The sequence below is a fragment of the Schistocerca serialis genome, chromosome 5 (genome assembly GCF_023864345.2).
Source record: "Schistocerca serialis cubense isolate TAMUIC-IGC-003099 chromosome 5, iqSchSeri2.2, whole genome shotgun sequence".
Classification (NCBI taxonomy): Eukaryota; Metazoa; Arthropoda; class Insecta; order Orthoptera; family Acrididae; genus Schistocerca; species Schistocerca serialis.
Genome location: NC_064642.1, coordinates 488,880,936 through 488,953,024, shown reverse-complemented (window position 1 = coordinate 488,953,024; position 72,089 = coordinate 488,880,936).

Genomic DNA, 72,089 nt, shown 5'->3' with positions numbered 1-72,089 from the left:
GGCACCTTGGTTTGGACATTCGTCTTACGAGTACATCTGGCTGTGTCTTCACTAAATTATAGTGGCTAATATCGATACAGTTCCTTTTTAAATCGACTCTTCGGATTTCCTTCTCCATCCTGTCCTAATCGGACTATCATTCTCTAATGAACCCATCGTCGACGAGAAGTTACACCGTAATCTTCCTTCTGTGCCACAGTCAACGGAACTACAGAACGATTTTATCCAAACAAACCAAAAAAATTCGCTGACATGGATTGGTTTCCCAAACTGCAGCCATTATTTGTGCGATAAATGGAGGACGTGTAAGTTTCTAAGAAGAATCTCGACTAATGTTTCGTGATTAGCATAGTTATCAGTGTCTCGGAAGGGACACAGGGAGATCAGCAGTGACAGGGTTTCACGACAGGATGAGGTTTGTCATCTCGTCTCTCCAGAAAGGGGTTCCTCCAGCGCGTCTGCGCCCTTGCCTCCGTCGACTGGGAGATGAGTTCTCGCGTATCGCATTCCGCCTGGATGGGGACGGAAAAAAGAAAAATCTAGGGACAGCAGCGAGGCATCTGATCTGCCCGTCGGCTGAGAGCTCCCCCGCAGACAATATGTTGGCAGCCCCTCCTCGTGGGGCTCCACCCTGTTTTATTTTAATCCGCCTCGTGCCGTTTTCGTATCGTCGCAATATGACATAGTGTTACACTTGACAAAAGCGGGAACCATCTTGTACAACATTCACCACATTTTCTAGCATATGTTGCAGAAAGTACACCAGTTAACTTGGAAGGTCGAGGTGGAGAGCTGGAAGCGGAAGTACCAGACAAAGAAAAAATTTATTCCAATGAGTTGAATTATTTTATTTTAAACTCCAGTACTGCACGAAAACAGTAAAATGTACACAAATTTATAGCCGAGAGGCTTAACGATAAATACAAGTAATCACTTGCCAAAGCGACGCGTAAGGAATTTAAAACAGCTTTTTACGCAGGCAATTTACAATCACGAGCTGGCTTAGGTCACCAATGTTGAGCGAGCAGCCCCGTCTGGTAAATTATACAATTTCACAGAGTAAGCTGGCCTTACGTGGTAATTACAACATTTAACGGCAATTCTCAATAAATATGGAATAAAAGGTACACAATAATAAATATATAAAAACAGACACAACTTCAAATTATACATAGAATATGTAAAACTCCAAACTTTTCAGAGCTATGAGTAAGGGTTTATAGAAATCTGATAATATTTAAATGAAAGATGTATTAAAATTTCAAACGCATAGGACAGGCGATGATTAATGTCGGCAACAAGAGATACTTAAAGTACGAGGGACGTTATGACGATAAAATTAAAAAAAAAAAAATGGTTCAAATTGCTCTAAGCACTATGGGACTTAACATCTGAGGTCATCAGTCCCCAAGAACTACTTAAACCTATCTAACCTAAGGACATCACACACATCAATGCCCGAGGCAGGATTCGAACCTGCGACTGTAGCAGCAGCGCGGTTCCGGACTGAAGAGCCTTGAACCGAGATAAAATTGATTGTTGTTTTTCACATGGAAACTTTACTGCCAAAAGCAAATACACAATGGCATTATGCTATGACAGTCTTGAAGAAACCACCCTGGCAAAACGCGGTGCCCTGTGATGCAAGGAACTGTCCCACAGCCTGCTCCATGTCAACATCGGCTTATGGCAAGGAAATGACGTTCTGAGAGTGCGTCTTAAAATCCAGGGAACAGATGAAAATCCGATGGTGCAAGATCTAGACTGTAGGCCAGGTGATCCAGTCTCTTCCCTTCACTGCGATGAGTCTGACCCTGCATGAGCCTAGTTGTGCTTGGTTTTGCGTCGTCATCCAAGAGCACAACGCCTTAAGAGCCTTGTCTCTCTCTCCAAATGGCGAGTGGCGTCCACATTGATGGTTCCTCGCTGGAGGAAATCAAGGAGAATCACACCTTTCCCATCACAGAGCACTGAGCCCATAGTGCTTCCTGCGGAGGGAGATAATTTCAAGTTTTTTCCCGACTGGCGAACAAGGATGCTTCCACATCGAGGAGGCGATTTTGGATTCTGGAGTGAAGTGTTGCACCCATGCCTCATCGTCTGTGAGCTGAACAGAAACTCTTTTTCCTGTCGTTCTTACAGCATCCGGTGATAGAGGCTGATTCCCATTCTTGCACTCTTGTGATCCGGGGTCATCTTTCTCGGCACTTTATGGTAACCCAACGCTTCATGGAGCGTCATGTCTGTGCACGGCCAGTACGGTGTGGACGCCAAGTCTGGCATCGTTATGTGCCTGTCCGCCAAAGCCATGTACCGTACACTAGCAATGCTGTTTTCATTCGTGGATGTGGAGGGACGCCCGCTTCGACTTTCACACTCCTCACTCTGACTTCATCCTCTTAATATGCAAAACCAGATACCAACAGTTTGACGAGGCATAACCTCTTCACCATACACCACACACAGTGTGTAGGCGTTCATGGACGACAGATGTACTACTCTCACGTGTCCATTCATACTGGGTAACGGCACGTACTTCCATTAGCGACCACGTTGTCAGTACACGTCTGTCTGTCATTGTAATGCATACTGGAACAGCTTCTGGCACATCGGTCTGCTTCTGCTCTCTCTCTCTCTCTCTCTCTCTCTCTCTCTCTCTTCCTCGGCGTTGACGCCCCATTCGTCACTGAGCCAGCAGTGGGTCTGGATTCGCATGGTGTTTGGTTGAGTCACCTGGTGTACCATCTTCTCTTATTTCGGAACGTCCCTCGTAACACATCTCCTAGAGTGGATACACATACATCAACCAAAAGCAATGGCAGTGGTTTGCAGCTCTACAAATTATAATGAAAACTCAGCTAGAGCTAGAGCGTACTGCGACGAGACTAAAGAAACCAATGGAGCCGGCAGTTGCGAATAACTTTACGTAAGTTTCGTCTCATCCACACACACGTAAGTCACTCACTGCGGAGAACAAAAGAGCAAAGACGTATGTTTAGAGGCTTCTCATCAAATTAACTGTGTTGCATGGTCCCGTGGCAGCGCAGAGGACGAATCTGGCAACAGCTAGTTCCTTAGGAGCATCTGGCGTCGATCAGTCAGTAGTCCGAGCATTCAAACTAAGGCATGTCTCCTCAGATACAGCATACAGAGGGCGTCCCCTCCAAAGGGATAGTGTGAACTGCATGGTGCACGGGAGCAGCTCGGCACATACGCAGATCAGCGGCAGCACGAAGACTCCAAGGCACTCGAGGAGAAGTCAAAGCCTGGCTGCTGAGCAGAGCTCCTCAATTGTTTGGGCAGAGATATCAGACGCCCTCTAGCGGGAAGCAGTGCTACTGGCTGCTAACAAGGAGGCCGCGTGACACTAGGATTTTTGTAAATTTTTATATTTAAGGCACGTGAAATTCAGAACTGAAATATCAATCGTCCAAAGGAGATCGATGCAACTCTAAAAAAATGCTCGAGAAAATCAGCTTTGAAATTTTCTGAGAACCTTCATTTCAATAATTCAAGCCCGATTTTGTCGATAGGCCACATGACCCTGAGGTAGAATACTCGCCTGCAGCGAGGCAAGCTAAATTTCACTCTGAAATCTGATGCTTAATCATTCCACATATTTATTGGTTGAATCTAGTCCATTCCTCGATACATGTTCCCCATATGCCCTTAGTTAATGACGTGCTATGACTCATAATCTCTCTCTCCAATTCTTAATATTATTAAAACTGTGATCTATATTATAACCAAATGTGCTTTTCATGTACTTTGCCCCCATGATAAATGTCTGTGTTACCTACTGCACATAAAATACTGTTCTCCAAACATCGAAATATAATAATGATTGCACTGAGAACTAACAACAGTACAGACTGTCAACCTATTTCATATTACAGTGTTGCACAATGTTCGATATTACAGTAGAGGAAGACAGAGACTGCGATACATCCACCAAATAATTAAGTAGGTGGGCTGCAATTGCTACTGTGAGATGAAAATGTTGGCACAGGAGAGTATTTCATGGCGGGCCACATCAAACCAGTCAAAAGACCGATGACATAAAAAAATGTACATACATAACTGAATAAAATTTTATGAAAAAAGGAAAAAAGAGAGGTGGGATTCTCAACCGATGCACTTTTTAAGAGTGGTGCATGTTCTACGAAGGTTTCCATGAAGAGTGAAATACGTGACGATGAAGAAAACATACACAAAAAATATCTGTACTGATCGCGACGTCATCACTGGTTCGAGTCACGTTTAAGTAATAATTTTTTTCCTGTTTTCCGTTCTTGACGAATACGTATGCCATTTAGATACAAAATTCATCACATAAAATCTGAGTAACACACATATAATTGTTGTTTTTATGAATATTGCATACACCGATCTTTTATGAAAGATTGTTAATAAAGACTGTTTCAATAAAAAAAGTACAAATAACCTTTTTCTCCCATCTTTATCTATTTTCTCCTTTATGGAAACTCTATTAGAAACATGGCCATTAATTAAAAAAAAATTTCGGGCGGAAATGGAACGGAGGCCGCCCAGGTCGCAGGCGAGCTTTGGACCACAGAGCCACTTTGCACAGCGATAAATCTGGCCGTCAATTACTGTATTAAAGACTATAGAAAAGTTTCAAAGTCAATTTTGTCGAGAGTCTTTGAGAGATGCTTCGACCTGCTTCGGGTTATTATTTGAGTTCTGAACTTTACGTACGACAAATATAAAAAAATTACCAAATTAGACTCCCATGCGGGCTCATTGTAAGTAATAGCGATACCGACATGATTAATGGAACACTGCTTAAAAGATACCCGTCGCTCTTTCAACGACAGTTAAACTTCAATCAGAACTTCAGCAATATTCCAAATATGGTATGCAACTTTTCGACATACCTAATCGACTTGGCAGAGCTATTGTAGTTCCTATCCGTTTCACTGTATTGTAAATTCCACTCAGTGCAATGTTGTGTGAAGTCGATAAGGGCAACATTCAGCTCAGTGGTAACTTTTGCAGCTGGCGTCCTCTCATTTTCCGTCAAATCCTTTAGTCCGTCACGATCATTCAGCACACAGTTTCTTCCGCGTTGTGACTTAGGGAAAGTTGTTTTTCCGCTTTCCTTGTATGCTGAACAAATCTTCGATAAGTGACTCTTCTAACAACATTTCGACTACGCTGGTTACAGGAGCACCCATCACACGACCGGCAACAGCTTGTCCACGTTCGAGTGGACTAAGTTCCGTCAGATACACTCACAACTACACAGTAGCCTGTTCTGACTACAACTGAAACATGCAAAACATGAAGGACGCTGCACAGATACCGTTCGTGGTCAAATACACAGCGCATCTTGCAGGCTTGTCTGGCATTTGATTTATGTTCGGGGATGCATTTCTTGTGGTGTCCCCACATTCGGGTTCAACCCTTGCATCTCTAAGCAGTCAGCTGTGACCAATGAAGCCATTCTTCTCCTAGATGTACAAACACCAGATTTTTTTCCATTGTATGAAGATAGTCATTTAAAACAAAGATATGGAAATGTAAAGCCTTGTGCGTTACGACGAGCTTTCACTATCAGCTAAAAGTAATAGGCGGGAAAAGTTATTGTCCCGTAGTTAATTCACTTCAATCCACTTATAATACTGTGCGACAGAGCTTAAAATGAAGTTATTTCACCAGACGACGCTGACAGAGTTGGAAGACTGTAGCATATCATTCACTTACAAAACAAAAGTACTATACTGTCGAAATGTGTTGAAAGACAGAGCAGCCGAGAAACTGTACGAAACAAACACTAATTGTCCTTGTACACACTATACTCTCGCTAATACGACCCTCAGTATCCGACGTCTGAATAATCCGGCACACTTCCAGCTTCTGGTAATTCAACCTGAAATAACGTCTACAATAATGAAATTTCGTCTGTAACAATGTTGTTAGTTAATTACGTTCCTCTACACTTGGAAATTAAGGCTTTCCTTACGGATCGTTACATGGCTTCTAAAGGGAAACACGTTATGCTAGACCTCAAGCAGAAACTCTAACTCAGATACAGACTGAAGTGAGGTCATTCGCAGAAAACCATTGCTGCTGGCAACAGTGTTGGACGAGCAACAAGCTCACAGGAATGCTACGATGAACCTGATGAAGAAGAGCACATAGGAAGAGAGAACAAGAGGATATCTCTAACTGCTGGTGTTGAAGAAGGAGACGTCTTCCTGGAGTACATTATGCAACAATTAGAAACATGGCAGGCCCTATGAAATGCTTGTAAAGCCGTTTTGTGATAAAGCATACTGCCGTCGCGTGTCATGATTTTGACCACTAAAACGTTGGGCCATGTCGCGTTAAGAGTGTCGAGTTATAGCAATATGTATGTACACGCTCAAGGACTAAGTTTTCTGTAAAAATGAATGTATTTTTGAATTTAATAAAGTACAATCCCTATGTGTTTATACTAAATTTAACACACTCTCAATAATCCGGCATTTCCGCTAATCCTGCACTCACATGCGCGATAAATGGCCGATTTAGCAAGAGTCTAGTGTACTTCCAAAACTGAGAAAACGCTAAACACTTTATAACAGTCTAAACGAAAAAGAATTATGTCATAGTTAGGATTTGTACCGCCGTTCACAGTCCAATTCTCTTGCCCCGCACTTGATTTTTAAGTTTACCCATTCGAAACAACGACCTGTCAATACGCCAGACTTAAACACGAAGGGAAATATTAATTACCTTTTTGCTACCGTAAACTGCCATGTTTTGACGGGATAAAACTTTGAAAATAAAAGTGAACAGACACACTACGCACGAATTAAGTTCGGCAGAAATGGAATGTTCATTCTGACGTAACAATCAAGTCGAGTGAAACAGAGGATTCTGCAGGGTGAAGTACATTGGTTCAACAGCGATCTCACAAAAACTTGTACGTAATAAAGAGAAATTTAAAGGGAAAAAGATATTTACTTACTAACTGTAATAAAATTCACGCTCATTAATTTTGGTAAAAGCATTATAACCAAATTCTGTGTTTCAGTGTATGTTAGGATTGGTTACAATTTGAATTTTATACAAAACGAACTAGTTGTGAATGTGCGTTATTAATTCGTACTTTATTCGTATTTTCAAGAAACAGTGCCAGTTCTGATATTGATCACGTGTAAATGAATCAAAAATCTTCCTCCTTCATTTCTGGAGTTGTTGAATTAGCATAAATTTCATCATTTTCTATTAAACAAGACGTGAACAGGTCATTTTCTTACCAGTTAAGTCTATAAATATTCTTTCTATTCAGGGGACAGTTTGTAATTTACTTAGTCGTGTTCTTTTGACAGAGCTCAGCAATATCAATCTCGGTAATATCATACGGGACAATTTATAAAATGAAATGCTTCCGGACAGTGTGAAAAAAAGGAAAGTTCAGGGTTTTAAATTCCACAGGCGACGAAATGCAAACTCTGATAGGACGAAGAAGAGATAGATAACTGGATGGGTCCTTTCCAAAGGAAACGTCCTGGAACATCTCTTAAGCGATTCAAAAAAATCACGAAAACCTTACCTAGAGCTCAAACAATGTGCTGAATCCTACTCCTCTCAAAAGTGTGTTAACCACTGAGCGATCTCCTTTAATAGATACTATGGAACTGATGCCACAAACGAGTAATAGAGGACTATGTAAACTTTTGAAGTTCCACATCTCAAATTGCCATGTTTTCGTGTTTTCAGCGTGCTTGACGAATACACTTTACGCAGAGGTGAATCTTCATCTAATTTAGAAACATCGTTGCTTACCTATCTTTTCGTAAAAATCACAGAAAATACAACACCTTGTCACATTAACTGTACTGTGTAAAGTTTCTGCGGGAGGAAGGAAGTCTATAATTCAGCATCAATCAATGTCGAGATAATTGGACATGAGCACATGCTTGCTCTGGATCTGGAAGGAAACAAATTAACTGCAGTTTATTCAAAAGAGCAGCCAGGGGATCTTGGGTAACTATTGAAAACCTAAATCAGGAAAATCATTTGAAACTAAGAACCGCAGCTTCTTATTAGGCAGCTAGTGCATTAGGCGCTGAGCTATATTGCTCCTGAGGTAGTTATCGCCAGTCACACGTTGTTAAAAACAGAAAATTAACCATGCACGATTGCAGTTTCACGTAAATACAGGTACTCTTCAGTTTTTAAAGGACAGCACGGAAAAAGTTTATACTGGACTATCTTTGGAGTTTGAAAGTAGCATTTGTCTAACCCCCAGTGATATGGTCCCTATAATTTGCTGGTATCTGTAAAATAGCCCATGGTACACTGTCAACAAACTGTCTGACCCATCACTATCGCCGGCCGGAGTGGCCGAGCGGTCTTTGGCGCTACAGTCTGGAACCACGTGACCGCTGCGGTCGCAAGTTCGAATCCTGCCTCGGGCATGGGTGTTTGTGATGTCCTTAGGTTAGTTAGGTTTAAGTAGTTCTAAGTTCTAGGGGACTGAACACCACAGCAGTTAAGTCCCATAGTGCTCAGAGCCATTTGAACCATCACTATCAATTGCAGATCTCGATCATTCCACTAACCACCAATTCGTTGAATCAGTTTCTAATATACTTCTCTGTTATTACGTTTATTTAAGGTTGTCATTATTTCTGTACTTTCTGACTCTCAAGCAAATTATCACTATCCAATAACCCAACTGTAGTATACGAAAGGTCAAATAAAATCTATTTTTAAGAACTTTGCGCTAAATGCTGTTGTGTGCAAACATTTGCTTCTTGGAAAGAACGAGAACGTTCACTTGTTAATAAGAAATGATAAGGGTTTGAATTACTATTTGTATTTGATACCTAATTCATGTCGCATATAAAAACAGCCAGACCTGTAATTACAGTTTATGTTACATTAAAATAAAATAATGCCAGCATTCGGGGAGTTGCCTCCCTTAGGTACGAGGTCGTGAAACTTAGTGGCTTTGGCCTTCTGCCAGATTACAAGCAGAGACGTAATTCCCCGATGGAGATCCCTCGCTCGCCTGGGAGTGCTGTCGGCTTTATGGCATCACGCAATGAGCTTTTGGGCGACTGGCAAACAAGAAATTACGTTGTGTCTCTTGGTTACCTAGGAGCGCATAAAGACGTAAATCAGTTTCAGAAGTGCTACCTTGAAACAACGAAAAATTGATTTTACTCTTAATTATTGACTGTAGGACAATTAGTGAATAGAATTTCCGTTTCCTTAATGTCATGCTAAGAGGATGGAAAATATTTTTTTTCCTTTTATTTACTTTGCATTAGAAATAGTCTATACAACCATTGCGCTTTTTTTCGTTTCTTTTTTCAAGCAGTACTAAAAATTTCAACCAACTAAGCGCACGTTTTGGCGTTCAGCTGCATATTACACTAACCTATAATTTATTTTGTTATAGATATCAGTCGCATCGCAAAACAAAATGTTCTTCGTCATTGACTAACTACAGTGTTTGAAATGGAAGTATCATGTTGCTAGGCTCTCCCGTCGGGTGGACCGTTCACCTGATGCAAGACTTTTGAGTGGACGCCACTTCGGATACTTGCGTGTCGATGAGGATTAAATAATGATGATAAGGACAACATAACACCCAGTCCCTCAGCGGAGAAAAACTCCGACCCAGCCGGGAATCGAACGCGGGCCATTTGGTATGACACTACATCGCGCTGACCACTTTTTTTTTTAATCTTATTTTTTTCGTTTTTGGTCGTTGCGTCTGATCGGGGCGGACATTGTAAGACATCCATTTAAGTTCGTTGTTGATCGATTAACTCAGTTTTTTTTATTAAAGAGGGCAACTAACCCTCTGACCGAACGCGCTGAGCTACCGTGCCGGCACTCGGCTATCAGGGGCGGACACTACAGTGTTAATTAACGGACTGTATACTGCACTGCGAACTCTAACATTTCTGGAAAACCGCAATTTCTTCTGGCAAATTAGTACTCAATAATTTGAAGCTCAAGAGCTTTTTCGATGAATTACGGTAATGGATTTCAATAGAATCTATTTTTTACACTCAAACAATATATATTTTCTAAAAATACGAGTAGTTGCAGATATTGTATGAAACATATAGTTCACGAATACCACTATTGTGGTCAGATCTTTGGGCGTACGTATCTGTAGTGCGGTTCTTTACGTAACTAGCCTATCTTCACACCACTTTTCTTCCGTTTCTGGTGGTAAGTGTGACAAACTGAGAATTAGCACTTCCCTATCATGCTTCTGTCCTTCAGGTGACGTTTCGCCAGTTGGCATGCCTTCTCATTAGCTCGAATATTGTTTTGTACAAAACTTCTGTTTTTTAGTAGTTCCATTTTCCTTATAACTTTCAAAATAATCCATTTAAAATGTCTGTTATGACAAAACTTAGAAGGCTCTTTAGCACGTATAAGGCTGATCGAGAGTATAAAATTATCCCAAAGGTATGTCCCAACACTTTTACGTATAAGAGCGCCGCAATGAAATTCCAACCACCGAAGTAGTATAGACTGCCTTCTGGTCTGTGTGATTTCACCGCGAAACTGTACGTGTACTAGAAAGGTAAACTCACCGGACATGACAGTAGGCCCCCTTAAAACAACATACTGACGACTTGAGTTGGATGCGGTATCTCTGAAGAAACTTGCGGACTGTATTCCTCACGGATCCGAGGGCACTATTACTCCGCCCGCCTACACCGGTTAAAAAAGACCACATCTGGTGACTGCAGCGGTGGCGGATCTGAGCCACGTCATACTGACGTGAGCCAAGTACACGGCCGCACAAGTGGTCCAATATAGGAAGCTGTTTGCGAGCGGTTGCTCCCTCCCCAGAAGTGTAACTGCTTTAAATTGTCGTAGTCATATTTTTAAGTACAATTTGTTCTCGGATTATTTAAAATACGTTGCTGTGGATGTCTTCTTCACATGGAACGAGCCGAGCTGAAAAATCGTTTTATAATGTAGAGTTTTTATTTTACATTAGCAACTTATCTTTGTACTTTAAATTCTCATCATTGTTCTATTCTGAAATTTTCTATCCTGTTAAGTTGGGACTATTGTAACTACTGTTGGCTACATGGAGGTGGTCATTTTACGTTTTTATTCTATGTTGAGAACTTGTAATTTGTACGTCAAACCCTGTTTGTTGTTTCACTGTGAAATTAGCACTAATGTAATTACTGCTTGCGGTACGATCATTGCGGCCAAATATTAAAATAAATAATAATAAATGAAAATCAGGCAATTATCGAGACTAGATGAAACGTCAAGCGATATTAGCGTGATGTCTCCTGGGGTTGTAGTTATTAGCGTTCACAAAGTGTCGAAGAAATTTGATTCGAAATTCATAAATATCTGATGTTTACCATCTTGATAATCTAGTTTTGATTAGAGTTCCCTAATGATAACTGTGTTATGAAGCTTCGGGATCAAAATAAAAAGTCCGCAGCTCGTGGTCTCGCGGTCGCGTTCTCGCTTCCCGAGCAAAGGATCCCGGGTTCGTTTCCCGGGGGGTCAGGGATATTCACCTACCTCGAGATGACTGGGTGTTTGTGTTGTGCTCACCATTTCATCATCATTCATGAATGTAGCGCGATTGGACTGAGCAAAGGTTGGGAATTTGTCCGTGCGCTGATAATCGTGCAATTGAGCGCCTCAAAACCAAACATCATCATCATCAACACCATCATCATTATCAAAAGAAAAGTGGTGCAACATAATAATGGAGTTAAATAATTATGCCTTTATAGCGTTCATTTGAACTTCTAATTAGAACATATTCATTTTAATAAATCAAAGAGGTATAAATTAGAAATATGAGGCACGTAATACATAAAAAATGGTGTATCTTGAAATCGAACCGCTTCAGATAACAGGTGTCCTCAGTCTACGCCGTATTGATGCTGATTACTCGTCCAACATACATGATCGATTTCTGTATTCTTATTGCATCACCAGATGGGTCTGGGAAAACCATCATATCTGTGTGGATTCTGTTAATGTCGACCATGCGTGAATACCCGGTAGCCAAATGTATGCTCCCACACCACTCCATCACGTAGGTAAAATCAAGTGAGATTATGCGAAAACGATTCAATCTTTTTATTTTTCCACAGATAGGAATCCAAGACACAGTCAGTTTATTATGTGTCGTAAAATATAAGCAAAGGAAAGAGAAAAAGACGTTCCCACATAACTTTACATGGTAAATTGGTATGGTGGGCCCGGTGGTTAGCAGCTATTCACAGACTGACGTGCCGCGCGGGATTAGCCGAGCGGTCAAGGACGCTGCAGTCATGGACTGTGCGGCTCGTCCCGGCGGAGGTTCGAGCCCTCCCTCGGGCATGGGTGTGCGTGTTTGTCCTTTGGAGCAGTTAAGTCCCATAAGATTTCACACACATTTGAAGTAGACTCTATCGGTTTTGAAGGATGAATTTCAGAGTATCAAACTATGTGACATAGATGACAGTACGTTCTGATTGCATTATCTTCGAATCTTAAATTTCTACACCTCCAATGGACCGTATATCTCAGTATTTGACATTAATTACTCCTTGATACCCCACCCCATCCTGAAAAAAGGGGTATTTTACCGACTTAGTTACAGAAGCCCCGCAGAGAATGCTGTATATCGCGTGTATGAGTAAACCCGTGCGCGGTGCGCTCGTCTTTAACTGCCTTGCCTTACGCAACCGGGCCGAGATGCACGCCCACGCCCCTTGGGAAATCTACGGAAGGGACGGGACGTGAGTCGGCTTTTATCGGCGCGCTAAAGTGACAGCAAGGCGGGCGGGCGTGCGTGCTGCGCCAGATGCTGGCGTAAAGTGGAGTTTCACGGGGAGACAGACAACTTCTTCGCCTTTCAGTCCATACGTGAAAGACCATTATGTTTCAATCTCAAGGCCCTCCGTCAACTGCTGTCAATTCTGATTGCGTGCAAAGTTCTTGAAAAGTACTGAAATATGCCTATGGCAGAAGTAAAGAGGACGCAAAATGACACTGCAAGAAAAGTATGACAAAGAGCAATATCTGTATCGTCACATTTAAAGTGTATGGATGGCTTTTTTTAAGATGTTAGGCTGCAGTGTAGGTTCCTACGGAACTGGTACGTTTGGAAAATTTTTGGAAATTAGTGGTAAGGTCTTATGGGACCAAACTGCTAAAGTCATCAGTCCATAAACTAACACACTAGTTAATCTAACTTAAACTGACTTACGCTAAGGACAACACACACACACACACACGAATGCCCGAGGGTGGACTCGAACCTCTGACGGCGGGGAGCCGCGCGGACCGTGACAAGGAGCCAAGACCGCTCGGCTACCCCGCGAGGCAAGTGGTATGTGGAAGATAAACCATTCACTTAACAGTGTAGAAGCTATGTAAATTTGATGCTACAAAGAGTGTACTGATGAGCAGACGAGAAGATAGAACTGCTAATAAGGACGTACTGAATCGTATTCGAAAAATGAAATTTATGACGGAACTTGACTACATGAAGGGACCAGATGATATAGCACTTCCTAAGATGCCAAGGAAAAGCTACTTTCGAAATTGACGAAAACGTCTCTCTGTCTCTCTCTCTCTCTCTCTCTCTCTCTCTCTCTCTCTCTCCCCACAATGTTAGTTCATTTTGCGCAATTTCTTTTCAGATTCTGGAGACCTCCGCTACTTCTAATTTTACGTGAACTGTGTACATCATCAAGGGCACATAAAAATGTATTATAAGCAGACGTGACTTGGATTTCGAGTTCCATTAATTGTCCTCAAACTTTCACATGGTTAGATAACTCATAAATAACAAGCGTAATCTGTTATATACTTTTGTTCTCACTGTGACGGTATTTTTGTTGTGTATAGTGGCCAAATACAACCGACTGCTGTTCGATGTTAGAGACCCCTATCGAGTTTCAAAGAAAAGATGGTTTTCTAAAAGAATCAGCTCGTATTCACGAGAATCTCCTGGTGTAAAACAAAGCTTCGCTTCTTTCATACACGGAGGGTTGCAAACAATATATGAAAGTGAATTTTTAAGTTCTGACTTCCTAGAGTTCAGAAAGATATTCGATGTGGTACCACGTATTCGACTAATATTATATCATACGGAATATCTTCACAGATGTGCAAATACCTCCAAGAACATTTGAGTAGTAGAACCATGTATGTAATAGTGGACAGCGTATAATGTTCGCCCGGAACGAAAGAATGCAGGTGTGCTTCAAGGAAGCGTCCTGTTCTCACTATACATTAACGTGTTATAAGATAGGATAAGAAGCACTATCAAATTATTAGTAGACGATGCTGTAGTCTACAATAAAGTATCGTCGTTGGAAACTCGTACGGTAGTGGAAAGCCGGCCGCGGTGGTCTAGCGGTTCTAGGCGCTCAGTCCGGAACCGCGCGACTGCTACGGTCGCAGGTTCGAATCCTGCCTCGGGCATGGATGTGTGTGCTGTCCTTAGGTTAGTTAGGTTTAAGTAGTTCTAAGTTCTAGGGGACTGATGACCACAGATGTTAAGTCCCATAGTGCTCAGAGCCATTTGGACCATTTTTTGGTAGTGGAGAAATACACTCGCCAACAAAACGTTTGCATCACACCGATACTCGTAGAAACCTTGTCACCCAGATAAGTTACTCGACGTGTGTACCGCAGTCAAAGTAACGTGGTGCGCACATGGCATCGGTCCGAACTGACTGGTGCACAGGATGATCGATTCTACGACTTTTGAGGCAAAGGAACCACTTGCCGAGTGCCCCAAAAGCTGAATTCGGCGTTCTAAGAGGTTACAGGGCGTCACGTATCGCATCAAACAGTTAACAGACGACTCCACGATGCGCATCTCCATTCCAGATCACCATGGTGAGCAGTACATTGTACGCCACAACAATTTGGACTCCGATAGAGATGGGAAAGAATCCGTGCAGAATGAACGCCCTAGGATTGGCGGCAGGTATTGTTTATGGACGAAACTAGGATCTGTTTGTACGCTGATGATCGCAGACAACGTGTCTGGAGACAACCCAGTAATATCCGAAGCTCCAGCACTGTGTCCCAAATGTGCAACAAGGTGGTGGTGGAGTGATGCTTTGGGGTGGCATAACATGGGCCCATCACACATCTCTAGTAATTGTTTAGGGGGATCTCACTGCTCGGCGACGGTACAGGGACGAGATACTCCAACCTATAGCGGGACCGCATCGCCAACATTTTAGTGGCAATTTCACCTTTATGGATAAGTCGCCTGCTTATCGTGTTGTTCTGGTGAACATGTATCCTTAGCAGAGCGGCGTGTTTCTCTACAGAAAAATGAAGGGAGGGAAATTTAATTTGCGGTTTACTTCAATGAATATTAAACTTGAAATGTTAAAGTTGGAATCAACGCCAGTGGAATGCTAAGTTAAATGTTAATGTGTTCACAAAGAAATTTTTCCCCTTAATTAAGGCTGCCCTTAAACGGATCTAATTTCAGGCGTGTCCAGCTATGTCTGTGTTTAATATGTTTACGTGTATGGTGTGAGTTCGTAAAGTCGCCGTAATGATGAAACGGTAGCGAAACGAAGCTGCGGCCTCCGCACTCTCACACCGCACCCCTGCTGTAGCACGCCGCTCTCCTGATAACCTCATTTAAGTTTATTTCTCCCGTTAGACATGAGTGGCCACCTACGCACGTAGCACACTCTGGGATGTATGAACGTCGAAATCTCAGTTTTTGGCGGCGAAAATATTGGTAAATTACGGTTCCGATACAAAGATGGCCTATTGCGACAGAACAGGATCGCATGGAGGCTCCAACTAACGCTCAAAAACCCGCGGAGACGAATGTCTAATTGCGCTTATATGTTAACTAGAATTACAAATTTCCATATTTATTAAAATAATGAAATTCCTCACCTTTGACCAAATATTTAAAAAATGGTTCAAATGGCTCTGAGCACTATGGGACCTAACAGCTGCGGTCATCAGTCCCCTAGAACTTAGAACTACTTGAACATAACTAACCTAAGGACATCACACACATCCATGCCCGAGGCAGGATTAGAACCTGCGACCGTAGCAGCAGCGAGGTTCCACACTGAAGCGCCTAGAACCGCTCGGCCACCCCGGCCGGCACAACACAGACAATCCCTCATCCAAGCAAGGGGATACTGCACCACGTATCGACGTTTGAGCAACGTGCTATGAAGAACTGGCATGGGAAACAGACGAATTTGCAGTTAAACAAATTGTGTTTTCTATTTGTGGATCTGGACGCACTGTAAATGTATATAAACACACGCCTTTGAACCTATATTTGTTTTCTGTGCCACGAAATTCGAAAGAAAGAGGTTATGCTAAACTTTTGCTGATTGTGTATATGTACGAAATTACCGCTACCTGTAAAGATTGACGGCTCTTTTTAAAAGTGAATAAACGCAAGATAATGCCTCCCTCAAAGACGAAGAGCGGTATCGTATCTGAAAATAAGAGAAAATGGTATCATAGAAGTATTGAGAGGTATACCAGAAAGCAGTAAAATTGTGACAGTCACGTAAGATCAGTATAAGAGAAGGCAGATGGCAGATGGCAGATTTGGATATATAGGATGAATCCTGCGAAAGTGAGTAGCACATTTAAAAGAAGTCGCTTGCAAGACGCTTCCATGATTACAACTAAACGAGACACTGTTCCAGTGTCCGGATTTCTTATGAAGTACCTAATACCACGGATACTGAAAGAATTCACCAAATTTACAGGAACGCTGCTAGTATCGCAACAGAAGGAGAGCCCTCACGATAATGTAACTGATATAAATGTGGATTCTTTGGAAGGAAATCTCTAGTACTGATAGATACCGTCCATACTGCACTGTAAGGTGACTGACAAGGTATAGAAGTAGGCGTAGATATAGGCCTATACGTAGGTCACGCTGATTTTTCGCAATCATATTATATTCGATTTGGGCTCTGTGTATAGCGCGGCACATTTGTGATCACCAGATAGTCGTATACCCATGCATGTTATACCGACATCTGAACGGTCCAGTGGAATTGTCATTGGACTCTGAGGGTTCAGCGCGTGCGACCGAGGGTGCAGGATGGAGGAGATTTGGCGGCACGCGTTCAACTGGATGCTCGGTGTTTGCAGTGGGCGTTATCCGGCAGGCAGCTTTGCCGGCGCCGTTCTTCGGAGGCGAAATGCGACCGCCTGCAGCTTTTACGAGCGTGGCCTTTGATGTCAGCGGCCAGGTGGCTGACGAAGTAGTTTGCTTTAGCAGGAGAAACGGCGTCAGATGCCAAAACAGTGTTTACCGTTCCGTGGGCTGGGGGGGCTTGGACTGCGTCCTATAAAGTAAACGTCGTAAATCATACCTTTCCGCTATGCAAAAGTTTTCTTTTCTTTTTTTTTCTGAGTACTTCCGCGAATGTACTCCTAGCAATACTGCAGAACACGGCATCAGATCTACATCTACATCTACATCCATACTCCGCAAGCCACCTGACGGTGTGTGGCGGAGGGTACCTTGAGTACCTCTATCGGTTCTCCCTTCTATTCCAGTCTCGTATTGTTCGTGGAAAGAAGGATTGTCGGTATGCCTCTGTGTGGGCTCTAATCTCTCTGATTTTATCCTCGTGGTCTCTTCGCGAGATATACGTAGGAGGGAGCAATATACTGCTTTACTCTTCGGTGAAGGTATGTTCTCGAAACTTTGACAAAAGCCCGTACCGAGCTACTGAGCGTCTCTCCTGCAGAGTCTTCCACTCGAGTTTATCTATCATCTCCGTAACGCTTTCGCGATTACTAAATGATCCTGTAACGAAGCGCGCTGCTCTCTGTTGGATCTTCTCTATATCTTCTATCAACCCTATCTGGTACGGATCCCACACTGCTGAGCAGTATTCAAGCAGTGGGCGAACAAGCGTACTGTAACCTACTTCCTTTGTTTTCGGATTGCATTTCCTTAGGATTCTTCCAATGAATCTCAGTCTGGCATCTGCTTTACCGACGATCAACATTATATGATCATTCCATTTTAAATCACTCCTAATGTGTACTCCCAGGTAATTTATGGTATTAACTGCTTCCAGTTGCTGACCTGCTATTTTGTAGCTAAATGATAAAGGATCTATCTTTCTGTGTATTCGCAGCACATTACACTTGTCTACATTGAGATTCAATTGCCATTCCCTGCACCATGCGTCAATTCGCTGCAGATCCTCCTGCATTTCAGTACAATTTTCCATTGTTACAACCTCTCGATACACCACAGCATCATCCACAAAAAGCCTCAGTGAACTTCCGATGTCATCCACAAGGTTATTTATGTATATTGTGAATAGCAACGGTCCTATGACACTCTCCTGCGGCACACCTAAAATCACTCTTACTTCGGAAGACTTCTCTCCATTGAGAATGACATGCTGCGTCCTGTTATCTAGGAACTCCTCAATCCAATCACACAATTGGTCTGATAGTCCATATGCTCTTACTTTGTTCATTAAACGACTATGGGGAACTGTATCGAACGCCTTGCGGAAGTCAAGAAACACAGCATCTACCTGTGATCCCGTGTCTATGGCCCTCTGAGTCTCGTGGACGAATAGCGCGAGCTGGGTTTCACATGACCGTCTTTTTCGAAACCCATGCTGATTCCTACAGAGTAGATTTCTAGTCTTCAGAAAAGTCATTATACTCGAACACAATACGTGTTCCAAAATTCTACAACTGATCGACGTTAGAGATATAGGTCTATAGTTCTGCACATCTGCTCGACGTCCCTTCTTGAAAACGTGGTTGACCTGTGCCCTTTTCCAATCCTTTGGAACGCTACGCTCTTCTAGAGACCTACGGTACACTGCTGCAAGAAGGGGAGCAAGTTCCTTCGCGTACTCTGTGTAAAATTGAACTGGTATCCCATCAGGTCCAGAGGCCTTTCCTCTTTTGAGCGATTTTAATTGTTTCTCTATCCCTCTGTCGTCTATTTCGATATCTACCATTTTGTCATCTGTGCGACAATCTAGAGAAGGAACTACAGTGCAATCTTCCTCTGTAAAACAACTTTGGAAAAAGAAATTTAGTATTTCGGCCTTTAGTCTGTCATCCTCTGTTTCAGTACCATTTTGGTCACAGAGAGTCTGGACATTTTGTTTTGATCCATCTACCGCTTTGACATAAGACCAAAATTTCTTAGGATATTCTGCCAAGTCAGTACATAGAACTTTACTTTGGAATTCATTGAACGCCTCTCGCATAACCCTCCTCACACTACATTTCGCTTCGCGTAATTTTTGTTTGTCTGCAAGGCTTTGGCTATGTTTATGTTTGCTGTGAAGTTCCCTTTGCTTCCGCAGCAGTTTTCTAACTCGGTTATTGTACCACGGTGGCTCTTTTCCATCTCTTACGATCGCGTGTCTCGAGATACGACATTACGGATCGGAACCACCAGGAGGTACACAAGCGGTGGTAAGTTTAAGGTCAGTGTTTACTCAAGTTGTAATCAATCACTTCCCATCTTCCTTGAAATCTTTCAGGAGAAGGCGTTATCGATTACGAAAGGGTTGCCTTTGCTGTTTTCTTTCCAGGTTAACAGGGGAAATTCCCCCTTTACAAATCTCGGCTTACCTAACCGGAGCTGAAACATTTCCTTGTACAACAGTTTGCAGATCGTTAAAGTGCGCGTCATTTATGACGGCGGCCGAGTTTAGGTTTGTTCTGCGCATCTAACGTCACAAAACACAGTCAGCCAATGAACAGAGAACGACGTTGCCAGAGCTCAACTGCAGTGCAGAGCACGGACGAGTGTCTTCAGTTTTAGAAACGTTCAGTCATAAATAAAGTAATTGAACAAAAGCAATGTCTTGATAGCAGACTTTCTTTTATAGAAAGTTTGGAAAAAGCATTCTTTATACCAATTGCTTCATATTCTATTAATTAATTAAACCAAGCAAGCAATAAGCCTCCTAATTAAGGCGATAAGAAGGAAAGGTGTTTGTATCATTCTCACTAACCGCTTTTTCGCAACAAAATACAGCGGTAATTGTTTATTTCCTATTGTACTTCGACGAAACGTGAGTAATTCATAATCATACCAACAGTATTTGTCGGTATTTTGCGTGATATTTTAAAGTGCTCCGGGAAATATATGGAATGATGAGCTGCGTTAGTGTAATGGTTAAAGTGTATGGCTGCGTTGTGGAAGGTTTTGAGTTCAAACCTTGATAGGTGCTTAATATTTTCTTTATTTTAGAAACAATATCGAAGTGTCTTACTTCATGAATTTTATTCGTTTGAATGTAATTTTTTGAAATTTCTAGTGGCAACTAAAATCGACCATTCGGAAAGTATACGCTATGGACTTTTACCTCTGCAAACTCTTCAAAATTTCGTGCAATGGTTTACTACATCTAATGCTGCACAATAACTGCGTTGAACATCGAAACAAAATTAAGTCATTTATGGGGGGAAGGTATCAGTCAAGAAGATGTGTGAAAATCAAATTTTTGGGCCAAATAATTTTTGGCAATCGAATGATAAAGTGTGTCAAAGCAGTCGAAACACCATGTGTCTGCACAGGCGATATAATGTAATGATGACAAAATCGCGCACATCGGGGAATGCGGGGGTCACGTCTCTGTAGCAGAGAAAGGGTTATAATGCGGCCGTGGTGGCTTTACTTCATAAACAGCGCGCTCCCTCCTAAACGTAAGTTTGCGAACTATACTATGGCGCTGCTTCTCTTGGCGCGTACAACTGGCAACGCAGCAATCTCCCGCGTCTGGGCGGGCATGCGCGAACCGCCAAGATAAAAGAATTGAACTATAGTTATTTGCAAGTTTTAAGGACCACAATTCGGAAATCCCGCTTACGTGAAGTGTGTGAATTAGCTCACAAATGTAGCACATTATGTCGGTGAAAATGCGACTATATGCTGATCATTTACATTGTTATCCTTCACATTAATCTCTCACACACAAATACAAGCAGAAACAACAATATCAATTTCTCTCCGTATGAAACTGCGCTAATGTAAATCTATGAATGTGAAACTATAAACTTTTAGTAATATCCACAATCTCTATTTCCTTCTTTACCTTTTCGTTTGTTGTAACTGGTTTCGGGAGAGTCTTCCTTATTCTGATGAGTGCCGTGGTGGTTTTTTTTTATCGCTAGCAAGATGTTATATTTCTTACTTTCTTGCTAAGCTGTAGAAGGAATTTTAAATTGGCACATACGACGTAAAATATTGCACAACAACTATTAATGTAAAGATCTGCAAAAATAAGCCATAATAAACCAATTACCCATGCCTTTGTCAATCATAAATCGAAATATGACTACCAATATGTGTCACATACGTCCATATTACAACTGGCATGTATTGTTCGTTGACGATTTTGGCGGTTTGCAGAAGAAGGCTGGACTGTGGAAAATCTCGAATGACCATTTCATATCTCCCGTAGAAAACTTCACGAGTGGCTAACGAAATGAACTGAGGTGTCCCACGGGGCAGAAAAACGTTTTTGGAATATGAATGTTTCGGCTTTTAAGTACTGTTCATTATTTATTTTGTTTCCCGTACGCGTCTCACTTGTTTAAACCTTCATCTCCATGTCGATTTATGTGAATCAGTACGACATCTATGTGTCGTTTTAAGGAATTTGATGTAACCTTTGGCACTGTCTACTAGCTGAAGACAAAAAGAAAACATTACTTCGGTATATGACTGATATTTTTTGGATGTATTTGATTGTAAAGATGAAGAAAAATGTAAATTTAAGAGTAGAAATAACTTCAGTGGGCAGAGGCTCCTTTTGCTGTCGTGTTACACCATGAGGACTTCGTAAATATATATTTATTAAGTACATGGTATGTAACACGACAGAAAAAGATGCCCATAGGCCGCTGGAGATATTTCTAGTTTTACATTGATATTTTTGTTTATTCTTGCAGTCGAAGACCGCCACAAAATTATGAGCTAAGTGCTAAAAGACTAATTTGTTTTTGTATCCTGCTACTATACAGCGCCAATGGTTACATCAGATTTGCAACCATACATGTCGTATTAAATGACATAAATCCACCTGTTGATGGAAGTTTAAATCTCAGAAATGCGTGATGGAAATAATTTGTGTCTGGTAACAGGAAACCTGTTGTTTCAGTCGATATTAATAACGGTTGCGATAAGGCCGTAGCTAAAATGTTTGCAATTTAGGACCACGCAAAAGACAAATTGCTGCTACATTAAATACACACACACACACACACACACACACACACACACACACACACATACACAGGTCCTCCATATGTAGTCGCCACGCTGGATGTTCACAAATTTTTGGCGTCGATCTGTAGGAGACATACTTGGGTTTTTGATAATGCCTCGAATTCTGGAGGAGCACCAAAAGATGTGGTTCATACACTGGATTCGCATTCGAGAAGAACAGTTTTCAGATTACGGTGTCTGATAGTTTTCGCAAATTGTTTGACGGAAATGGTGGCTTGAATCTTTTGAAACGGACACAGGCACCCCCCCCCCTTTCTCCCCCTCCCCCGGTGTATCTCTGGTATCAAGACCTGTGCTTCATATGTAATGATGAGCCCGTAATAGTCGGAGAGTCAAACTCTGATATTCATTCTTCATAAGTAGCCCCGCCATCATAATTTACATTTAGCACCATTTTTATAAATCGATTCTAGTGAATGTTAGTATGCTACCGTCAACTCAGCCACTGTTGATTTCATTCATCGTCCTTTTAACGATCAATCTGCTGCATCTTGATGTCGCTACACTTTTAAATTATAGTCTTCGACCCCTGATAGGATATTTTTCCTTCTAGTAGTGAGTCTAACAAGGGGAGGCCGCCAATTGTGAAATTCAGATTCGATTCATACTGCGCATAATAAAAGCTCATGGCCAGAGGTGTAATGTGGCAAAGCACCAAGATGCACTTCTCAGCCGTTGTCGAGAAAATCGACAGTTAAAAGAAACCGTTGCGGTGAAATACTCTAGACGATTGAAAGTTAACTACAGCGTCGTGGCGCAGCGGTAAGCGCTCGGGTTTGTAATCCGAAGGTCGCCGGATCGAATCTCGCGCCATGCAATTTTTTTTATTATTAGTTTTTTGTAATTCAAATATATATACACTCCTGGAAATGGAAAAAAGAACACATTGACACCGGTGTGTCAGACCCACCATACTTGGTCCGGACACTGCGAGAGGGCTGTACAAGCAATGATTACACGCACGGCACAGCGGACACACCAGGAACCGCGGTGTTGGCCGTTGAATGGCGCTAGCTGCGCATCATTTGTGCACCACCGCCGTCAGTGTCGGCCAGTTTGCCGTGGCATACGGAGCTCCATCGCAGTCTTTAACACTGGTAGCATGCCGCGACAGCGTGGACGTGAACCGTATGTGCAGTTGACGGACTTTGAGCGAGGGCGTATAGTGGGCATGCGGGAGGCCGGGTGGACGTACCGCCGAATTGCTCAACACGTGGGGCGTGAGGTCTCCACAGTACATCGATGTTGTCGCCAGTGGTCGGCGGAAGTGCACGTGCCCGTCGACCTGGGACCGGACCGCAGCGACGCACGGATGCACGCCAAGACCGTAGGATCCTACGCAGTGCCGTAGGGGACCGCACCGCCACTTCCCAGCAAATTAGGGACACCGTTGCTCCTGGGGTATCGGCGAGGACCATTCGCAACCGTCTCCATGAAGCTGGGCTACGGTCCCGCACACCGTTAGGCCGTCTTCCGCTCACGCCCCAACATCGTGCAGCCCGCCTCCAGTGGTGTCGCGACAGGCGTGAATGGAGGGACGAATGGAGACGTGTCGTCTTCAGCGATGAGAGTCGCTTCTGCCTTGGTGCCAATGATGGTCGTATGCGTGTTTGGCGCAGTACAGGTGAGCGCCACAATCAGGACTGCATACGACCGAGTCACACAGGGCCAACACCCGGCATCATGGTGTGGAGAGCGATCTCCTACACTGGCCGTACACCACTGGTGATCGTCGAGGAGACACTGAATAGTGCACGGTACATCCAAACCGTCATCGAACCCATCGTTCTACCATTCCTAGAAAGGCAAGGGAACTTGCTATTCCAACAGGACAATGCACGTCCGCACGTATCCCGTGCCACCCAACGTTCTGTAGAAGGTGTAAGTCAACTACTCTGGCCAGCAAGATCTCCGGATCTGTCCCCCATTGAGCATGTTTGGGACTGGATGAAGCGTCGTCTCACGCGGTCTGCACGTCCAGCACGAACGCTGGTCCAACTGAGGCGCCAGGTGGAAATGGCATGGCAAGCCGTTCCACAGGACTACATCCAGCATCTCTACGATCGTCTCCATGGGAGAATAGCAGCCTGCATTGCTGCGAAAGGTGGATATACACTGTACTAGTGCCGACATTGTGCATGCTCTGTTGCCTGTGTCTATGTGCCTGTGGTTCTGTCAGTGTCATCATGTGATGTATCTGACCCCAGGAATGTGTCAATAAAGTTTCCCCTTCCTGGGACAATGAATTCACGGTGTTCTTATTTCAATTTCCAGGAGTGTATATATATATATATATATATATATATATATATATATATATATATATATATACACTATTAATGAATTGCTTATGCATGTTGGTGAAGGCGGATCGCTCTCCAATTGTACCGCCTCCATTTTTCCGTTTTTTTACAGGGTGTACCAAAGCTCTCCCGTCCGCACTGATTTTCGTCGATGTTATAAGTTGCGCTAGGGACTGCATCTACCTTCTTTCAAAGTTAGCAGGCAACTACGCTGTTATGCGGCGGCTCGTTTCGGCCCATTCAACATCTGTCCTTCAAGTGTAACGAGCGAGTAACGGAGTTTATATTTCATACCTGCCACAGCGAATTTGTGTTCGTGGGGTCTCTATTCTAATTCGAACGTTTGACTTACGCTATATATACTATATATATATTTGAATTACAAAAAACAAATACTAAAAAAAATTTGGATGGTGCGAGATTCGATCCGCCGACCTTCGGATTACAAACCAGAGCGCTTACCGCTGCGCCACGACGCTGAAGAAAACCTTTGATCGTAGAGAGTATTTCACCGCAACGGTTTCTTTTAACTGTCGATTTTCTCGACAACGGCTGAGAAGTGCATCTTGGTGCTTTGCCACATTACACCTCTGGCCATGAGCTTTTATTATGCGCAGTATGAATCGAATCTGAATTTCACAATTGGCGGCTTCCCCTTGTAAGTCTACTCATCTTATAGTACAGACGACGAGAGGTTCTGTCACTAGGACGGTTTTATTCGCTACATTTTGCTGTCCTGTACCCTAGAATATATTGGAATATCGTGTACAAATGCAGATTTGTATCAGTTGCATAACTATAACACTAGACCTAACACTAATCTGCTTTTATGCGTGGATTCGACAATTAGCAAACAGATATCTGCGTGGGGTGCATGGCTGGCGGTATTGCGACACGGCGCGGCTACTAGATGGAAGTTCGATCTGTTTCGAGGTACATCCGCAGAATACGATCCTGCAGAGCAGACCGACCGAGACAGTGGCTGTTTTGGATAACAGAGTCGTTTTCTGCTGGAGCAGGTTCCGGTTTACGATGTGGCTATTTTTAGGTCTACCCTAGATTTCATACAATTAGCATGGAGTCAATGGTCAGACGGCTAAATCACTGTCATTTCGTTCCTGGGTTATTCTGTTGAGCTGATCAAGTTTTTCTAACGAACACCTTTCCTGATTCCAGAATGACGGTAACGTGACTTTAGTGCTGAATGACTGTAGTATTACTGCAGTAAAAACATTTACTCGTGTTTTATCGTTGGATCTCGCGCGAGAAAACACGAAACGTTTGTATTGACCTGCCTTATACATCATCATCATCTTCAGTAGCAGCAGTACAGGAGGCCACATGTCACGACTACTGCATGTAATAATCAACATCAAGTAATATGATCGTCAGCATACAAGTTCCTCCAGTTGTATCCTTGTGATGCCTGTCATCTTCCATTCAATAAACGCCATGGTTATTTCTTACTATGAGAGATCCCTCTTGGATTTTGTTTGCATATGTCCCTTCTGTTCAACTGGCTGCATTGCTGTCCACAATCGTATCATTTCATTTCGTATGGCAAGATGCACTTCGCTTCAGTTTCACAGTTACTGAAGAAATCAGATGCATATTCGTTAGGTGCTGGATTTCCAATCCCTGTTTCCATTTCCTGATTTAGGTTTATGGAAATGAACTCAATCACGACAAATTTACTGGCTCATCCTTCTTCAACGGAGTTAGTGCTCTGTCTGCTGTTTCTAATGAGCTCGCCTCAATCGGACGGTAGCCTGCGGCATTTCTTCTCCTTTAACATAACGATCTCCACTGGCTTTCCTCGTACCTCTTTGTTGTTGTGCCTCTTTCCGTTATTGGCAACATACATCTCTCCATAACCGCAAAACACTCAACATTTACAAAATCCATTCACACAGTTGCTGGGAGAATGTTAAATAGTCTTATATATTAATACTTTCAGCCACTGACGGGCCTTGATAAATATAATAGGGGACAGGTGAAAATGTGTGCCCCGAGCGGGATTCGAACCCGGGATCTCCTGCTTACATGGCAAACGCTATATCCATTTGAGCCACCAAGTCGCAGAGGATAGTGCGACTGCAGGGACTATGTCGCGCCGGCCGGAGTGGCCGTGCGGTTCTAGGCGCTACAGTCTGGAACCGACCGACCGCTACGATCGCAGGTTCGAATCCTACCTCGGGCATGGATGTGTGCGATGTCCTTAGGTTAGTTAGGTTTAAGTAGTTCTAAGTAAGACAGATGTCCTCAGAAGTTAAGCCGCATAGCGCTCAGAGCCATTTGAACCGTTTTTGACTATCTCGCGCACGCCTCCCGCGAGACCTCCATTCTCACCTTATATACCCACACACTACATTCGTAGTGTCCATACCCAACACACTCATTACTCGTGAAAGACTTTCTTACCAAGTCATGTAAGAGTTCGGACAATGTGTGTGCATCCGCACAGAAGAAGGAGTCATGGCCTGTATTGCCAGAACTATATACTTATATGGATATGGTGTCTTTCATATTAGTTAAAAAGTCTGTCCGTTACATGTGTTTCTATTTCGCATATACTACCTTGTGGCATCAGTGCAACCAAAAATGCCTGCACTATCATGTTACATGCATCGCATATAAAGTACGGCTTTCACTATAGTGTACAAACTATAGGAGTAGGATTTTGCGCAGAGTTTAAGGACGGTAGCTAAGAATACGTGGTACAGTCACGTTAACGTGAGCATCACCTACATTCGAAGTCAACGTGCAATAACCACTCGCAGACATCAGTTTGCAGCACTGGCAGTTGAGGACATTCAAAGCGTGTTGGGAGAACGCGGAAAAAAATTGCAGTCGTTGTCGTAATGTGGAAACAGAGCGATTAATCTGACTTCCGAAAGGGCACGGACTTTTCGCCAAGGGTGGAGGCATTTCCAAAACGACTAAGTTTGTAAACTGTTCGCGAGCCGACGTGGTTAAAGTATATCGTGCATCGCGAAATAGCGCTATCCAGAACGGGCGCTGAGGCAACAGTGATTCAGTATGGGCCGTAGATGTAGCTGCGTATTGGCCCCCGCATCAGGCGCCTGATCTATGAGCTCACGCTGACAGCTGACCACCGCCCACGAAGGCTGGAATTTACACGCCAGTGCTGCAACCGGGCGCCCACTAAGTGGCGACAGGTGGCCTTTTCAGATAAATCTCTTTGTTATGACCCATCGGACAAATGGCTGCTCGCGTGTACGACGTGAAACGTCAGGTGGCAAACACGCTGAAATCAGGAGGGAGTTCTATGGCATTTCCTGGGTGATCTCGTCATTATTGGAGGCACAACGGATAAAAATAAATATGCACCTATTCTTGGGGACCATGTCTACCCGTAAATGAATTTGAAGCCATTTTGATTATTTTTCGACCGTGACTGTCTCAAGAAATATGTAAAGGTACTTTAAATTACCGCTACCAGTCACATACTTTGTTGACTATTGTATTATTTATTTAGTGACACATTTCGCGGGGATACCTCATCTTCAGGCTAAGCGGCATTACAAAAACAATTTTACAATAAGGTCGTACTAATGTTACATAGTCTTTTCGTAAATTCTGTGGTTATCCAGTGGAAGAAAAGAAAACTTAGTAAGAAGCGATGTCACTTTGGAAGCTGGACTGAAGTTTGCATGAAAATGTTTTGTAAAGGTCACTCATTTCGTTCTTCTGGTGTGGCAGTGTCGTTGTGATGAGCTGAGGTGTTTCCATTTCCGTGGCTCTCTTGGATTTCTTGGTCACTGTTCACAAATTTTCGCTAACATAACAGTAACTTGGAAACACGATCCCACAGAGAAACTTAACAAATCAGGAATTTATAAAATTACATGCAGTCATTGCAACACATATTACATTGCCAAACGGGAGGCAATTTTAAAACCCGCTTTAAAGAACACATTGGCAGTCTCAGACTGGGAAAATCAGCTATAGCGAAACATATAAACGAAAAGACTCAGTGTTACAACAAACAACGATCTCAAACTACTACATGATTTAGAAAAGAGTTGGAAAATGAACATCTTGGAAGGAATGGAAATTTTCATCCATAGCCACATGGGAAATAACGAGAACCTGAATGAAATGACAGACTTCTAAAATTCACAAAATGGTTCAAATGGCTCTGAGCACTATGGGACTCAACTGCTGTGGTCATCAGTCCCCTAGAACTTAGAACTGCTTAAACCTAACTAACCTAAGGACATCACACACACCCATGCCCGAGGCAGGATTCGAACCTGCGACCGTAGCAGCAGCGCGGCTCCGGACTGGAGCGCGTAGAACCGCACGGCCACCGCGGCCGGCTCTAAAATTCACATTTCTTTTCCAATTTCACTACAGTGCTCTTAGAATAAAAGATACATAACCTGACATTCGTTTGACTCTAGCTCCAGCAATAGCTTAGAAATATCTTAAATAAATAGTTTATATTACGATGTGTACAATAATATTGTAACAGGTGCTCAGTTTGTAATGTATTTCGTCAACTTACACCTGCAATACGATAACAAGACGTGCAAAAGACATGTAAACATCTGACACCACATATATCGACATTTCGATAGTCAAATCGAAAGCAGTTGTATTTCGACCGCCATCTTGTCTACTGCATTACAGATTAGTTTTTTGTGATCGTGTTTCCAAGTTATTGTTACGTTAGTGGAAATTTGGGTTTTGTGAGCGTGTTTCCAAGTTACTGTTACGTTAGTGAAAATTTGTGAGCAGTCACCAAGAAATTCAAGAGAGCCACGGAAATGGAAACAACTCAGCGCATCACAACGAGACTGCCACTCCAGAGGAACAAATTGAGTGATCGTTACAAAACATTTTCATGCAAACATCAGTCCAGCTTCCAAAGTGACATCGACTCTTACTAGGCTTTCTCTTCTTCCACAGGGTAACCACAGCATTTACGAAAAAACTATGTAACATCAGTATGACCTTATTGTAAAACAGTTTTTGTAATGCCATTCAGCCTGAAGATTAGGTATTCCCTCGAAACATGTCGCTAAATAAATAATACAATAGTCAACAAAGTTTGTGATTGGTAGCGGTAATTAAAAAAAAAAGAAACCTTTACATACCCCTAAATGCAATTTACTTTTCCTCGGCAACGATGGTATGGACGAGCATTACTATACAATGTGTTACACAGCTTGCAGTATACGTGCATGGCTCGAAGAGCATCAGGATGAGATTGCTGTGTTCCTCTGGCCACCAAACCACCCGGATTAAAACCCAGTAGGGAATTTGTGGGACAACGTGGATAGGATTGTTCGTGCCATGGGTTCTCAACCTGGTGCAGCTGGTCACGGCATTGAAGTCGGCAGCGCTCCACATCTCTGTCGTTACCTAACCGAACTACGTTGACTCTCTTCCTGCACGTCCCTGCTGTAAAAGGTGTAGTCCAGGCTTCTGACAGGGGGTCACATTAATGTGGCTGGACAGTGTAGAAACGTCTCTACATCGAAATTTACAGAAGGGATACCCCTACGTTTCACCTCATTTGTACATTTCTCCTCTTGTTCCACTGAATTCAGTAAAAATGTGTTAACCGAATCCACCAGAAAAATAAAATGCTCGTAAAGCAGAGATATGTAAGGAATATAACCACGTTGTACAATAATTATATTAGGTGGTGGAGGGTGACTTTATCGTTATTACGCCATAGATTTTATTTAAGGTGGTGGTGAAATGTAAGAAGTATTTTCCGTTAGAGATAAAAATCAGTTTCATTTTATAATTTGATAAAGCATTCCTACAGTAGCACTTCCAGAGTTATGACTTGAAAGACATTACTATTAGCAGTTACATGTAAATAGTGTACGAATATATATATATATATATATATATATATATATATATATATATATATATACACTCCTGGAAATGGAAAAAAGAACACATTGACACCGGTGTGTCAGACCCACCATACTTGCTCCGGACACTGCGAGAGGGCTGTACAAGCAATGATCACACGCACGGCACAGCGGACACACCAGGAACCGCGGTGTTGGCCGTCGAATGGCGCTAGCTGCGCAGCATTTGTGCACCGCCGCCGTCAGTGTCAGCCAGTTTGCCGTGGCATACGGAGCTCCATCGCAGTCTTTAACACTGGTAGCATGCCGCGGCAGCGTGGACGTGAACCGTATGTGCAGTTGACGGACTTTGAGCGAGGGCGTATAGTGGGCATGCGGGAGGCCGGGTGGACGTACCGCCGAATTGCTCAACACGTGGGGCGTGAGGTCTCCACAGTACATCGATGTTGTCGCCAGTGGTCGGCGGAAGGTGCACGTGCCCGTCGACCTGGGACCGGACCGCAGCGACGCACGGATGCACGCCAAGACCGTAGGATTCTACGCAGTACCGTAGGGGACCGCACCGCCACTTCCCAGCAAATTAGGGACACTGTTGCTCCTGGGGTATCGGCGAGGACCATTCGCAACCGTCTCCATGCAGCTGGGCTACGGTCCCGCACACCGTTAGGCCGTCTTCCGCTCACGCCCCAACATCGTGCAGCCCGCCACCGGTGGTGTCGCGACAGGCATGAATGGAGGGACGAATGGAGACGTGTCGTCTTCAGCGATGAGAGTCGCTTCTGCCTTGGTGCCAATGATGGTCGTATGCGTGTTTGGCACCGTGCAGGTGAGCGCCACAATCAGGACTGCATACGACCGAGGCACACAGTGTCAACACCCGGCATCATGGTGTGGGGAGCGATCTCCTACACTGGCCGTACACCACTGGTGATCGTCGAGGGGACACTGAATAGTGCACGGTACATCCAAACCGTCATCGAACCCATCGTTCTACCATTCCTAGATCGGCAAGGGAACTTGCTGTTCCAACAGGACAATGCACGTCCGCATGTATCCCATGCCACCCAACGTGCTCTAGAAGGCGTAAGTCAACTACCCTGGCCAGCAAGATCTCCGGATCTGTCCCCCATTGAGCATGTTTGGGACTGGATGAAGCGTCGTCTCACGCGGTCTGCACGTCCGGCACGAACGCTGGTCCAACTGAGGCGCCAGGTGGAAATGGCATGGCAAGCCGTTCCACAGGACTACATCCAGCATCTCTACGATCGTCTCCATGGGAGAATAGCAGCCTGCATTGCTGCGAAAGGTGGATATACACTGTACTAGTGCCGACATTGTGCATGCTCTGTTGCCTGTGTCTATGTGCCTGTGGTTCTGTCAGTGTGATCATGTGATGTATCTGACCCCAGGAATGTGTCAATAAAGTTTCCCCTTCCTGGGACAATGAATTAACGGTGTTCTTATTTCAATTTCCAGGAGTGTATGTATATAAGTAGTAGTTAGTCTATAACGCTACAGTATTTGCCATAAATGATTTCTTAATATGTAGAAATGGTTCCAGTCTTGATAATGGCCTCCACTGAGACACTATTCCACATGCCTTTCACATCACTGCGACAACAAGGCCATGTGCTGTGGAGCATCAGTTCAATTTCGGCGAAGTAGGGAGACATCGGCCATATCATCGTCCGTCTACATTCGTATCTCGCTAGTGACCTAAGGTGAGGTCCAGTGGAGATTTATTTTCCAATGGATTATTCACAAGGCCTCTTCTCCAATTTCATCCGGCCACTCTTGCTAAGGAATTTAAAAGATACCACAGACTGGTAGTGATTGCCACTGTTACTGCGCACAATATATCATTATGCCTTCACATGGGTTTGAGCGTTAGTTGGCATTTCATGATTCTGATTGCATTGTCAGTCGCAACATAATTACTAAATGGAGACCGTGCCTATTCGTCATAACCAATTTCTTCCAAATACATCTTATATGCAGATCCTGGCAACAAATGAAACTGACGGAAGCGCTAGTTCCAGATGGCTGAGCGTTTAGAGGAAATAGAATTTTTGGTGCGGGTAGGGTGAGGCATGAGCCACGTATGTCACCATAATTTCTCAGCAGCGGATGGCGCCGCGGAAGAGTACAGAACGACAATCCGAGGGTCTTTGCATCGAGTCTGTATGCTACTTTTAGATTTCAGTTTATACACTACACTGCAAATAAACCCAAATAATGCTCAATACACTGTATTTATTAAATTATCATTAAAGGCCTGAAAAGGAAATGGAAAGGAAAATTTGGGATTGAAAATTGATTTCCATGAAGGAATTGTAAGGCATGCGTAAAATGTGATGCTTTTATTATTTTGCAGTTGATGGTTTACACGTTCTGGGGTGGTATTCATCTTAAAAACATTGGAATCAGTAATTTTTTCGGAATCGAGCACACGTTATAAATGCCGCGTTTTTACGATTACGTGACTGTTTAATAACTTCCGCAGCAAAAGAAACTTTATTTATATTCATAAAAGGTTCTGTCTCATTGCACAGTCTGACAGCAGACCACACGTAACGCATCGTTCCGCAGAATATTGACAAGGATAGCCAGTGATGTACAACGGAATGTATTTCGAAGCCTTATTCTCGGAATGTGATATCTCTCTCTTTCTCTATGAGATAAAGAGTATTTCTGAAGTTTTTTGATCGGATTCTTTATCTGACGATAGACATAGACGTCGCAGGGTTACACCTGCAGAACGCACTTGGGGGCACGACATCTTGAAAAGTCTCTTCGTACTGTTGCGTGTTGATGTCCTCCCAACGAGCCAGTTAACAAAACGAACTTCTTCTCCTGCACGTAGTCAAACTTCTTTTCATAAGGCTGTTACAAGTTTCCCAGATTTTGACGAAGTAATTACATCACTGTATTTTACCAGGTACTCGTCCACCGTTTCTGATTCCATGGTACAAAATTTCAGCATAGGGAATCGACCCCACCGCCATAGGATTACTGTTCAGCACTATTTCCACTCCACCTCCCACTGCTTGGAAACTGCGCTAACGAACTGGGTGACAATTATTGAACTATATGAAAAAAAAGAATTATTTACGAACACTTTATTCAACATGTAAAGGTCACTACAGATATTTAGGTAATGGAATGTTCGATATGCCTGCCATCATTGGCGATGATGTCGCGCAGACAAATAGCGAAATTCTGCATGACCCATTGAAGTGTCCGAACATCGATGTTGTCGACGACCTCCTGAATGGTTATTTTCAACTCACCAATGGTTTTGGAGTTGTTTCTGAACACCTAGTCTTTAATACAGCCCCACAAAAAGGAGTCGGATGTGTTCAGATGTGGACAATATGGCAGCCAATCGAGGACCATGCCAGTGCCCTTTGGGTACCTCAGAGCCAGAATGTGGTCACCAAAGTGCTCCTCCAGCACAACAAACACTCTCCTGCCTCGATGAGGTCGAAGTCCGTCTCGCATGAGCCACATACTGCCAAAACCAGGATCACTTTGGATAATGGGATGAAGTCATTTCCCAAAAGCTTCACGTACCATTCGGTAGTCACCGTGCCATCAAGGAATATCGCACCGATTATTCCGCGACTAGATATTGCACACCACACAATCCCCCGCTGATGGTAAAGAGACTTACCGATAGCGAAATGTGGTTTCTGACTCCCCCAGATGTGTCATTTTGCTTACTGATGAACCCATAGAAATGAAAGTGGGCTTCTTCGCTAAACCAAACCACACAAGGCGTACTAATTCCCATTATGCAAGGTGGCCAACAGTGCAGTTTGAACGTCCTAACGCAAAACGTTCACAAGTTATGACGATTTTATTTCGTATAGCTGAATAAATATCATCCTGTAAATGGCTCATGCATCGCGCGATACACAGAAATGTCCATCTGGAGCCCTCATGTTCATTTTTCACAAAGAGCTGCATATACCACAAATCTGGAAGAAATCGATGATGATGATGATGATGATGATGATGATGATCAGGCGTGGACCCCTTCTTAGCATAACGCTAATTGTTCTAACATATGTCGCGAAAGTTCACTTACCTACGAACCAAAACACTGTCGCGAACAATCGGAGAGAATCAAGCCATTGATTAGTTGAATACCATAATTTAAGATCACTGCTTACGATCCTTATGTCTTAGTCACGAGCCATTCTGTCTTACTTTGAAGACGTACGACTGAAAAAAAAATTATGTCGCTGATTGTCTTATGAATAGTGTTTGCTTTGAATCTCTGTCGTAGGCAATCAACCCTTCGTTTAAGATTTACCGTAAAACAAAATTTATTAAACAGGCCTTATCTTCGCTATGGAAATACTGTCCTCTCTAAAACGCCGAGAGCACTCAAAGACAAACGACACCACTCCTTTCCATTGTTTCAAGACACGCAACGTCATTCACTTCCCGTACACACGATTATACGACTCACACACCTCTCTGTGGTTTCACAATAAGGTACATTGGGTAATAATAGTAAAAAAGTAGGCAAAGGACGGGTGGTGCCACCTGCATGTAACTGAACAAACACATAAATTGAAGACACGCGCGGAAAAACGAGCTAACCCTCAAACGTAAATACTTAGAGATAAGTAGTGCTGTCTGTTGCTGGGTACTGGATCTATCAAAACTGATTTTGGTCTCACCCCTAAATATAATAATGCGATATTTAGGGGTGAGATCAATGTCAGTTCTGATAGTTTCCGTATCCAGCAACAGGTGGCATGCTCTTACATTTGAGAGTCAGCCCGTTTTTCCGTGCACGTCTTCAGTCCAAGGAAACGATGTGTCAGACCACGTTGGAAAATTTTCATCACCATCATCCAACCGCCACGATATAAAATTGACCAAATGAGTTCATCCAATTACAGAAAAAAATTTTCACCTATTATCTTTAGATACCTCGAATTTGTCGCTATAGAACATGTATAAAATTATAAAAATGTAATTGTATTACTCAAAACTGTAATTTCAGATTTAATAACCGTTATGCGGAGCAACTCCTGTGAATTGGTTTTTCCACAAGATGTTAAACCGGCTTTATTTTATTCTAGTGGCAGTTATGGAATCACAAAACAATTTACGTGTCAAAAATACACTTGAAGCTTGCGTTACAGTAGCTTTGAATACGGCAGAGGTTTACAATTAACTGCAAATACGTGACGTGTGGACAAATTAATACGACAATTTTATACGCCGATCGGAATCCAATTATTGACTATATAATAAAACAAAAAGGATTTTATTAGTTTATTTGATACGTAGAAACGTTGAAAAAAGATGGAAAAGGAAGAAAAAATCGGACTCACCCGAAGGGAAAAATACTCTATAACAGAGCGAATAAACAGAACAGAATTTCACGAAATATTATTTTCCTTCTGTGCTATGAAATGTCACGCACTACTAAGCGTTTCATGGCTTTCTTATTAAGAAGAAAGCAGTTTAACATGATCGTTGTAAGAAATTAGTATTGCATAATTTGTGAGGCTGAATGTTATCTGATACGTTGCCTTTGATTCCCTTGCTCTTTTTGACAGTCTTTGAAATTAGTTCTGCTTGAAACTAAAGTAAAATTATTTAGAGAAAAGTGATTTACCATGCTAGATTTATTGAATATCATTTCCGGGGCGATGTTTTATCTGAAACGTCGCCTTTAATTTAACTGACTGTGTGACAGCTGTGTGACGTTAATATTGCTTCGAAATTAAGGTTAAGGAATTCAACACAATAAAAAAAGAATGGTTTAAAAATTTCTTCGTGGTTCTGTATAACTCATCGCGACTTATCATTTTGAACAAAGCGCAATTCGAAAAGTTTCAAGAATACTGCTGCGGCATATTGTATACTGCATGAGCACTAGTGCAGATTAGTGGCTCGCGTCAGCAATGAAATACTAATCACGTTTTCCACAGTTCATCTAACAGAGGAACGCTGGACGTTTTCTCCCCCTATCGGTTCTTTACATACCAAGGAGAAAACAGACGCTAGCAAAATCCATAAAATCCCTACAGCCTAGACATCCGGTCTAAAGTTAGGGAGGGCGTAAAGCTTTCAGTATTGTAACAAATGGACATACAAAAATTAATGTACATACTCAAATTATCAATGCCAATGGCCTTGCCGCAGTGGTAACACCGGTTCCCGTCAGATCACCGAAGTTAAGCGCTGTCGAGCTGCACTAGCACTTCGATGGGCTACCGTCCGGTCTGCGAGGGCTGTTGGCAAAGCGGGGTGCACTCAGCCCTTGTGAGGCAAATTGAGGAGCTACTTGACTGGGAAGTAGCGGCTCCGTCTCGAAAACTCACAACGGCCGGGAGAGCGGTCTGCTGAGCACATGCTGCTGCTTATGCACATCCGGTGATGCCCCCGGATTGAGAGGATGACACGGCGGTCGGTCGGTTTCGTTGGGCCTTCCAAGGCCTGTACGGAAATGAATTTCAATTTATCACTAGAAATAAATAAAGATACTTGATTTTATGTAGAAACACAATAGAAAATCATTATTTTTCTCTTTTTTTCTAATAATCTGACAACTAATATTTTATATGATGTGCACAAGCGTATGTCATACAATGAATTTATGACATAGTGCTGATTAATTTTTTTGAATATTTAAGGGACGCCGTTGTAATTCAGTAAATGTTAAAAGCTTTTGCCATTCCAAAGATTGGTTTGAAGCAGCTTTCCACGGTACTGTATTTAATGCACCTCTTTCATCTGTGCAGAGCTACTGCAGGCCATACACATTTGAACTCGCTTACACAATTCAAAAGTTGATATCACTTTAAAAATTTTGCTACTCGAATTTTCTCCAATAAAGTAATTCACTGTTGCTTGATTCGTCAGCACGCGTTGTATCTGCCTACCCCTCTCTTTGGTGCTCTCTATTTTTTTTTTCTCTTGATTGCATTCGGATTCCCATCATTGGTTAACCGATCTTCCCACTTAATTGTCAGTATTGTGGTGAAATACCACATATCAAATGCTTCTTGCCTGTAAGATTTATCACCAAAATTTCTCCATAAGGCTAAACTATAGATAAATAAAGCAGGAAAACACTAACACTTAAGTTTAAATTACTTAAGTTTAAATATTTTAATTTCTCTATTTAAGAAAACTTTAAGAAAAACTCGTTTACTAATTTCAGCGTCTCATTTCCTAATACTGCCAGCATCACTTGACTTAGTTCGGCTATGTTATCATTGTTTTACTTGATGTTCATTAAAGGTGATAATTTTATATATCATTCATTCTTACTCGACTAACAAATATATGCCGACAATAAGTACATGTGAAATATTGATTTTATATCGATGTTCTGTAGTCTGTCTTACTGAAATATCTGTGGTATTCTATGGAAAAAATCATAGCGCAAAAATAAGCTACCTGTTTAATTAATTTTTTTCTTTTGTTGAAGTGAAGCTGAGGATAAAGGGGAATAGTAACATTAATGTTATTCACTAATTTCTTCATTAAGGGATCAATTTACAAATGATAAATGATTTGTCATTGTCCATTCATTTTTCAACACTTCCTCCCGAACTTAGTTTCTCAAGATCAAGAACCTCTACATCTTTGTGGATTTAATCGCAAAATTAGACATACCGATAGTGACAAAATTATATCAATGATAAAAATTCGAAGACCATTATTATAGTACTGTTGGATTGGTACGACCTATCCTTCCTTCTAAACATGAAGCAGTTTGCCAGTCTGTTTCAAGCGGTACACGCGCAGTAAGCAATTAGTTATTGTTAAGGGTCGTTAGTCGTACTGAAAATCACCAAACCAATTGGCGTGACCCTGCTCATTTAATATGAAATTATATGGAACTAAGAGGATAGTGAGGAGATGGAAGGCTACAATAACATCTTAGAAAAGCAAACTTAGCCGAAGACACTGTATGTACAGTCCTCTATCTTCATGTCTTAACTACATTTAACGTGCTGTGCCTCTTCTTACTAATTACTTTCTGAGAGGGGTTGGGAACAGGGGGACACTGGATTTGGAATGGGCAAGGCAGTATCCAACGTACAGAAGAAGTGTGCATAAGCAACCAGTAGCGACTCCGAAATTAGCAGAAAACAAGTCAGGTAGAGTAAGGTGTTGTCATCGTGAAAGTTGCGTCTCCGGGCGAGTCCCCAGGCGTGAGGCTGTTGATCGTTTACGACACGCCGACAGCCTAGTGGCCAAGAAGTGCCAAGGGAAAGAACTTTTTCAGTGGGAGACCGACACTCTGCCGTTTTCGGAATAGTGCCTTCAGCAAATAACGATCTCGTGCTTTCCGAAAGGAACGTGGTATACCATGAAATAAGAGCTTAGCCTCGAGCACAGTTTTTTACTTTCTCAGGATATAAGGAGAAGTTTTTCGGAAAAGAGGGGTAGATCTGAAAGTCATTGAAGTTTTGATGTGACGTGTTTTTCTCGGCGGGATTTTTTCGGAAGTAGCAACTACGCAACTAGCAGACTGTGGGTTCTTAAAGAACATAGTTACTACTACAATCAGTCTTGATCACAATTTTTTTTATATTCTGGGGCGGTCCAGAATCCATGTCAGTGGAAGCGGGACCCTCGCTCTAAACTTCTGATAGCCAGCTGTGACGACAACACTCTGCACGTCTCATGCTAATAACTAGCGGTGAGCGTTATTAGCAATATAGGCATCTTAGGACACCCCTTGTTCAGAATTTAGTCAGATCATTCAGTTGTCTGTCCCACATTCACCAGTGCATTGGTGGATGGATGTGTTTTTCACTCTAACAATAAGGCAAACAGTCACTGTGTTCGGTGGTTAGAAACTCACGTGTCATTTCAGAACGTCAATAGCGTGTATAGGATAGTTTCTTAAACCTTTGAAGTAACTCTATGAACCAGGTGATTTCTTGGTGTAATCCATATATATATAGTATTGTCAGATAGTCAGATCCATTCCGCCTTTCTGTTTCATTTCAATAATTTAATGTGTTCTTTTAAAACTATGTTTCTGTTGGCACCTTCGATAAATCACATTTTCAGCTTGTTTCTGTTGACATCTATCATAAATCTCATTTTCAGTATTATGCAGTTCTGCAGTTTACGATACAGAGCTAGGGTCTTAAAATTTCATCGCATTACTTAATCTGGCTAGCCGGTGTGGCCGAGCGGTTCTAGGCGCTTCAGTCTGGAACCGCGCTACCGCTACGGTAGCAGGTTCGAATCCTGCCTCGGGCATGGATGTGTGTGATGTCCTTAGGTTAGTTAGGTTTAAGTAGTACTAAGTTCTAGGGGACTGATGACCTCAGATGTCAAGTCCCATAGTGCTCAGAGCCATTTTAACCACTTAATCTGTTTGCGCACCGTAATTCAACTTGGATCTTATAGATGTGTCCGTCTCGTAACTAACTTTCTGAGTCAGGTTAACAGTTTCAAACACCCGTGGCGTTTTCCAGTATTTATTCTGTAAACCAGATATCGATTTTTAAGGCTATTGAAAACATATGACACATGTTAGTGGAATACCACAAAATATGTGACGTTGAATCTAAGAATTCATACGAAACATTTTGAAGAGTGAAATGTCGAAGGAACTGATACCAGTCTGAGGCATAGCTGTGGCAGTTGTATTGCAACCATTACTACTCACTGTACATACAAACGAACTGGTAGGTATATTCGATAGGTCTTATTTCCAAACGACGCATCTGCAGCAGAGAAAAATTGTTACGAAGTACAGGAGCACCTGGAAACAACCAGTGCTTGATACACGGGCTGAAAGTTGGCCCTCAACAGCAAGAATTGTCATGCAATATGAGTAAATAGGCAAAGAGGATATACTGTCACGTGGAATTATGAAATCTGTGACAGTGTTTACAGTCATCCAACTGTGTCAATTTTAGCGGCGGATTACGTACAATGGTAAGAGTGATATTCATACGTTGGTATTCATACGATTCTTGTTCGTCAGTTTAGAAGCAGTCTCCACTTCTATCTACAAAACGGTTCGAATGGCTCTGAGCACTATGGGATGTAACATCTGAGGTCATCAGTCCCCTAGAACTTAGAACTACTTAAACCTAACTAACCTAAGGACATCACACACATCCATGCTCGAGGCTGGATTCGAACACGCGCCGTAGCAGTCGCGCGGTTCCGAGCAGAAGCGCCTAGAACCGCTCGGCCACCACGGCCGGCCTTCTATCTACAGAACAGATAGACAAAGTTCGTAGACAAATTACGACTTATCAACGTGTTTGAAACTTCCTAGCAGATTAAAACAGTGTTTCGCAGCGGGACTCGATCCAGAGACCTTTGCCTTTCGTGGGCAAGTTGTCTACCGACCCTTTTTTTTATCCGCTTTACACGAATGGTTGTGTTAGCCGCTTTATTTATTTATTTTGCCTACTACATGAGTAAAATGTTGTAGGTAATGACAAAGCAAATAATCTCTGTTGTTCTAAAATAAATGACGTTCTTATTCATAAAAAAATTCTTGAAGTCGTAAATAAGTACAATTTTGCAACATCAGATTTTTTTTTTCACACCACGTATCATCCCAATTTTTTGTTTTACTTTTTTGTTTTCTGTTATTTGTTTAGACAACATACCGTCTGAGCTATCGAAGCACGACTAACGATCCGCCGTCACAGTCTCCTTCCGCCCTTAAATCTTCTGATTTCAAAAACTTAGAGAATTTCTCCGTCCTGGAAAACTCAGTTCGTAGAGCACTTACCCGTAAAAGGCAGTGTTCCTAGTTTCGAGTCCCAGTTCGAAACACAGTCTCAATGAGTTATGAAATTTTAAAGCACTGTACATCTCACTGCAGAGCGACAAATTATTCTAGTTCATCGGGTTTGTGCAACACAGAAATGACGACAATGCCTACGGAGAGACTAAGCGGCTCAAGTAACGTCTAAACATAACGGAAGACTAGCCAAGAAATATTACGGATTTTGCTATAAAACTAAAACAGGGGCTTACCGGCAAGTGTGTGTTTCTGCAATCAGTGGAAAATGAGACACGAAGTGGGTCACGTGATACTGACACACTACCACGTACTATGACCTCGGCGTCCTCCGCTATCTGTCCAATACCGTTTGTTTTCCAGCAGCCAATCACACAGTTACGTTCAGATTACGGATGCCTTTGGGTGATGGTGAACTGGAGAATGCAATTACTTCGTTGGACGGCGTTATTGGTCTATCACGGAAACCGCACGTGGACCGTTGTAAACAGGACCGTGAGACTGTCAAACGCAGAGCACCGCTGTTAACATGGTTACTGCGGGATGAGATGGAGCCGTGCTGGCCAGTACAGCGCCATCCGGGAGATGTGCAGTACTACGTGTCTGGTATAGGACGCATAAAGCTGCGGCCTCATCTTCTACCGGACAACCAAGCCCTGGCGGCAATTCTGCCCGAAGAACGCTTTATGGCGCCAGCTCCTGCTCGTATCCAGCTGCGCTACTCAGCTCTAACGTCTCTGGCTGATTTCATTAGATTCCTACTGACTTGAGCGTACTATGGACACAGACGGAGAGATTTCCTCGAACTGTGTGTTGACTGCATCAGCGGTACTCAACCAGTCACATTTATTTTATTTTATTTCCTTTATTGTTACTTACGTCTCGAAGGGACGGTGGACCTAAAAGAGGTGACAGAAAGGGGGGGAGGGGGGGGGGGAGGGAAATTATCATCCGCCTCGCGCGTGCATTTTGTGTTTAATTTGTTGACTGTTCTGTTAGTTACCGTTGTTGTGGCTTTCAGTCCGAAGACTGATTCGATGCAGATCTCTACGCTGGTCTTCCCTGTGAAAGCCTCTTCATCTCTAAAATACTACTGCAACCTATGTTCATTTGAACCTGCTCACTATATTCATACGGTGGTCTCTCTCTAGAGTCTTTACACCCCACCCTTCCCTCCATTACCAAACTCACGATTCCTTTATGCTCTAAGATGTGTCAACGAATCTGTTCTTTTCGTTAAGTTCTGCCATAAATTTGTTTTTGCGCCAATTCGATTCAGTACTTCTCCATTACTTATTAAGTCTACCCACCCAACCTTGGAAATTCTTCTCTAGCACATCCTCTTTGCTGCTAACAGACAAATATATATTGATACCATAAAATATGGCTTCCTAAACAAGTGTCGTTCATGGAAATGAAATTTCGGCTACCATGAAATCCAATCAGCTAAAGAAAAAAAAGAAAAAAAAATCAACACGATAATGGAATCAGATATATGCTTACCAGGCTCAAGAGAGGCACTAACGACAATGAGTCACTTGACTGTTATAACAAACATTATTAATATTATGATTATTATTGCTCTTATTGTTAGTACTACGTTTTAAACATTGATGTATGTCTTTGCTTTATATTTATTTCTAAGTTTCCATTAGATAATAATTAAAATATGAATGATTCATTCATTAAAAAAAAGTTTTTCGGCTTCGTATTATTGATGTACCTACAGTTTACCTAAGCTCTTAAAAATGTCAGACGTAACAAACAAAATACGTTCAGCATTTTCAGTTTCGTGAGTCAGAAAATTTAAAAAATGCTTTTTATCGTAAGTCATTTTATCTTAAAGGCATAAAGTTATAAAAGTTTTTCCAACTGTTGCATCTGTGATTATGTCAATGATTTGTACGTAGGAGAGTTTGTAGACGAGATAAAACTTTGGGTTTGAACACGGAAGACTTCTGCTGGTTGTGTGTGTGTGTGGGGGGGGGGGGGGGGGGGAGGGCGGCGGCCGCCGCGGAGAAAGGATCTAGGGACGTTGATGACCATTCCAAAGCAGAAAGGCTGCATTGAGCTGAAAACTTTGAGAACTACTGCCATAGCGACAGAAAGAAAACTTCGGTGATTGGAAATCTACAGTTGTTTGTAAACGTCTTACAACTCTCATGGCGATAGGATTTCTGAATAAGTACGCTGTGAAGTCTCCCAGGACTGCAATTTCAGGCCCTAAAAGTCGCATGAAAAGAAAAGCGGGATTGATATGTGTCTGGGAATACACCTCCACCGTGATGTTGGATAACAGTGTTGATAATAACATCCCTGGTTCTGCATATTAAGGATCCGATGTCTGTTGGTGGGTTTGTAGTGTCATCTGGCACTTCACGTCCACGCACAGGCCATGTAGTTCGCATATGTAACAGGGCGCTGATTTTAGTACGTGATGATGGCGACCGACAGCGACCCATATTGATTCCATCGTATTTACATCAGGCGAATCTGACCGCCGAGACATCAACTTGAGTTCACTATAACGCTCCTTAAACCCTACTGTACACGGTTCTGGCTCCGAGACACGAATAATTATTCTGCTGAAAGATGACATCGCTGTCGGGGGAGGCATCAAGCATGAAGGGACACAGGTGGTTTGAAGCTATTACTACCACAGGTCCCATGCAAGCGCAGGAGAATGTCTCCCCTAACATAATACGGCTCTCACCAGCCTGGGTCCGTGGCGCGCTACACGTTTCGAACCGCCGTTTACCTCGATGACGGCGTTTACGGAGACGACCATCCAACTACGACAAAAACGTGATTTACCCGAAGAGCCGACACGTTTCCATTGATCGACGGTCGAATCCCGATGGTCCAGTGAGCACGACAGTCGTAATTTACGGTGTTGTTAGGTCAACATGTAAACGTTTAGGGGTAGACTGCTGCGGAGCTCCATCTTCAACAATGTACTATGAATAGTGTGCTCCGAAACACTGTGAGTGCAGCAGCACTGTGCTCTGTTGGCAGAGAGGCCACAGATCACCATCTATCCTACGTTACAGAGCAGACAATTCTCAGAACCCAACGTTCAGTGAAGAGTCGTGGACGTCCAACCATTTAGCGTCTAGCGGTAGTTTCACTATCCTATCTCTTTCCGTAGACTGTCAAGACAGTAGCACGTGAACACTCGACCAGCCCCGCCGTTTCCGAGATATTCTTTCACAGACTCTGGGTAATAATGATCTGCCCTCTGTCAAAGTCACTTATTTCAATAGAGTACCCCACTTCCAGACCGTGTTTTCGCACGAGTGATTCCCCGTCCGTGTCTGCTCCACTTTTGTCACCACGTAACGTGCCTGGAACGCCACCAGGCGGCATCCAACGTCGCGAGGGGCAGTGACCACAATATTTTGGCTTATCAGTGTATTTTATGATGGCACGTGGGAAACAAATGCGTGGAATCGCAGTTTCTTGAGGACAGTATGCGTGTTAAGGAGCCGCTACCTGGACGGGGAGGTGATCCGACCCCAGGTCGATTCCGCCAAGTGGATTACCGAAGGTTTGGTATGCCAGCCACCTTGAATGTGGTCTTTAAGTGGTTCCCCAAATTCCACTAGGTTAATACCGGGTTGGTACCTAGGTAGCCCCTCAGTCAAACAATCTACAAACATTTAGAAAACTTTCGCTCACTTCCACATGAATAACATGACATGCAGACAGTTCAGTTACACATATTCCTTCCTGGGGAGTGAAGGACTAGCGACAGGAAGGGTATCCGGCCACACTTTCAATTAACCACGCCAAATCCGTAAATAAGCATGCTGACCCTGGGCCGATGCGAGGCAAGGAGAGAAGAAAATGAAGAAGAATCGCCATTTTATAAATACGAATGACACTACTTTTAAAGTCGTACCCACAAAGTTAAATGTTATCTAACGGGTTTCTAATCGTGAGCATTCGAATAACTATTTCCGCGATGCATACCGCCAATTCGTGTCGCATCCAGATACCGTTTGTCAAGTTTTTGTGTGACGGTATAGTGTTCGTTGAACGAATTCGTGACAAATCATGGCTCTTCTTTGGAATTTAACAATATGTTCTTGATTTCAAATTCCAACAACGGATCGAGATGACGGCCTTGTAACTGACCATTTTCATGAGGAGATAACATTTCTTCAGAAGTTCCAATGCATCTATGTTTCAACTGCATAAGCCTCGACTAGATGTATGTGGTTTTTCACGTTAAATCACTACGAACCTCATACTAGATCTGTATATCAGATCATTAATATTTAACAGTTGTGGATGATCCTAGCGACTGATCGCTACTCGCATATTCACAAGATGTAGGATCATCCCGTTTATTTACACGTACGAGGTGCTATCTAAAATGTTCGGGACTGGTGCTGCCATCTGTTGGAAACCTTACCTCTGGACTAGTGGTCACCGTCACACTCGAAGTAGTTCCCATCTGCACGTACACACCGGTCTCAGCGCTTCTGCCACTGATCAAACGTTTTCTGGAAGTCCTGTTCTTTGAGAGTGTTTATCATCGCCAGCGATGCTTCTTGAATCCTCTCTAGAGTGTCGAACCGACGGCCTTTCAAATTGAGTTTCAGTTTTGGGAAGAGCGCGAAGTCGCAAGGTGCCAAAACTGTCGAGTAGAATGGGTGGGGTACAACCGCCATGTTGTTTTTTGCCGAAAAGGTCCTGGTGAACAAGGTCGTGTGACAGGGCGCGTTGTCGTGATGCAGCAGCCAGTTCCCTTGACGCCAAAGTTCAGACTGTCGTCGCCGCACGTTTTCAAGGAGCCGTCGCAAAACGTCACAGTAGTACATGGAATTCTCTGCTTGGTTGGGTGGGACGAATTCTTTGTGCACAATTCAGTTGGTATCAAAGAAAACGATGATCATGCTCTTCACTTTGCTCTTCACCTGTGTTCCTTTTTTGGGTCTTGGAGAGACTGGGCTCTTCCACTGGGACGATTGTTGCTTTGTCTCTAGGTCATAACCATAAATCTAGCTGTCGTCGCCGGCGATAACCCGTGACAAGATCGTTGGATCATCAGATGCGGTGTGACGAAGGTCCGTCCAAACTTCAACATGCTGTGCCTTCTGATCGGCAGTCAAGATCCTTGGCACAAATTTAGCGGCGACACGATGCATGCCCGATTCATCAGTCAACATTCGTTGTATGTCCCATAACCAATACCCACTTCATCCGCAAGGTCTTGAATGGTTCGACGTCGATCAGCACAAACCAGTTGTTGAAGTTTGGCAACAATGTCTGGCGTTGTGCGGCTAATGGACTTTCCAGCGTGGGCATAATCATCGACGTCAGTACTGCCGGCCCTGAACCAAGCACACTCGTACGGCTCATGCTATGTCGCCCAAACACTTGCTGAATCATTGCAAGGGTCTCTGTGGCACTTTTCCCGAGATTCGTACAGAATTTGATACAGATGCGCTGTTCTTTTCGCGGATCCATCGTAAAATCGCCACACCACAAAAACAGAGTATTACGAAATCACTGTGGACACGCAACACGTCCTCCCAGCTGAATGCCACTCCGCACACTGACTCATTAGATATGAAGCTCTCGCCACCTAGCGGTACCAAGATCTACTACTCCTACTTTCCAGATGGCAGCACCAGTCCCGATGGTTTTTGATTCCGCCTCGTATTATATTATGTTTATTTATGTTGACGATCAGGTGCAATCACTGCACCGAGAGCTGATCTTCTATAAGTGTCTCCACATTTTGTACCAGTTTTCTATCAATGTCAACTCCCGGTACAGAAATGCATCACTTCAGAGAGCCTATTAGAGCTGCAGAGTTATCTGCCAGTTTATTGACACAAACCATGAACGCGAACGGCCCTATAGTACTATCTTCAACCAGGCTTTACTCCACTTTCGCTTGTGGTGACGGCTTGGCATTAAGAAATACGTCGGAGTTCAGTCGAACAGGAAATCCACAACCAATTACATAACTGTTTGAGTGTCCTCAATCCACGTGTTTTCTTTACGAGGTAATTGTTCGGAACAGTTTCGTAGGCTTTCAGGAAGTCAAAAAACACGGCAACCGTTTGTGCTGCGCCACGTGCTTTCAGGGTCTAACGAACGAAGGGATAAATTTCGGTTTTATACGATTGGTGTTTGCAGAAACCATGTTGATTTCTACTTATCTGTTTCGAATTCAGAAATCCATCTTACTCCTGCTCAACATATGTTCAGTTCTGCAACGTTTTTGCTTCGGGGGGGATAGGCCTATTGTTCTGTTCTTCTCTCCTGTGATATTACTTATATAACAGAACGACCTGCGCCATTTTCCAGCAGCAAGGCACTCTTAGGTGCTCCAGCGAAGTACGACACAGTTGTTAGAAGAGCAGTTATTTCGTATTTTCGAAAAACGAGAGTCGCTAAGAAATTAACACATCTCATTTACTTCTTCAACCATTATTTTTTGAGTACAATAAAACACACACGAATGGAAGATTGTTTCTTCTACATTCCCTGTTTTGACGTAATCCCCTTCCCCTTCTATGGCCTGCTACAGCGATACACAAGGGTGTGTATGCCCTCTCGGTATTACTCCTTTTTATGGTCACGAAGCACGGACAATGACATCCATACTTCCTTTTCTGACTGACAGCTTCAGCGCCAGCTGCCGAGACGTTATGCGCCGGTCCTCGACAATGAGCGCACCAGCAAGCTGCATCTTGTCAGGTGTGACACCAGTGGACGGCCTCCCTGAACGCTGAAATCTGGAGCTCTTCTCGTAATGGACTTACCCTCTTTTCCCAACGTCTGCCCGTACTTCTATCTGCTGCAGGTGCTCCATAAACTACACAGAAACGTTAGTGAATGCTCCCAAATTCAATGACAACAAGCTGCTTGTAACGTACATCCCTTATAGACGCTATTTTGAAACATTACTGCAGCACGCACGCACTCCGAAGACTTCAAATAATGTACGCCTAAGGCTTATCATTTGTTCCATTGTTTCTAACCGAGAAAAAAGGTGCATTACTTTTTGGGCTACTCTCGTTTAATGCAATGACCACCCTATCTGATAACGGGGTGGTTCTTCAATCGCGAGAGACCTGTTCACTTACTTTTGTATCTCATTTTCTCACTATTGGGACAGTCTAAAAGAGGAACTGTATTGTGGCCATATTCGCTGTTATAGACAAGAGCATCTAGTGTTTCAGTTTTCTTTTTATTTTTCTGTTAGTGTGTCATCACGATTAACAATCATATGGAAGATGACTTTATTAAAAAAATTGTCGTGAATATTCTCATTTTCTGAGACAAACATTCCCATACGTCACCTCATACACTACTGGCTATTAAAATTGCTACACCAAGAAGAAATGCAGATGATAAACGGGTATTCAATTGGACAAATATATTATACTAGAACTGACATGTGGTTACACTTTCACACAATTTGGGTGCGTAAATGCTGAGAAATCAGTACCCAGAACAACCACCTATGGCCGTAATAACGACCTTGATACGCCTGGGCATTGAGTCCAACAGAGCTTGGATGGCGTGTACAGGTACAACTTCCCAAGCAAGAGTAGTGACTGGTGTATTGTGACGAGCCAGTTGCTCAGCCACCATTGACCAGACGTTTTCAGTTGGTGAGAGATCTGGAGAATGTGCTGGCCAGGGCAGCAGTCGAACATTTTCTGTATCCAGAAAGGCCCATACAGGACCTGCAACATGCGGTCGTGCATTATCTTTGCTGAAATGTAGGGTTTCGCAGGGATCGAATGAAGGGTAGAGCCACGGGTCGTAACACATCTGAAATGTAACGTCCACTTTTCAAAGTGCCGTCAATGCGAACAAGAGGTGATCGAGACGTGTAACCAATGTCACCCCATACCATCACGCCGGGTGATACGCCAGTATGGCAATGACGAATACACGCATCCAATGTGCGTTCACCGCGATGTCGCCAATCACGGATGCGACCATCATGATGCTGTAAACAGAACCTGGATTCATCCGAAAAAATGACGTTTTGCCGTTCATGCACCCAGGTTCGTCGTTGAGTACACCATCGCAGGCGCTCCTGTCTGTGATGCAGCGTCAAGGGTAACGTCAGCCATGGTCTCCGAGCTGATAGTCCATGCTGCTGCAAACGTCGTCGAACTGTTTGTGCAGATGGTTGTTGTCTTGCAAACGTCCCCATCTGAAGACTCAGGGATCGAGACGTGGCTGCGCGATCCTTTACAGCCGTGCGGATAAGATGCCTGTCATCTCGACTGCTAGTGATACGAGGCCGTTGGGATCCAGCACGGCGTTGGGTATTACCTTCCTGAACCCACCGATTGCATATTCTGCTAACAGTCATCGCGATAGGCTACAATCCAACCTTTATCAAAGTCGGAAACGTGATGGTACGCATTTCTCCTCGTTACACGAGGCATCACAACAACGTTTCACCAGGCAACGCCGGTCAACTGCTGATTGTGTATGAGAAATCGGTTGGAAACTTTTCTGTAGTCAGCACGTTCTAGGTGTCGCCACCGGCGCCAAGCTTGTGTGAATGCTCTGAAAAGCTAATCATTTGCATATCACAGCATCTTCTTCCTGTCGGTTAAATGTTGCGTCAGTAGCACGTCATCTTCGTGGTGTAGCTATTTTAATGGCCAGTAGTGTACTTTGGGTGCAACGAGGGCAAAATCACAGTGCGCGGGAGTGATTCCAGAATTATTCCACGGCAGATGCTTTTTCCTGTGGTCTTCTATGGATGAACAACGTGTCGCTTGAAGCCGCGCACGTGTCTTGTAAGTAAGGAAACTGCGGCAGTCTGGATCGAGATGGACGCACGTGAGATCGAAATCTGGCCTGTGCGACGCAGCTGCAGCGCGTTGGCACCACGCCATCTCGCTACGCTACGTGACTGTACGGTTTTCTGGACAAACGTTCCAGGCATTTCCTTAGAGGCGTTTAACAGAACGGCTGAAATGCGACATGGCCTGCTGACAAAGGTACGAAAATAACGACAGGATGGAGCAATAAAGGATAATTGTGATGTTCGTCAATCATTTTTTAAGATCTGTACAGATACGTGATCAAGAACAGCGTAACAAATGTTAGAGTGTGTGAAAGACAAGCTCTCGAAGTATACTTAAGAATGTTTACAAATGTTCTCTGTGCCCACCCTTCGACAAACGGCATACGTCTAACCGGCAGTCCAATTTCACTCACTGCCGACTCAGCACATCAGGAGTGCCGCTAAGACTAACTGTAGCGACGCGGTATCGTAGGTCTTCGACATTCTGTGACAGAGTTGGAAGATATACACTGTCCATGTTGTAACACTAGAAAAAAATAAAAAAATATCGCAAGGCGTCAAGTTCGACGCTAGTCGTGGCCCTTCAAATAGTGCGAGACGCGCCAACCAGAGGCGTGGCAATGTCTCATTGAGACACACGCGTACATAGTTGTTGTGGAAACGTGGAGGGGTGCCATATCGTTCAACAGTAAAATCCTTAATGAAATTTTCACTCTGCAGTGGAGCATGCTTTGATATGAAGCCTTCTGGCAGATTAAAACCGTATACCGGGCTGAGACTCGAGCTCGGGACTTTGCCTTTCGCGGACCAGTGCCCTACCGACCGAGCTACCCAAGCGCAACCCATGAGCTTTTGTCACAGCTTTACTTCTGCCACTTTGGAAGATAGGAGATAAGGTACTATCTGAAGTAAAGATGTGAGGGCGGCTCTTGCGTGCTTGGGTAGCTCAGTCGAGGAAGCAAAAGGCAGAGGTCCCGGGTTTGAGTCCAGGTCCGTCAACAGTTTCAGCCCATCAGGAAGCCTTATAAAATCATTGCTACCAGTTTCAAGCTGTGGCATTAGCCACGACTGCAGCAACTCGACTTAGGTGACACGTTTGACAGTTCTGCAGTCGGTGCTACTCCGTTCAATCGTTTCTCAAACTGTCTCATTTGTTACGTAATGTTCAGCCGTTTACCTAAACTGACTTTTTACAATGTTTCACAGACTTCATAACTGCCCTGTATTGCGAAAGTGAATCAGAATATCCCGGATCTAAACGCCCGTATCATGCATTTATCAGTGGAGATAACTCTAAAACTGATGGTCATGCGCGCAATGGTGACATAAATCAGAAAATATCGCCGGCCGGAGTGTCCAAGCGGTTCTAGGCGCTTCGGTCTGGAACCGCGCGACCACTACGGTCGCAGGTTCGAATTCTGCCTCGAGCATGCATGTGTGTGATGTCCTTAGGTTAGTCAGGTTTAATTAGTTCTAAGTTCTAGGGGACTGATGACCTCAGATGTTAAGTCCCATAGTGCTCAGAGCCATTTTGAACCATTTGAACCAGAAAATATCGACTCGATGTTGTTCAGAGTTCCTGAATTATAAGATTGGATATCATAAGAGTAAATGCTGCTGGATAGTGTGTGGCTATCGTCTTAGGCGTACGAAAAGCTAAGGCTGTCGTTATGAGTGAGGATCGACGTAATTTGCATTTATCTGTTGGCTGTGCACGGGTAAGTGACAGATACATAATAACGACAAGATAAACAAAACGTTACTTGCTTGATATGGGCTGGTATTACTTTCTGAGAGAAAGAAAAATGACCGCAGCAAAAACGGGCTGTAAATCTAAGAATTTTTACAGAAATAAAACAAACGGAATATTAAGATTTGGCATGCAGTGGACGAGGACATTACCACAGTAGGAGCATGAGGTCTGATAGAACATGAATGGAGAACGGAATCTGTAGTGTCCTTTTGGAAAGAACAATCGAAGATCCCTCTGTAAGCCGTTTAAAGAAACGGGGAACTATGGACATTAAGACGCCGGCTGCTTTAGAAAGCGAATTTAGTGTGTTAACAATAGTGCCGCGTCGTTTGGTTCCAGACGCAAATCTACAAGGGCATCAGTCTGAGAGGGAATTTTTCTTCACGTGTGTCTTTTCTTACGAAGTCTTAACATTATTTATGTTATATGAAGTACATAAAATTTAATTTGTGAATGACGTAACCAGTCACAAACACTTTTTGAAACGTTTCATTTAAGTATCTTAACCAGTTTCAGCGACCATACCCATCTTAAGGTAGCTAGCATTTTCAGATACATAGATGATCTGATCACCAGCACATCGTCTGTCCCTGCACTACTCATGAATATTAGAATATTTAAATCATTCCATAAGTTGATTCATTAATATCATCACGCTAAAGTGCTTGCATTTATTTAGTTATACTTTCAAATAGAAGTATTCACATACATAAATTACAGTAGATGGCGATTTGCTATGTTGTGGTCCATATGGTTTTACAGGTCGATTTACATATTATTGAACTACAAACAGCACACGTATTGTACATGTCTGATATTGTTAGCGTGGGACGATCTGTAGCATTATGAACATTGAATAAATTTTCAGCTGCCAAGATCGCTAAAATCATTTATTCGTATAGATTACCGGTTTCGGTTCAAATGGTTCAAATGGCTCTGAGCACTATGCGACATAACTTCTGAGGTCATCAGTCGCCGAGAACTTAGAACTAATTAAAGGTAACTAATCTAAGGACATCACACACATGCATGCCCGAGGCAGGATTCGTACCTGCGACCGTAGCGGTCACTCGGTTCCAAACAGCAGTGCCTAGAACCGCACGGCCACTCCGGCCGCCCACCTGTTTCGGCAATTCTCCGTTGCTATCTTCGGATGTGCGGAATATGGGACTTGGATACAGCAACGAACATAACAGCATACACATTTATATCCAAAATTTACAATACATAGAGTAACAACGTACCTATATTTGCATCATTTCACAATCTTCTCCTCAGTACAGTAAGTGATGCTACACAATGTCCATGTTGGTATCGTGAGCTGTACTAGAAGTCGGCATGTGAATTTTAAAATAACAGCTGTGGATGCACATGTTATTGAGCCTATTACAAATGTTCACATTCATCACCACAATACAACTGACGGATAACAGCGTAAGCATTCTTAGTGATACATAAGTATCAGGTGGCGCAGTGGTAGTACGAATCGTATTATCGTCTCACATTAGACGATGTCATTGATCTACTATTCCATAGAATTATATATGCATAAATTATCATCATAACATATAAGCCAAGTCAGTATCCTACAGTTAAAAGAAAAGAAAAGAGAACTGTCGGCAAAATTTATACATAAACTTTTTAGTTCAATTTAGTATTATTTAAAAAAAAACATTTTATAAAAGTTATTCACCAAATTTTTCTTCACGAAAGACCACAAACAATATGACAACCTATGACCACTTAAAAGCTTATTATATTCATCTGATGGTATCATATGTAGGTTGATTTTAATATATCTAGGAATAGCTAGCTATATTCAGGCACATACATGATAATTCATCAACATTGCATTCAAAGTATATTACCAACAATGATGCTATTTAATTTTTGTGGTTCTTTTATCAGTGACAATGTTTACATGAACTTTTCCACGTCGCTCAACGTGTACAACATTGGAAGTGTGTTCGCCTATATATATCTGGTGATCAGACTGCATATGGCCGTCAGGTGACGAGTTTCACACTATTCTCGACCGACGCTTTGTAGTGGATAATCGCACGTAAATATCGCAATTGACAACAAAACCACAAACATTAAATAGCACTATTGTTTGTAATATACTTTGAATATAATATTGAACAATTATCATTTTTGTGCCTGTAGATATCTAACTGTTCCCGGACTTATTAAAATCAGTCTAGACATAATATAATTAAAATGTACATAGAGAACTTGTAAGTCGTTATAGATTGTAATATTGTTTGTGATTCTGTATAAAGAAAAATTTGATACATAATTTTTATAAAATATTTTTAAAAGGTCTTCTAAAATTATACAAAAAGGCTAATGTAAAAATTATGTCTGATGAATTCTGCACGTGATTTTACAGACAGTTCTTTTTTCAGCTGTAGGATACTGACTTGGCTTATAAATTATGGTAATAATTTATGCATATCTAGTTACATGGAAGTGAATGCATGTTTTAATCTAATGTGAAATGATAATATCGATTAGTACTGCCACTGCGCCATCTGACATACTTATGTATAACTAAGAATGTTTACTCTAGGATCAAATGGTTCAAATGGCTCTGAGCACTATGAGACTTAACATCTATGGTCATCAGTCCCCTAGAACTTAGAACTATTTAAACCTAACTAGCCTAAGGACATCACACAACACCCAGCCATCACGACGCAGAGAAAATCCCTGACCCCGCCGGGAATCGAACCCGGGAACCCGGGCGTGATTACTCTAGGATCTGTCAGTTGAACTGTGGCGATGTATGATGGCACTTACAATCGCTGGAATGACATTTGTATATATAGCTGTTATAATAAAACTGACATGCCGACTTCTAGTATAACTCACGATACCAACATGGACACATACTGTGCAGCACCACTTGCTGTACTGTTGAGAAGATTGTGTAATGGTGTAAACGAAGGTATGTTGTTATTTCCTGTATTGCAAATCTTGAATATAATTATGTATGCTGTTATGTTTGTAACTGTATCCTAGCAGTTTCAGTACCATCTTTTGAAGATCCGAAGATGGCACCAGAGAATTGCCGAAACCGATAATCTATATGAAAGAATGATTTTAGCTATCTTAGCAGTTTAAAATTTATCCAGGGTTCATTCACATATTGCAAATAAACTGCTGTAACATATTTAATGTCAGAACTTAGCGCCACATATGTGTTACATACTTGAACCGGGGTGATGCAAAACTTTTTTTGACGTGTGTAGTAGCTGGCAGAACGTGAACGATAAGAACATTTTAGCCTGCGGTAGACCCATTTACACTATATAAGACTACAATTCTACTAGCAGGAGCTGTTCCTATTAACAAAAGTTTATGTGCATGAAAGTTATGTATTGTGGTGCATTTCATTTGAGAGTTTTGAATTAAATATTTCCCGGGATTTAAGATTAACAGCGGGAGGACAATTTTGTCAGTAATAAGGAAGAAATTAGACAGAACTAAGTCTTCCTATGGTATCTGCGAATGATCATATGACTATACAAACTGCCGGCCGCGGTGGCCGTGCGGTTCTAGGCGCTTCAGTCCGGAACCGCGGGACTGCTGCGGTCGCAGGTTCGAATCATGCCTCGGGCATGGATGTGTGTTATGTCCTTAGGTTAGTTAGGTTTAAGTAGTTCTAAGTTCTAGGGGACTGATGACCTCAGATGTTAAGTCCCATAGTGCTCAGAGCCATTTGAACCACTATACAAACTAAGTATGCCCAAAATAAAAGCGTCCCTGCAGTTTAAGAGCTATAATTTTATAGTTTTTCGCTCGGGAATCCTTCCCACCACGTGACGGGCTTCGTTGATTGTAACGGCTTCAGTTGCTGTTTTAAAAGTGCTCTCAGTCTATTTTCATGAAATTTTTCATCAGTGATTCCCGAACTCAGGTATTCCTGCTAAGGGTAAAGTTCAGAAGTTGATAAGAAAACCCGTCTAATTCTAGCATTACGGCAATCCTTCGGTCTGAACTCCTGAAACGGCTGTAAACATTTTGAAAAACGTTACTGCAAGCACGTAAAAATACACGGTCTAGTCACATTAAACTGACCAACGTCGCAAAGACTTGAAGGGAATGTTATGGTCTGGGCAATGTATCCATGGCATTCCCTGGCTGATCTCGTCATTATGGAGGGCCCAATGGATCAGGACAGATCTGCATCTAACCTTGGGGCCCATGTCCACGCCTGGTGCCAATTTATTTTTTCTATGCACGATGGTATCTACCAGCGGGACAATGTAACGTGTCACACAGGTCGTGGTTCGAAGAGCGCAAGAATGAGTTTACTGTACTCCTCTGACCACCAAACTCCCCAGATTTCAACCCAATCGAGAATCTATGGGACCACCTACATCGGGCTATTCTCGCCATGGACCCTCAGCGCAGAAACCTAGTGCAGCTAGCCACGGCATTCGAGTTAGTGTCGCTCTACATTCCAGTCGGTACATTCCAGAACCTGACTAACACTCTTCCTGCACGTCTTGCTCTGCAAAAGGTGGTTATTCCGCCTTCAGACAAATGGTCACATTAATGTTACTGGACACTGTGCATCGGGAGGCTTTCGCAATAGACAGGTGTTACCAATACACCTTGCTGTTCTGTAATTAAGTCCTGATACTGAAATTTAACGTGAACAATATGTTCAGGCAATATCTCCAGCTGATAAAGAACTGAAGGTTAAGTATTGTGAATGGCTTGCTCCAAAATATTGTGGATAGCGAAACTGACTCGGGTTTAATCTTACTGGCCACGTGAATAGTCATACTAATTGCTACTGGCCTGCCGAAAACTCTCACTTTTGCATCAGTTAGAGTTTGGTACACAGTTTCTGGTAGTCGGCTTATCTGTCCGACATAAAACAAATGCCCACAGGAACGTGTATTAAGACTGATACTGCGTAACGAAAAGTATATGAACAATTTAGAGAACTATATAGGAAACTGCAATATGTGCAATATACACAATTTTACTGCCATTGTTTATATTATCTATTAACATTCGAACATGTAACACACACGGACACTATAAAACAACTTATATGTCTTTTATATATGAGATTTCACCAACAAATACTATTTATATATGAGATTTCACCAACAAATACTATGTTTTCTAGTTTGTCACTTACAAGAAACTTTCACAAAACTTGAACTCTTTTTAAACAATGAATAGGAGATTTTTAACGTTCGAAAAAATTTGCTAACTAAAATGAAAGCTGGTGACAAATTTTGTCAGTCGTAGAAAAAAAAAAAAAAAAAAAAAGCCTTTGCTATCTGGAAACTTTATTCACCATTAGCTTTGTTTCGACGCAATGTTCAGTTTCTTACAAAAAATTACTGAATTACCAATAATATAAGATCACTTTTCAACTTGCCGACAGTTATAATTTTTTTCATATGGAACTGGGACACACAAAGACGCTTTGCAACACCACAGTTTTAAATAATACGCCGTTTATAATTACTGCCTTTCCAAGTTTGTAATATCTAACGTAATGCAATGTTACACGCTATTTATTTTAACCAATGAGTGAAATGTTATTTTCAGCTAAAACTGCTCCTTTTTTGTGACGTATTACACTGGTACACAAATACGTACGCAGATGTTGGAAATGATTCCCAATATTAAGATCAGATCTAATCATAGCCAATAAACTCCTGTAGACGATTTGTCCGCAAAGAATTCTCAGACTTTTCGGTGTTTGGTTCTTTTAAGAAAATTCTGGCATCTTTACGGTTAGTGCATTGCACAACTGCACAGCACTCTCTGATCAAACATAAATAAACCACCATTCCTGCTGCAAGTTTGTGGATTGTCATTACATAGGAGTGTAAACGCTGTACCACATTAGAAGTTACTTTGATGGCTGGCTTATCATGTTCTGCATAAACTATTCTGCCGAATACGATCTGAGGGCGGCCCGATCACATGAAAAAATGCAGCTGCCTCGAATATCACAGTAAACATCTGATCTACCCACAAACAGGAACTGGACGGAAGTGTGGAAACACCGCAAGAAATGTATGCGGGAGCGTAAATGCAGACGCCCGCCAAACCTGCGGTTTGCGCTGTTGTATTTGCTCTCGAACGACACCTACACAGTGTCCTCTATACGCTTCAAGTGTTAGATGTGGTCACAACAGTGTTCTGTGTAGTTGTTAGTAGGTTACATCGGAGCTAAGTGACGTCGAACGTGGGAAAACAGTTGGTGCTTCCGTAACCGAGGTAGCCCAAGTGTTTGGCGTTTCAAGAGGCATCGTATCGCATACAGGGATAGCGAAAATTGACATCCAGTAAGTGTGTCTGAATGATGGTGACGGATGATCACTGAAGAGGATAGTGACTAAAAACAATAGGATGACAGGTGCAAAGGTCGCTGCAGAAGTGGATGTCGCTCTCGTGAATCCTCTCAGCGCCAAAACAACACGAAGGGAGCTCCAAGAGCAGGGAACTCCTGAACTACTCATTAACGGTGCAGAAGCATGTAAGAGAAAAACGTGGTGCCGAACCATAAATCCTGGGCTATGGAGCAGTGGAAGAATTTCATTTGGTCGGATGGAGTCTTGTTTCACATTGTTTCCAACATTAAGCCTCAAGCACGAAACTTGGCTCGGGATTGGTGATGATTTGGTGAGCAATATTGTGAAATTCAATAGAACCTAGGGTTGCTCTGCAAGACTGCATTCCAATGAAGGGCTTTGTGGCCATTTTGGATGTTAAGATCCTTCCTAAGGTACAACGCTTTTTCCCAATGGTGATGCTGTGTAAAGGCCAAAGTCCTGTGTAAAGGCCAAAGTCCTCTGTTTACACAGATAGTATCGTCCAGGACTGGTTTTGTGGGCGCGAGGATGAATCGTCACATCTTCCATCTCCACCACAGTCACCAGATCACAGTGTTATGGAGATTTTATGGTTTACTTTGGAGAAATGGACACGTGGCCGCTAACCATGTCCGTTTTTGTTACTAAACTTACCACTATATTGCAGGAAGAATGGTACTTAACATTGCTTGAAAGGTAGTGGGGAAAGGGTCACGTGACCACTATCCATGTCCATCCTCGTTACCTGATCCTACCTTTATTTTGCAGGAAGAATGGTACGCAAGATACCTTTGGAAACGATGGAGGATCTGTACGTATCAACTCCGAGAAGATTGGACGCTGTCTTAAATGCCAACAGTTTTAATGCTTGGAATTATTTGTTGCGTTTTCTGTGTTTCCATAATTTTGTCTACACCCTGTGTGTATTTGCGCTGAAGAACATATGTCAGCTAATCGACATGACAGAAAAAAATTCATATTTATCGTAGTTCATTTAACCTGGGCTATGAGGCTGAAACGGATTATCATTTGAAGGGTTGAATTTAGATAATATAGTGTCTGCTGGAATACGATGAGAGTTGACACCCCTTGCGGTAACAGAAAAGCCAAAGTGCAACCACTAGAGGTAGAAAAAAAAGGTCGGTGTATCAAGACAAATTAGATAAAACGAAAACAAAAATGAATTACGTGTACTTTGCATTTCAGAAGTGGCAGAAAGATTCGTTGTGAAATGGAATGTTTACAAAAATTCTGTTGTACGAAGCCAAACCATTCAGCGTTTTTGATATTTCCTTACTAAACTTTTTCACCTCACCAGATACACATAAACAGACATGTAAGTCATAGCCGCTACAAAAGTTATTAACCCGTCAGTCTGCGCGACGGACTCGACGTCAATGTTTTCCATTTTCGAGAGCAGTCAATTACAAATAATAAATTACTATGGATTGCTCTTCATTTTTTCTGTCCAGAGAGATCCAGTATCACTGCTGCAAGAGATGCAAGAATTTAGAGCAGAGGTACATTTGTAAAAACACTCGATTTACCGATTTCCAGAAAAAAGCAAAATGTCGTCCGACAATGGAGACCCAAATGCAGCAAGAAATATTCTGGCGACCGAAATGGAAGTGACGCAGGCGGGGATGGACGCAGGGCAGCGTGCCGCTCCACAGACGACGGGGTCATCGATCAGACACGCAGCGCAGGCCGGCCCTACGCACAAAGGTCGCCGGCCCTTTCAGGGCTCCCTTGACGGCTCCTACCTTCCCCCTGAGTATACACATCCTTTTTAGGTACATCATCTAGTAGGCACTATGTAAATATTGAAGGTATTTTTTTTATTCCACTAGTGAGTGAAGAACTTGAGCGTCTAACTGGGCACAAAGAAACTGTCGTCACAGGCAAGAAGACTTTCGCTTACCTCGATGTCCTAAAAAAGTTTCGCAGTACACGTGGTTCAGTCACATTAAGCTATCTACCGCCTATATTCGGCGTCAACGTGCAGTAATCACTCACAGACGGCATGTGGCAGCACTAGCAGCGGAGGGTGTATAAAGCTTGTCTGGAGGACGGAGCCAGTTACCTGAGGTCCAAGAGGGTACGGTTTCCATGCCGAGGTTGGAAGCATTTCCGAGACGGATGAGTTTGTAAGCTGTTCGCGTGGCGCCGTGGTTAAAGTATATCGTGCCTAGCGAAATGGCGCTATGCAACCCCGGAGAGGCAACAGTGGTGCACCACGGGCCATAGGTGGCAGGGCGAAAGCGAATATCCGTGCGACTATTGAGCAGCTGGACGGCGCAGATGAACCAAGGGATTACCAAGAGTTTCCCGTCAACGACCGTTCAGCGAACTTTGCTATATGTGGGTCTGTGTAGTAAGCGCCTGGTTTATGCACCCATTCTGTCTGCTCTTGATCGGCGATGAATTTGCACGAGAAAACCGTAACTGGACACCCACTGAGTGACGAAAGATGGTCTCTTCAGAAGAATCACGTTTTATGCTCCATCGGACAGAGGACCGTTAGCGTGCAAGGCGTTAAACATCTGAAAACAAACACCCAGCAACAATCGTCGGAACGGTCCAGACCGGAAGACCGAGCGTTACGTTCTAGGGAACGTACTATTCCCTGTGTGATATCGTCATTGTGGAACGTGATCGACGAAAGTATGCATCTATCCTTGAGTTTTCTGTCCATCATTAAATGCACTCTGTCTTTCCTCGGTGCGATGGCATCTACCAGCAGTAGAATCCAACGTATCACACAGCTCAAAGTGTACGTGCGTGATTTGAAGAGCACCAGTTTCAGGTACTCTCCTGGCCACCAAACAAGCCGGATTAAAACGCAATCAAGAATCTGGCTGATCACCTCGATAGGGCTGGTCGCGCAAGGGATCCTGACCCGAGCAAACCAGCGCAGCTGGCCACGGCTCTTGAGTCGGCATGGCGCCACACCCCTGTCGGTAACTTCCAGAACCTCATTGACTCTCTTCCTTCACGTCTAGCAGCGGATGTGAAACGTGAACTCGTGCAATCACTCATTCTTCGGAACCCCCACTATGGCAATGTTACAGACACAGCAAGAGTAGTGTGAACAGTGTGAACAGCAGACGGCTAGGAATAGCAATGACTGCTTGAGTTTGTTATCCGTCTATTTTCCCTGGTCTGTGCTTTATACGCACAGTTACGTTGGTTGCGACAGGAGAAGTTATGGGACAACCACGCACTATGTTTACCTCATCGGGTCCTCAGCACAAATGCACCCCAGTGCTTTGAACTACTTATTAAACATGTGTCGTCTGACCATAATCGAAACACGATGCCTGACTTATGTAGCCTCCTAACTGTGCCCATCCACAAAACAAAAAATGTTGGCATATTTCTCCTCCACTGCTGCCATCCGTCCCTGAACAAGCTACGCTGCAGTTCCTGTAGAATTAAATCCCTTGTTAGGTTTAAGAAAAATCTGAAACACTTGCATCTGGCCCCTCATTATGTTTACCACCAAAGTTAACGTACATAGCCAGTTTTCCCCGCGTCAAACAGCAAAACAAATTTTCCCATCAGTCAGTAACGTCACTTTCTTCTCCCCTGTTTCCATTAACCGTATTTTGTGACTTTCCTCTTTCTCTGCCTTCTCGACCAGATCCCTCACCTCCATTGCTCATAGTTTAAATCTGTCTTCCAGACTTTTTCTCTATTTTTGTACTTATGAAAGAATGTAAACAATGCTTATATTTTACTCTTTCTGCCCTGTAGTAATTACTAAATTTCTGTAGTATTCTCTATTACGAGGGCGTGCTGAAAAGTAATTTTTTACGTGACAACTCTTAAAGCCTTTCGAATAAAACAAACATTACAAACAATCTGCTTTCTTATTAATTATGTCTACACATCTGCAGCGCTCTGACGCTAGAGGGCTATCAATTGCAGCACGTAACATGGCGGTGTGTAACAAAACTATGTCGGTTCGTGGAAAGCAGCGTGCTGAAATCTAATTTCGAATTCGAGGGATTTTTGCCAAACGTGGAGTATCCTCTCGTTCTGCATGAAAACGCCGGACCACACATGAGCACTGAGACATCTGCAGCAATCGGAAGCCTTCACTCTCATCCATCATCATCATCATCATCATCAACACGTTCCCGACTTGGCCCCATCCGATTTTCATCAGTTTCTAAAACTTAAACAACACCTTCGAGGACTACACATCGATAATGACGAAGTGGTGCAAGCAGAGTTTGTGTCTCTGTCAACTAAGTCAAACGTCCCACAGTCTCGGTGCCAACAAACTGGCCTCTTGGTGGAAGGAATGTGTTCGTCCACCGGGTGAATATGTTGAGAAATAAATATATAGACATGAAGAATAAAAATATAAAATGTTAATAATGTTTGTTTTATTTAAAAACATTTAAAGTTTTCACACAAAAAATTCGGCATTTCTTTTCAGTATCCTTTCGAAGATATAACTTACAACTTGCTTCTCGTAATGTATGTAATGCAAAAACGTAGACCCTCGGGTTAGATGTAACAAGGGATCTGATGGCCATAATCTTGTTGGGTTAAATAAATAAATAATTAATTTCCGCAACGTGATACTGGGTCGCTCTGAACAAAGGAAATAAAGAGTAACGCATAGTAATGAATTATTTGTGGTTGACTGTGGAAAAACCAACGTTGAGTCTGTGGCGCAGAGTGGCGACGTTAATACCACTTGGTAGCGCTTATGAATTATATGTCTACACATGTGTATCTAGTGAGCTGAAAAACTCTAGTGAGGAAATATCATGAACGCTGAACGATTTGTGTTTGGTGTAACTGAATTTTTATATCACTCTGACTTTCTTTTGCTATTAAGCTCGTCGAACAAAAAAGAATTCACCCCTAGAGGACTCATTACAAGCATCATGTAACACCGCGTTATTCCGCCCCTATGCTTGATAACCGCCTGGATTCAGAATCTTGTGGAGGCGCATTGTGTCCACGTTAAGCCATTCTCTGAGGGTTTGATGGCGCTATTCCACCAAATCACGCGGATGCTGATGCAGACGCTGTGCCAACATGTCCCACAACTTTTCTATGGGGCTCAAGTAAGGTGATTTTGCAAGTCAATCGAGTTGTCCTGTGCGGCTCGAAGTCCCTTCCCTTTCTTTCCCCATTCTCTGTTTCATATAATCGAAATGTAATAGTTTACCCAAGTGTTGAGGAGCTAGTCACACATACTTCTAGCCCGATGAACTTGGCTGCTGTCGTCTTGAAAAATGAGAACCATTAGCAAATTCATCACACAGTTGTTCACTGAATGACAACACATCATCATTCAGAATGATTAAATAAACATGCTGGTTCATGTTAGCGGTGACCGCAGTGAGCGGGCCCAATTTATGATAAGAAAAACACATCCAAGACATCACGGACCCACCTTCGACGTGAGTCTCAGTTTGCATACATTCAGGATGAAATACTCCATTTGAATTTCGTTCCCTCGATGACGTGCGTCATTTTAATATGGGCAAAAACATGATTTGTTACACCAGGCAGGTAATGTTCATGTTCGGTTCGATGATTTCTAGCCCATTGAAGACTCGCAACTTCATGTGTCTGTGTAGCAATTATCTCTTGCGATGTGACTGACTCCAAACGTTCACTGCAAGCAGTTTCCGTTTCAATGTTTTTTCGGTAACGGGTTGAAATCGACTTTCATTCATTGCCTTGAGTAATTCCTACCTGGTTTGGAAGCGATTTTGATTCACAAGCCGTGAAACGCATATGCGCTTCCTCCCACTCAGGTTGATTTTCCGACCACAATTTTGACGTCTTGTTTTGCGATTACGTGTTTTACTCCACTGGTTGTTAACGCGCTGAACAGTCCGCGACGAACCACAAACGAGTTCAATAACTTTACGCAGCATATGGCCATGGGCACGGACAAAAACGACCGCCGCTTTCTGACCCTGTCACGTCCTTACATTTACCCATGTTTACGTGCAATGTCTGCCTGAAAGGTAAATGTCTCGCTGGCCGCTGCTGCCTTGTGTTAAACAAAGTAGTAGTAGGCTACACGCGCGGCTGAGCGCGTGATTCGACCGCTGCGCCATCTGTAAAGGCCTAACTATTCAGCTGTGCGTGCAACGGGGATAATTAATTTTTTGTCTATGTCGCCTCAATTATGGGCACTTGACTTTGCTGCCTTTCATTCCCAGGTACAGATATTCCTGTAAATATGTTTAATCTCAACAACTCAGCGTTTTACGTAATATTACATAAGTGATTCAAGATAAGCAAACAAGATCTCTAGTAAGATAACATACGAGCCAGTACAAGTTAAAATTTGCAGCTCTCTTAACTATCGAGAGAGTAAGGCAAATACTATTTTAAAAATGATGACACAGATTGTCACAATAGCTACCGAGAGCTATTAGGAAGAGTATTACGTTGATGTGGATACTGTAAACATCTGGAGCAGAAACTTCCGCTAAATTAGCCATGGAATGTTTAAAATATGAAAACGCATCATGGGATCCGCATATTAAGAGTATCTACAGATTATTTTTGTGGATATTTTCACAAGTCACTTTTACAACTGACTTAGCGAAGTATCACGCTTCTACGAATTCTGGAATACGTTTGAAAATACATCGTTCCACCTTGGAAAATACAATCAATAAAAGGCACGAGAGGGGTCTAAGGACTATGCGTTGTTGAACGACTGGTTTTGTCATCTTCTGCATATGGTGACATTAGATGTCAGAACGTGTAGAAAACGAAAAAAGTAGCTTTAGGACCTCCCTGAATAAGTACTTTGTGGGTTCTGCAGACCAAGCTATCGGATACACTGTAAGAAATGCTAACGCTTCAAAGAAAGGCAGCTTGTTTACAGAAACACCAAAACCACGTCTTATTTCGACAGAATGCTTATTCTCTGACCAAATTACTAGTACAAATGCGCTGATCATCCCTTTCAGTTTATTTGACTTCGACTATAGCAGGCAAAATTATCACACCACAACATTTTGTCACACATACCACCAATTATGCTTACCGCAGTTGCTTTGGAAGATCTGAGGTAAAATGTAATATACCCGGTAGTCGCCAAAATCCTGACGGCTAATAAATACCCTTGCATCCATGTTACCAGTGTCGAAAGTGGCTATGAGGAAATTTCGTGGACGTGGACAAAGGAACATGCATTTCATAAACATGAATTTGGTATCTGAAAATGTTGTACTAGGGTGTGTCAGGTTAGATTAGTCGTCAGGAAATGTTTGCAGAGATTCTTAGGTAACTAATGAAATGTCCTTCATTTACAGGATAAATATAACTGACTGACAGAAAAATAATTCCAGCAGTTTATGTCATATACATAGCACAAACACCAGACTAGAGAGATCAGCGTCCGTATGGACGCCTGAAAGCCATCGTCTTTCCTCCGTCCAACACACGAACGGATCAGGAATAGGACTGAGAAGCGAACATTCCCAAGAGCCAAGAATCAATCTTGAAGAAACTTTGCGGGTATGTGAAGGGGGTAAAATAACCCAATACGTATTTTTTTGAGTCCAATTTAACTTTTAACGGATAAAACACACCCCGAAGGTGGTTCGGAGGGAATGCTTTCGAACCGATGACATGTAAAAAAATATTTCTCATATAAAAGTTGATCTGTAATTAACGTTCTTAAAAACTGAACAGACGAATTTTGTAATAATCTGAAATTTATCAAAATACACCACAAGCATTAAATAATTTTGAAAAATGAAAACTTTTGTTACAACATAAATTAAAAGAAGCTTTCACGTTACATACAACCACTTCTAAGAAAGCTGGTTTCTGAAATACCACTTTTGGAAGTGAGCTGTACACAATGTGTTTTCAGACTATTTTCTACACACATAATTAAAATATCCAAACATTCATATTAGTCTAGTTATTTATTTTATTTACAAGTGTTTTATATTTTAAATCGTTATTTTACGTTTTACATTCACTTTTTTAGTTTACCGTTTGACATTCGTGTATATTGCTAAATTAAAACGATAGGTTATTCTTCATTATGAGGCAAAATTATCACAGTAATCATAAACACCGAACATAAAATTAAAATTAACGAAATTTCTTCGTGTAATACACATGACAGAGAACGGAACATAAAACTAAATTCAGCAGGACTTCAAATTGCCGTGGAAGAGTCTGTGAATATAGTGATTTGCATCAGGCACATTTCAGTACTGTGATAGGGCTTGGTAACAAGAACTGATTATGTACTAGTGATTGCAGCTTAATTACCTTGTTTCTCAAGTGGAGAGTGAAACCAAACTCAATCAACAGATCTAGATTTGAATATCTTCTCACGAAGTTCTTCCAACATCGAAAACTGTGTCCGTATCAAGCCTGAACATGTGCCAATGAGTCCTTTGGGATCATCAGAACAACAATTTTCTTGTGCTCGGCTATGATGTTCAAAACGGTTTTTCACACTGATCACCCGCCTTTTTACAATTAAAAAAAACTAGTAATAAGTTTGGACGGAACACTCGAGAATCTCTTTTTGAAGCCCCATATGTCCTTGTTACAGCATCGAAATCTGGTAAACAAATGTCTGAAAAGGTGAAAAGATTTTTGAAAAATGTTTTTTTCCCAGAGAAAAATCTGTAATATTGTTACATTCTTAAGGCTGTCATTTTACAAGAACCATTTAGAGCATCGTACCTGAGGACAAGGAAGATGTTAATCTCGTGAATCCAAAGGGCTCGACAGGACGGGTATAGACGATGTACATACACTGCTTTCGATGTTGGGAAGACCTCTTGAGAAGATATGCAGATCTAGTTCTATTGAATGATTCTGATATCAATCTCCGCTTGAGGAGCAATGTAATTAAGCTGCTGTCACTAGTACATAACCAATTCTTTTCCCCAAGGCTTACCGATGTACTGACATATGCCTGATACAAACCAAGATATTTAAAGGATCACTCTCGACAACTTGAAATCCTGCTGAATTATGATTTATATTACGTTCCCGATCATGTATATTACGGGAAGAAATTTCGTTCACTTTATGTTCATGGTGCAAGGAAACGTTATTTTTAAAGAATTTGTTTACAGATTAACATTACTGTAATGACTTTGTACCATAATTATGAGTTACTTATTTTTTTTCGTTAACAAAATACACATATGTGAAACAGTAACATATATATATATATATATATATATATATATATATATATATATATATATATATGTAAAGCGTAAAATAACAATTTGAAACGTAAAAAGTATAAGTAAAAAACATAACTAGACTAAGAACGAATGTTAAGATATTTGTATTAGGTATGGTGAAAATACTGTGGCGGCATACTGTGTACAGCTTATTTTCCAAAAATGGTTTTTCAGAAACCAGCTTTATTACACATGGATTTATGTAGCTTGAAAACTTCTGTAATTTATGGTGTAACAAAAGGTTTTATTTTCCAAAATTAATTAATTCTGGGGCGTATTTTGATAAATTTCATATTATTACAAAATTCGATTGTACATTTTTTAGAACGTTAATTACACGTCAGCTTTTATATGAGGAACAGTTTTTATATATTATCGTATCGCAGATATTCACTCCAAATGTAATACGCCAAATTACCTTTCGTTGTGTGTTTTACCCCTTAAAAATAAAATTAGGCACAAACAAAAGATACGTACTGCATTATTTTACCTTCTCTACACACCCGTCAAGTATCATCAAGATCTGTTATTGACACTTGGGAATGTCCCTTCCTGAGCGTTACTGCTACGCAGAGCCAATCACCATACTGATGGTCGGCCATAATGGTTCCATATGACCAACGCCATAATATTGCATCACTTTAACAACTGAATCCTTCTGGATTGACACTGCAGTCCAATAACACGGTCGTCAATATACAGGATTTCTGAAAACGAACTCCAAACAGATCTGCGTATATATGTAATTTATGGATACGTATACTGAGGCCGAAGTCATTGACGGCTACGCAATATATAACCGTGAATGGCATGTAACATATGTTTTATACAACTTGCAAGGATTGGTGTATCCATATTTATTACGCATTTGGAAACGGAAAAACATAAAACCAGCTCTATGTGCTTAATAACATAGTATTGAAGCTAACAGCCTGGTGGAAACGAAGGCATTCTTCAGACTTTAACAACTGTTTGTGAGCTGTGCCCTCTGCGACTAATGGTTTCACTAGCACAGAGCTATGATAACAGTAAATACAACGTGTCTCGAATGGGATCCACTCACCATTAGGCATAAAGAAACACTAGGCTTTTAAAAATAAAATAAATTCTCCAAATTGTGAATAAGAGTTTAAAATGGCATAAAAATAAGTCGTCTTAAGTGTACTTTATCAGTCGACAAATGTAAAATCTAGTAAAAAAAGTAAGGAAATCACCTACCAGAACTTAGGATGTTTTGGGTGAATGGTGTAACTGTTAATCTTCGTTGCCTTGGCTACCGGTAATGTAAACTTAATGTCTTACCATTCTTAGATCACTTTAGTTTTAATTTCAGATCTGATGATCGCAATAGCCGAAACGTTGTAATAAATTAAAATATATTAAGAATTTTATTTGGTGTTATTCGCAAAACTAATACGTTGCCGTTAATTAAACATTAATATTATTTCTGTATAGTATACGCCTGATAGAGAGTTGAATCTCATTGAACTGCGTAGGATTTTAGAGCAGCCGATAGCGACAGCTGAGAAATGAACAAATAGTTGTTAAATTGTCCACCACACTCCACACGATGGGTGCAAGAGTAATTGTAAATGAGCCATATGCTGATACCTGAAAACGCAGAGTGTGGGTAATATTAAACTGCAGTGGAAATTTATTTTCTTGTTAGATCTTCATTTTGAGGATAAATGCCTTTCGTAATTTTTAATTCCCTGACAGCCACACACCTATAACATATTTATCGTAGTCACAGCACAACCGATGTATTTCAACTTAAAGTGAGCGCTCATAGCAGTGGATTCAAGTAATGATTTTTCAAATTGTACAGCTGTAACTGACCTCTTTGGTTTTAGGCAATAAGGCATCATCCAGATTGAAGATAGGACTATATTTGTCAGAACTGAGAACAGAGACGTGTGTCTGCTCATCTGATGGGTATGTGGCACAGAAGCCTAGTTTTTCGTAAAGCCTTAGCGAACACCAGTTTCCGCCATGACACCGAAGTATGGACCGCAGGTATACACTAAGTTCTGCTTGCGGCAACAGTTTACGAAAGACGAAAGTTTCTTGCAAAGTAGTACAAACACATAACTTAATTCTGTTACCAACAATACACGAGAATATTGAACTTTATTTCTTACTAGGTTTAACATTGTGAAGTTAAAATGGCTGCTTTGGTACATTAAACGTAAGATTACCTATGTCAAAAATGAAGCTTTGTACTTGGTAATCGCTTCTTATTCCTCGACTTATCCTTGGTGAGAGAAGACAAACATTCAAGTATTATTCTAGAATGGAGCCACTCGTTAACTATCATCATGCCTCATTTAATAAAAATATTTTTGATAATAATATGGTAACAAAAACGTGAGTCCACTACATGGATTACGTAAGCACCAGTGGTAGAGAACATGTGCATATGTGAAGGCTTTACATCCCTGAATCAAACAATAAAAGTGCGTTGCTGAGGGGATGAATTTCAGATTGGTCTTTAACTTCATAAATATAAGTTGTTTGTAGGGTTACATCGGTTGAGTAGCTGAAGACGATCATTTAGATTATATTTTAGTTAAGCGAAATTATGCAATAACTGTTATTGTTGTCGTGGTATTCAGTGCAAAGATTGGTATGAGGCAGCTCTTTACGCTTGTATATCGTGATACAAAAATTGTAAACTTCAAAAACTCTTCCTGTCACGTCTTGTTAGTTGTGACACGGCTTATCCCTGCCTTTGGTTAGTGAGGCTTTGAATACCCTTACCATGATGAACAAATATTTTAAATTACGATAAATAAAGGTTAATTTTACTACATGTCGTTAAAAGTAACGATATTGCTTACGTGATTCAGTAGTGCGAATATTTTCTGTTTTCAACAGTTATGTTGGAGTGACATATACGGGAAAGGCTTAGGGAAATTGTGTTACTATTCATCGTTATAAGCTACAGTTTTAACTTCCAGTGCAAGCCTAAGACGAAGAGACGTGAATATCATTGCATTGTGGTATAGTGTAGTGGTCTATAGTTTAGTTGCAAGACATGAAAAGGTGCTTTATTAGAATAGGGAAGTCAATTTTAGTGTTTTATTTGGTTATTAGGAGGAAATGTTCCCTTCAGCAACGATACATTTACGGATGTGAGAAACGTTATTACTACCACCTGACGGAACGTTGCACTGCGCTTCATTTACTGTTATGTTTGTGTAAGAGCGACAATTCTGGACCCTGTTTTCCGCTTTTTAATGGAGAGATAGCGTGTAACATTTATTGGTATGCTGATTTTATTGTAATCGCTGCATTGGTGCGGTGGAAATAGTGAGTTATCATTTCTGAGAACGTTGTTACCTTTTCAATTTCATCATTATGGGGAGATGTAGCTCGTTGACTGGAAACCGAGTTTTCTGAATAAAAATTTATCTTGTATAATAGAAAACTTAATTACCTGGTACTTAAGGCGAGGAACAGTTGTATGGAAACGAAGAAAGAGGACATCTCACAGAATGTTATGTCGATAGCTGCTTCGCAGACTTCTCTTTAAATAATTCATTTTCCTTTTTTTAACCCTAAGTTTTATGTTCGTGTCTATAATACGGTGTTCAAAAATGCAATTTTTAGTTTCTTCTATTAAGGTAGGATTGCATGTGGATGAAATTTAGTTTGTAAATAACACGGATACAAAGGAAATGATACAGCCAACCAGTTGCAAACCCACATTTTACTCTAACCATTACATACATTTCGACAGGTACAGAACTGTCTTCTTCGGAAGAAGTAATAACGCGGTTTACATATTGTGTGAAAAGAGAAACGAAGCCGTAAGGCTTAGTGAGCATAAAATGATGTACACAAATACTATAGCACAGCTGTAAGGCCAATGCATTTATGCGAATCATTTCTGGCTTCAGTTCTCTTTTCACACATTATGTAACATGTGTTATTACTTCCTTTGACGAGGAAAGGTGTATTTCTGCAGGAACCTAGGTAAAGTTTTGAATACACTTTTGGATTGCAGCTAGTTGGCTGCATGTTTCCTAATGCATCCATAATTCTACTGTTGCTGTCTGCTGCCATGATCAATATTCTTGTAAATAATATGTTTGGTTAGTGTTAATGTTGAAGTAGACATTTTCCTGACAGTGGGTAGCTAACAGTAATCCACCTGGGTACTTTCTTCGGTGGAAAGAAGTGTAAAATTGTGTAGTGTCAGTAAAACAGTGTGTATTTGTGAGTGACGTCTGTTCTGTCGGACATTTCTGAAAAAAATAAGGCGACGCCTACTCGATGTTTGTTTCGGTGAGAGTGCCGAAATGTCGTCCTAGCTCCTACGGGAATCAGCATTTGCGAGTAGTGAGATCAATGGACGAGGGATGCTCCATTAGAGCACGCGATGTGTTGAAAATTTGAGCCGGTCAGGGACCGTGTCCAGTCGAGGTGGTTAAGGCAAACTCTCACGAGAGGCAGAATATACGGATTCGAGTCCCGGTCGAGCACAAATTTTCAGCTTTCGCCACTGGATTGCCACAATGCTCTGTGCGGCTAGCCGTCACCATTACCATCCTGCCGAGCGGTCTAGGGCGGAGGTTCGAGTCCTCCCTCGGGCATGGGTGTGTGTGTTTGTCCTTAGGATAATTTAGATTAAGTAGGGTGTAAGCTTAGGGACTGATGACCTTAGCAGTTAAGTCCAATAAGATTTCACACACACACACACACACACACACACACACACACACACATATTCCCATCCTTCCTTCCCGTTCCTAAATTTCATA